General features: G+C 36.7%; 2 protein-coding genes across 3 annotated transcripts; both read left to right on the forward strand.

Annotated features, from left to right (window-relative positions):
• Window positions 1–2,386: 2,386 nt before the first annotated feature.
• Window positions 2,387–26,828, forward strand: LOC127811719 (peptide methionine sulfoxide reductase B1, chloroplastic). Of its 2 annotated transcripts, none has more exons than XM_052351862.1 (5): window positions 2,387–2,776; window positions 25,649–25,757; window positions 26,129–26,194; window positions 26,302–26,499; window positions 26,594–26,828. In XM_052351862.1, exons 1-5 carry the CDS (start codon window positions 2,425–2,427, stop codon window positions 26,619–26,621), a joined length of 753 nt encoding a protein of 250 aa, XP_052207822.1. In that variant the 5' UTR covers window positions 2,387–2,424; the 3' UTR covers window positions 26,622–26,828. The 2 variants fall into 2 exon arrangements, with proteins under 2 accessions (XP_052207822.1, XP_052207821.1); XM_052351861.1 differs by having other exon boundaries at window positions 2,391–2,776; window positions 25,646–25,757.
• Window positions 26,829–38,766: 11,938 nt separating this feature from the next.
• Window positions 38,767–40,974, forward strand: LOC127812082 (uncharacterized). Its single transcript, XM_052352399.1, has 5 exons — window positions 38,767–39,800; window positions 39,904–40,113; window positions 40,197–40,289; window positions 40,367–40,468; window positions 40,563–40,974. The coding sequence occupies exons 3-5, from the start codon at window positions 40,239–40,241 to the stop codon at window positions 40,914–40,916; spliced, it is 507 nt and encodes a 168-aa protein (XP_052208359.1). The 5' UTR covers window positions 38,767–39,800; window positions 39,904–40,113; window positions 40,197–40,238; the 3' UTR covers window positions 40,917–40,974.
• The last annotated feature ends 31,115 nt before the right edge of the window (window positions 40,975–72,089 follow it).

Genomic DNA, 72,089 nt, shown 5'->3' on the forward strand with positions numbered 1-72,089 from the left:
CCATGTTGCTAGAAAGTAACTTGCCAAAATACTTTTAGCTATAAATACAGCATGCTATGTTCTAAATAGAGTATCTATAAGACTAATCATTAAAAGAACTCCGTATGAGTTATATAAACACAAAAAAACAAATATCTCTCATTTCTATCACTTTGGGTGCAAATGCTTTGTTTTAAACAATGGTAAAGATAACTTAGAAAAATTCGATACTAAGAGTGATAAAGGCATATTTATATGTTACTCATCTCAAAGCAAAGCTTATCGAATATTTAATAAAAGAATGATGGTTGTAGAAGAATCAATTCATGTAGTGTTTGATGACAAACCTAGAATAATCAATAATGATGATGATCTAGAAGACATTCCAAATAAGATGAATGAGATTCAAATCAATGAATAAATAGATCAAAGCAATATCCAAGATCAAAATAATCAAAAAGAAGTTTCATTTTCAAGAGAAAGAAATTATGTTAAAGAAAATGAAATCTTAGGAGACCCTAGTAAAGGAGTTTCAACTAGATCTTCCCTTAGATTAAATACCAATCTAGTACTCATCTCTCAAATAGAACCCAAAAATGTTCAAGAAGCTTTAAATGATGATGAATGGGTTAAAGCTATACAAGATAAGCTAAACCAATTCGAAAAGAATGAAGTTTGGTGTCTTGTACCTGAACCTTCAGATCATCCTATCATTGGAACAAAATGGGTCTTTAGAAATAAGCTTGATGAGAGTGGTAATATCATTAAAAACAAGGCTAGAATCGTAAGAGAACAATCTAAGTGAATTTAGTTTCCAATGTAAGTTAGGGAGAAAACCTCGGTATTAATGATTTTCCTAGAACCCGTTGTAATCTAAGAATGTATCTAGTTTTCAAGGTGAAGTAGTGTGAAAACCTTGATGAGATTAGTGGAACCCCAAGGGTGGTTGAGACCTTGGGAGAGTGGAGTAGGTGTATGTGGAGATACCAAACCACTATTAATTGTCTTGTGTCTCATTTATTTATTCTTGCTATATCTTATGATTTGCAATTTATTAATCTCAAACTCACATATACATAGTTATAAAATCTTAATTTTTTTAAAATTAAATAACAAGAATTTAATTAAAAGAAAATAATTTATATATTCTTAAAAAAATAATTAATCAATAATATTTATTAAAAGGGAGAAAAAAATTTAAACACTCAATTCACCCCCCTCTTGAGTGGCCATACCTTAAGGGAATAACACTTCTATCGAGCAACTCTTCAAGGCAACCTTGCTCTCCTAGACAACGAATCGAGACTTGCCTAAGCCAACTCTGCTACAAATATCTCTAGGCATAACGTTACTCTTCCGTCTTGCCTAGGCTTGTCAACTTCTTATTGAGCTTCATAGATAAACAAATTTTAATTGACGTATTTCAACAATAACACGAATTTTTAGAAAAATTGTGAAACAACCCAAAAATATTTTTAAAATTATGAAAAATGACTCAATTTTTTTTTGTGGTATTTTTATTATTATTTTGGGATACAAAACATCTTGAAAATACCAAAACAACACTCATATGATGCTTTCGCAACAATGTTCTAGGGTGGTGCCAAGCTATTCCTTCAAAAGAGTTAATTGAATTTGACCTATTTAATGATTGGGTTAAATATATCCTAAGGCTATCTCTTGCCATTTTCCTTGCCAAGCCAAATTTTTAGGGAGGCATTCCAATTTCTTAGCTCCAACACTGCTCGCCATTATCGTAGTTGTTTCTATCCTCGATTGTGGCTGATTTACCATCAACTTTGCAGATAAAGGGTCCAGATGGTCGGACATGACAATCAAAAGAGGTCTACAATAAGAAAAGGCAAAGAGTCGACGACAAATGAGCGAAAAAAGGTGAACAGATGCGGCGATGGAAGGTGAACAATCATGGAAGGTGAACAGTCACGGTAGCATCTTAGAGAGTGATTAATAAGATTTGTGTATTTGATTATTGATTTTATATATTTAATTAGTAAATTAATTTTTAAAATATATTAAATAATATTAAAATTTAATATTGTAATATTTATCATTAAATTATAAAATAAATATTAAAATTTTATAATAATGAAAATTATAGATAAGTTAAAAAAATAGAATTAAAGTTTATTAATAAATAAATAAAATAAAATAAAAAATCAAATAAAGAGTAAAATAAGAAATAAGAAATAAATTATTTATAATATAATAAAAAAATAAAATAAGAAGTGTGATTAGGGGTATCATTGAAGTCATCCTCACCCCTCTCACAATTGCATTTCAAGTTTGCCCTTTCAATTCTCACAAATTCTTTAGCGGCCAACGGAAAGCCACGTGTCACGATTTCCATCTCAACTAATTTACGGGTAGACAGCGCGAGAAGGTTTCAGTTGCTCGTCCGAAAAGGACAACACCGCCGTACACAGCATGGGGCCAGAAGAAAATCAATTCAGCCTCCGTGCCACCAAGCAGGCGATGTCGATGAAGATCCAGCCGTTCGTGATGCGAGCAGCATCGCCTATGATGCACCGTCGGAACACTATAAGGTTCCCCGCTTATACAACCGAGAAGGGGTCGGCGTTTGCAATGGCTTCTCACGCCATAACCAGCAGTCTGAGCTTCCCAGTTAAGCTCTCTGCGAAGGGCCTGTCAGATTCAGATTCCAAATCGAAGCTTTTTTTAGCTTTCCGGTCACTAAGAAAATCCAGAAAGGAGGTTTCTCTCTCGGTTCGCGCGATGGGCTCCTCGGCGTCATCCGGCAAACCAGACGGCATCGGAGGTCCCTTTCTCCCCAAATTCTCTTTATTTCGATTTCTTTCTGATTTAATTTTGTTTCTCAGTAGTGACTCAGTCAATTTCTCTTCAGATTTGTGTTTTTATTTGAAATTAAAACCCTTCACCTGTCTTAAGGAGTTCACCAGTTCATGTAGTCCAATTCATTAAATTTAAAAACGTAATTTCATTCTATTTTATGTTCTTCAAACTTAATTAATTAGTGAGTAAATGAAAATTTTTACTGTCTAAATTGGAGGGCTAAAACTGAGCTTAAAATTCATCCTTGTTTTGGGTGAAGAATTAACTTCGATAAAGTATATATTAAGTTTTGCTAGAACTTTGTTATAACCATTTATGGTTTTCTTTCTTCTTCTTAAGTTGATAATTATTTCTAATATTAGCTTAATTGGGAAGGTGTTGAATCACTAGATCACATAACATTTTGAATGTTTAGTAATAATGGGCAACATGTACTTAAGTAGAAAAATTGAAAGTTCCAAGGTTAGGCATTGAAAATTGGAGGAAGGTTCAAGGGACAATTTGATAGTTTGCCCATTTCTATATCTATAGTTCAGAAAATAGAATGGAAGTTTCTTTTGTATTTTTATTTATTGGGAAGACTAATGAATCATTTTGTTATCATTTTCATAACCACAAAAAATAATTGAAATTAGTTGATCTTCTTGACTTATATTTATCTTATTTACGTCCTTTTATTTCTCTGCACAAAGTCTAAAGGTAGAACATGCCTGCATTTTGCTTCTTGATTTAGTGCTGCATATGTTGCTTAGGTGATTGGCAATGAAAACAATCATTGACTAATTTCAATTAGCATTTTCCCTAGTTATCCGTAATAAGGTTTGATTGAGTCAGGGATGCGCAAATGATCCACAAAAACTGAGAAACTGAACCGATCATTTTGATTTGGTCCATTCAGGTTTTGGCAACATTCATTTCAGTTTTGGTGCTAATTTTTTAATAAACCAGAAGACATCGGTTCAATTTTGGTTTGTATTGCTAACAAACTGAATAGAACCAAACCAAAAACTAAACTGATGTGTAATAATACCTGACCGAACCAAAAACTGATCCGAATGGACGTCTATGTATACACACACACACTAGAGGATGACTCGTATTATACACGTGCAAATAAAAAAATCAAATGGAGTTTCATTAGGTGGTGCTCGATAGTTAAGGATTACCTTTTACATTTTGTAGGGAGTATTTTAAACAAAAATATTTCTTTGTATAGTGGTAAAATTTTTCACAAATTAATTATTATTTAAAGGTCATAAGTTCAAATCTTGTTATTATTATTATTTTTTGTGCTTTTAAAGCAAAATACATAAACAACATTTTAGGAAAACACTTTATTGACAGAGGTGTATAACACCAAAACAAGGTGTTTGCTTATGTATAAATATTATTTTCTGAAAGAAAGTGAAAATTTATATTAACAAAACCAAAACTAACCCTAAGCCTAAAATCACTTAACCCACAAGACAAAGATGATAGAATTGAAAGAGTGCACTAACACTTAGCGGCAGATGTAATAACACAAGCCGATTTTCGAAACTTTTTCAAAAATCAAAACAAAATGCAGTGGAAATGGATTGGTTCTTGCAAGACACAATGACAACTGCCATATGCATACAACAAAACCATACAAGTATGGAAATGCTACGAATGGTAACAATTTCCTCAAAGGATGAAGAGGATGTCGGTTGCTTTTGTTGCGCCTTTGACCCAAACCCTTCAGTCTCCCAATTGTGCTCCCATGAACCCTTCACGTACTAGCCACAAACTAGTTTCGTCTACTACCAAATCTATCCTTAGCTGACCAAGCCACCCCCACGCGCGTAGGGGACTAAGTCAGTTTGCGCCTAAGCAGTCACTGAAACCCTTTGTCGGACTTTTGTACTAGTCAAGTTTCAACAAAGGTGATGTAAGGTTGAGTTTCAGATCTTAACAAGGATGTTGATTGTCTCATAGTCGTGGGATCAAAATAAGAAGAATGGGAGCACGAGAAGAAGGAGATTAGCAAGGAGCAAAGGAGGAAGAAGATGAACAATGTAACAAGAAGGAGTTGAGAGAAGCTTCTTGCACACAATCGGTCTAAGGCACGAGGCTTGCATGAATGAAGAAACCCTTTCTCCTTTTCTTCCCTCTTAACATCTCTCTTTTCATCATAAATGCTTTGAGAAACATTAAATGAAGAGGCGACAGAGCATTAAATGCTCTATGGTCGAAAGCTACAGAAGGCTTGGGGATTCGCAATCCCACCCAAAGAAACTATTGACCGTTTCAAGGAACCTGAAATAAATGATAGACACCCAAAAGGGGGGTGAATTGGGTTTTTAAATACCTTTTAGGTTTAAAAGCTTTTATGTAATGAGAACTGAATGACCTTATTAGAACTTTTGAAATCTGGTGATGAAAATATCTATTGAAAGATTTAACTTTAGATGATTTAGGAAATAATGATGCGAGTATGATTTAAGTGAAAATGGATTTCTCAAAATCAGTTTTAGAACAAGTATAGCAAACTATAAATGCTAGAAATAAAATCTGGGCAAGCTAAAATAAAAAATAGAAATGAATAATGTAGTGCACACAGATTTTATAGTGGTTCAGCTCAACTAGTCTACTCCACTCCTTTGGCTCATCACCAAGGATTTAAACAATCCACTATAGCTTTTGCTGGCTCAGCTATAACCTCAACTTTTCATAGGTGCAGGTGTAACATTTTCTTTTCATAGACTCAGTAGTAACTAATTACAAAACTTTACAACGGTTTTTAAAGGCTTAACTGAAATCACTGCCTTTTAAAGGATGAGGCGCAACCACTATCTTTTCAAAAGATGAGCTGTAACCTCCTGCCTTTTAGGGATCAAGCGGAACCACAAAAAGATAGGTAAAGATTACAATTTGAAATACCTTGAGAAGCTTTTACAAGATAGAGAACAAATAACAAAATTAGCTTCTCACAAAGAAAAGAGAAATAGAAAGAATGTTAAGAATATAAGCACTCATTTTCTCTTTTTCTAATTGAAGATGAAAGCTTGAAGAATCTCTTTTGCTCAAAAGTAGTAGAAAGAATTCCAGAACAACATCCTTGTTCTTCATCTCCTTTTATACTTGTTAAAAGATTGAAATCTGTAAGGATAACCTTCTTTTTCCATAAAATAATCATTAGAATATTTTAATATCACGCTAAATGATTGAGGTAAAATTTAGAGCCATTTTGTAGCCTTAACGGTTGAAACAATGCATTAAATGCACATGCAATGGCTAGTTTAACGACTTTATTTTTCAACTTCAGCACAAAAATAATCGACTAATATAGGTTCTTACGCGAGTAAATAGCTTATTAGTTGACTATTAGATTTCATTAGTCAACTAACTTTTGATTGCACTCTATTATACTCAACAACTACTCAATTGAATAGAGACATGAATTAAATACTCGACTATCAGTCACAAATAGTCGATTGAATTAAATACTCGACTATCACTTACAAATAGTCAATTATACATCAACTTTTACTTGATTACTCATGAAAAATACTCGATTAAAAGAAAATAGAACTTCATAATCAATCCTTAAACACAAATACTCGACTATGGGATCAACATACTCGACTAATACAAGAATATTCTTGATTATTCTTAATTCTTAGTCGATTAAAAAGATTTAACACTCGACTATAACTTTGATCACTCAATTGCTTTTGATATAGCTGGAACTTGCAATAAATACTTGATTTATTTTATGTATTACTCGACTATTATTCAAATAATATATATTATTTTGAATATCATCAAAACAACATCTAAGATATTATAAACATTGAGCTTAAATATAAAACTCAATTTTCTCATCAACATCTAAATAATATAAACATAAGTGTTGTCTTTGAATTAACCAACTTTCAAATACATTCACTTGGTTACATAAAAAGCCTTAGATAATAAAGGAGACATTATTAACCTTCATGGCTTTTAAACAAGTTGAGAACAATATATGATTTTCAACTAAAAATATTTCCTTCTTGATCAAAGAAAGATTTTTCTACTTAGCACTCAATATGACATGCTCCATAGAAATATCATTACCCAAATAACTATTTATTCACATAACAAATATATACACATGAAGCACACATAAGTCAAGTAATTCACTTGTTACTTGACTGGTATAGATCAAATAGAAGATTTGCAAAAATATTGAGCACAAAATGTGTTACTCAATTAAAAACTTCCTTTTTCTAGATTCAAATTAGAATTAATTCACAGGATGTCACATAAAGATTCATTATGATAACTTTATGAAACATACTCACATGAAATATTCATAAGTCAAGTAACTTATATTAACTTGACTAAAACATATAGAACATTTCAAATATATTGATCACACTATATGTTACTCAAAACACAACATATAACACAAAGATATTCTAGTTTGAGCATCATGAAGACTCATTTATATTTATCAAAAACTATAGCACATATAAGCTTAACAAAGCGTATAGGACTTCTATTCTATAAGCTCCAAGCCATCATACACATATACTACTAATGCATATTTTGAGTAACTCTTGAAAGATAGAAACTTTAGATTTCTATTACTCAAATGCATTGAACCTAAACTGATTCTTAAACTAAACAATCAACACTTTGAATAAATTTCTTGGAAAACATATAGCATTTGAATTCTTTCAAATGCATTCAATATTATAAGTTATTCAAGTGTTCTTCCATTAAATTTCATAACATTGAGAACCTTAGAAATTTGATACTAAATATCAAATGGATAACTTAGGCTCTATGATTTGGAACTTAGAATTATTTGCCTAAGCATATATATATGCTTTTACTTAAGAACAAAGATAATAGATACTTAACACACATTGCTCCTAGATTTAAGAGATGCTTTCACATATTTGAGCACTTACGATATTTCCCAATCTTAAGCTTACTCTAAGTGTCATGAGGATATATGATATTTATCCATGACTCTAATGCATTAGGATACTTAAGATATCCGTTGAGATCGTAGAGCAAGCTATTGACATAACAAGCTTATAAATAAGAGCAAGATTAATCACAAAAAAAACATAATAAGGTTATTAGCACAACCTTAACACGAAGGATAAGACAATAGAAATCCTTCAAATCAAAACTCAAGTACCATCACTTGAGTATACGATCATTTACTTAATCATTTAGATATAAAACATAGAACATGTTAGTCTTAAACTTTGAGTAATGTTGCCACATAAAACACTTAGCATATCATAAGCTTCCACAAATATTCATGCATTATCTTTATGATGACCCTAAAGAGAGGCATAACAATAAAGCCTATGGCTAAAACAAATTTAACACATATGAGATTATTAATAGATAAATTATACTAAAATAAACCTATCAAGGTTCCTTGAGCTTATATTTTCAAGACAACCTCAACATATATAACCTATCAAGATAGGCTTAACATATTCTTAAGTAATATTCTAAAGAAGGATAACATAATTTCCACATATACAAAATATATTGACAAGCCTATGAGAACATAACATAAGAAAAGGTTAAAGTTTTGGCATAAAGCATACATCATCAAAACATTCATAACATAAAACTCAATAGAACTGATCGACCGTTTTGGATATTTTAAGGGAATCGGTCAATCGTTTTCCTTCTTCCATTTTCAACTTTCATTTAATTGCATCAAGATTTTCCATTAACTGTTAGTAACCCTTCTGCTAACTCTTAATGGAACCAAGATCTCCTATTAACTCTTAACAGTTTGATTCCTTTAGTTAACTCTTAACAACATCCATTATCATTAACTCTTAATGATGATTAAGAACACATTGCAGCTATGCATCACTAATCTAATGCTATGCCTAGATTGTGTGTGACCTTCTAGGTTCCCAGCCATGTAGCAATCAAGGCATGCCAAACTTTTTGGCACCAATCGAGCACTTCAATCTACTATGAGAAACCCTCAATTTCCTCAAAGTACCTCGAAAGGTCCTGAGTGACATTTAGCATAGTTTCAAGACGGTCCTAATGGCAATGAAGTCAATACTTCAAGTAAGTTTATTAGGGCTTTTGATTACCGTGCACTATAATCCTTCCACTGACTAACTGTTAGCTTTTAGAAGCAAAGAAATGGAGAGTAATATGTGCTGGAAAAGACCAGAACATCTTCTACTTCTCTTTCATAAGATTATACACTAGTACAAAATACACTTTTTCAACCGTCAACAACTGCTCTTGACTGATAAAGAGACTTTGACTCCTAAATTTCAGCTGACTTTAGGCTGGACAACATATTCACAGCTTAAAAACTTTACACGCTGAAAATCTAAGAAACATCTTCCTTAATTTCTGCTGCAGCCAGTTGATCAAAACAAAGCAAAAATAAAATATTCATCAAAACAGCAAAGTTACAGCAGATTAGAGAACCAGTAACAATGTCACTGTTCTCAACACTCTTCCTTGACATTATTATTGGAAACACCAAGCAGTTCTCTTAGCTTTTCAAACCTTGCTTTGGGTAAGGCTTTAGTCATTACATCTGCAACTTCCTCTTCAGAATTGCAGTGAATCAAGTCAACTTCTTTTTCTTTCTCTGCCTCCCTAACAAAGTGATATTTTATTTTTATATGCTTGGTCTTCCCATGAAATACTGGGTTCTTGGACATGGATGTAGTAGACGTGTTATGACAGTATATCTCAGTAGCTCCTCTGTGCTTCTGTTTTAAATCAGTCAAAATCTTCTTTACCCATATTACTTGATTAACGGCAGTGGCAGTAGCAATATACTCTGCCTCAACTGTTGATTGAGCTACTGTGTTTTGCTTCTTGGAGTTCCAGCTGAAAAAACTTGATCCAAGAGCAAAAACATGTCCAGATGTACTCTTTAAGTCATCATAGGAGCCTCCCCAATCACTGTCAATGTACCCAACTAGCTTTGCATTTTCTGACTCATTATACAAAATACCCAAGTTTATAGTCCCTCTGATGTATCTCAACACATGTTTGGCAGCCTTGAAGTGTAACTCACTAGGACTTTGCATAAATCTTGACAATAAACTGGTGGCATATAGAATATCAGGTCTGGTAGCTATTAGATACAACAAACAGCCAATTAAACTCCTTTAAACACTTGTATCTATTTTTATAGCACCATCATTCTTGTTCAAGTTCTCATTTTGAGCTAGAGGAGTACTAATTGATTTACAATTCTCCATAGAGAATTTATTTAGAATTCCCTTTGCACATTTCCTTTGTCATATAAAAATTCCACCTTCAAACTGTGTAATCTCCATGCCAAGAAAATAAGACATCTAGCCAAGATCTGTCATTTCAAAAACTTTTTGCATCTCAACTTTGAATTCTTCCACCAGTTTGTAATTGCTGCCTGTGACTAAGAGGTCATCAACATAAAGACAAATGATCATGAGATCAGAATGAACCTTTTTAACATAAAGAGTGGGTTCGCTGCAGCTTCTTTCAAACCCCAAACTAATTAAATAGCTATCAATCCTGTTATACTAGGCCCTGGGAGTTGGTTTAAGACCATACAAAGCCTTATTCAACAAATACACCTTATCTTCTTCACCTTTAATTTCAAACCCCTTTGGTTGCTCAACAAAAATCTGTTCTTCAGGGTACCCATTCAAGAAAGCTGACTTTACATCCAACTAATATATTTTCCACCCCTTTTGAGCTGCTAGGGCTATCAACAATCTGATTGTGTCATATCCTGCCACAGGAGCAAAGGTATCAGAGAAATCTATCCCATATTGTTGTGCATTTCCCTTGACAACAAGTCTCTCTTTGTATCTATTGATTGAGCCATCAGGATTTAATTTCGTTTTAAATACCCACTTCACTCCTATTACTCTTTGATCTTATGGCCTTGCTACCAATCTCCATGTATCATTTTTCTGAATCATGGCCTTTTCTTCTTGTATTTCTTTTCTCCATTCAGATATTCTAACTGCTTCTTGAAAACAGCTTGGCTCTAGCACTGCTACATAACTCCTTGCATAGATTTCTGACAGTAACTTGGTGCCTCTTACCGCTTCTTCTTCATCAGTATTTCAATTAATGTCTATTGAAGTCCCAATAGAAGTTACATCTTGTTCTTGGAAAGTCTCTTCCTCAATTTGCTTCTTGAGAGGGGACCAAATCTGAGATTTCTCGCAATCCCAGCTTTCATCTTCATAAAATTTCACACCTCTTCCTATCTCTCAACCTGTTTTGATAGCAAATTGAATATTCTATACCCTTTTACATTGTTGCTATAACCCAAAAAAATGCCTACATCTGCTCTTTTGTCTAACTTATCTCTTTTAGCTTCTGGTATATGCACATAACAAATGCATCCACTTAGAAATCAGACCCATAAATCTCTTCATTGATTCAAAATAATTGTGTACAACATCCTCTTTTAAGGAGAGGATTACTAGCAAAGAAGGAAAGAAATAATTGTAAGCATCCTACCATTATTATCTTTTTATATTTATATGATATTTACATAGAACACTGATCCTAGAATATTCTAGGATCAAGGCTAGATCAGCACAATTCCAGCACTCCCCCTCAAGCTGGTTTGTAGATGTCTTCCATCGCTAGCTTGCCAATAAGTTTATCAAATTGCTTTTTGTGTAGACCCTTAGTTAGAACATCAGCAATTTGTTCTGTTGTTGGAAGGTATGGCATGCATATTATTCCAGCATCGATCTTCTCCTTAATGAAATGTTTGTCCTCCTCTATATATTTTGTACGGTCATGTAATACTGGATTATGAGCTATAGAAATAGCAGCCTTGTTGTCACAATAGACTTTTATAGGTACAGAGTGAGAAAACTTCAACTCTTCAAGTATTTGTTTGATCCACATTCCCTCACAAATTCCATGGGCAACAGCTCTAAACTCTGCTTTTGCACTACTTCTAGCCACTAGATTTTATTTTTTACTTCGCCAGTGACTAAGTTTCCCCCAACAAAAGAACAATAGCCTAAAGTAGATCTTCATCATCAATACTTCCTGCCCAATCTGCATCAGTGTAGACCTCAACTTGCAGGTGACCATGTTTCTCGAACATTAGCCCTTTGCCAGGTGTCCCTTTTAGATATCTTAGAATTCTGTATACCACCTCGAAATGCTCTGGCCTTGGTGAGTGCATAAATTGACTTGCCATACTAACTGCAAAAGCAATATCAGGCCGCGTATGAGACAAGTAAATTAACCTACCCACAAGTTTTTGATATTGTTCCTTGTTCTTTACTTCTTCAGTTTTAGCAGCCTGTAGTTTCACATTAGGTTCAATGGGAGTCTCCGACACCCTACAACCTAGTAAACCTGTCTCTCCAAGAAGATCAAATACAAATTTTCTCTGATTGACAAAAATACCTTCTTTGGATCTTGCAAACTCCATTCCAAGAAAGTATTTTAGAATTCCCAAGTCTTTAATTTGGAACTCCTTCGCAAGTTTCTTCTTGAGGGCTGCTAACTCTGTCTCATCATCACCAGTTAAAATAATGTCGTCAACATAAACAATCAAAATTGCAACTTTACCATCTTTTGAGTTTTTATAAAATATAGTGTGATCTACCTGACTCTGAAGGAAGCCATAACTGGTAATTGCCTTTCCAAAGCATTCAAACCATGCTCTCGGTGACTGTTTGAGATTGTACAGAGATTTCTTTAGTCTACATACTTTGTCGCTCCCATATTTCTTTTCAAATCCTGGAGGCAAACTCATGAAGACCTCTTCTTCAAGATCACTATTAAGAAACGCATTTTTTACATCAAGCTGGTGTAGAGGCCAATCTAAATTTACTACAAGAGACAACAGGACTCTGATAGAGTTTATTTTAGCAACAGGAGCAAAGGTCTCTTGATAGTCAATCCCATAAGTTTGGGTGAAGCCTTTAGCCACTAGTCTGGCTTTGTACCTATCAACACTCCCATCAGTCTTACACTTTATTGTAAATACCCACTTACATCCTACTATTTTCTTGCCTTTGGGCAGGTAGATTATCTCCCCAAGTGCCACTTCGCCTTAGAGCATTCATCTCTTCTGTGACTGCTAATTTCCAATTCAGATCATTCAACGCTTCCTATATATTCCTTCGAACAAACAAGTGTGAAATCCTAGATGTGAAAGCTTTATGATTTTTTGATAGTCTGGTAAGAGAGATATTTAGCAATAGGATGTTGTGTGCAACTTCTGACACCTTTCCTAATTGCTATAGGAATATCAAGATCAGGAATAGTAGGAGAACAATTGTTAATATTTGAATAATCAACTGGGGAACTATTAGGTACAATTGAAGGAAGCAAACTTACAGTGCCATTGCTTGGGATTTCCAGACTGGTTTTGCGCAGAGTTGACATTCAGGTTTTTGTTCATTTGATGAAATCTTTGCCTAGTGTAAACCTGAAGCTCAGAATTTAGATCATGATGATCGATTTGTAGTATTTCTCTCCCTGCATGAGAAGCCCCTTCACTTGGCACCAAAGAACCAGAATCTCCTAAGTGACCATTATTAGAAACATGTGGTTCTTGAGTAGGGCAAATTGCATTTGGGAGTGGGATAGAAACATTCCAAAAATTATCCTCAACTTTATGTGTCTCCCCCTGAAGAGAATTTTGGGTAAAATATGGTTGTGTTTCGAAAAACAAAACATCCATACTGATATGATTTTTTTTGGTGTGAGGATCATAACACTTATAGTCTTTTTTATGTGAAGCATAACCCAAAAAAACACATTTGATAGCCTTAGGGTCAAGTTTGGAACGAAATTGATTAGAGATATGAACATACACAGTACACCCAAAAACTTTGATAGGAAGATCCGAATGTAACCGAGTGTTGGGAAAAACTTCTTTTAGGCACTCTAGAGGGGTTTTGTATTTTAACACTTTAGTGGGCATCCTGTTTATCAAATAGGAGGCCGTCAAAACAGTTTCACCCCACAAATATTTTGAAATATGCATAGAAAACATTATGGCACGTGTGACTTCGAGTAAATGCCTATTTTTACGTTCTGCAATGCCATTCTGTTGAGGAGCATTTCGACAAGTAGATGTATGGTGAATACCTTTAGCTTTCAAAAAATCCCCCAAGTGCTCATTAAAATACTCGGTGCCATTATCAGAGTGTAAAATACTAATTTTGGTTTGAAATTGATTTTCAACCATAGTGTAAAAATTTTTGAATAAGTATTCCACTTCAGATTTTTTGTGCATCAAATAAACCCAACACAGACGTGTATGATCATCAATAAATGTAACATACCACCATTTTCTAGAGAGAGTAGAAATTTTAGATAGACCTCAAACATCACTATGAATTATATAAAAAGGTTTGGATGCTTGGTAGGGTTTTGGTAAATATGTAGAACGATGATTTTTTGCCAAGATGCAACTGTCACATTGAAAAAGTGAATAATCCATTCCTTTAAACAATTCAGGAAATAAACGTTTCAAATAGGCAAAACTAGGATGGCCTAGTCTAAGATGCCATAGCATAATTGTATCTGGAATAAGAATTGAATTAATACTACTAAAGCCCTGAGCTTTTTTATTACCAACAGAGATATCATCAAAGTAGTAAAGATCGTCAATCATCCTAGCACGCCCAATCATCGTCCCCAAACTCTGGTCCTGAAATTCACAATGAGAGTCAAAGAAAGTAGCACGACAATTAGAATCTTTGCATAGTTTACTAACCAACAAAAGATTGCAGGCTAGGTTAAGAACATGAAGGACATAAGTGAAATGAATATTCGCATTCAGTTTAATAAGTCCTTTGTCGGCAATAGATGAAAAAATACCATTGGCAATTCTGATTTTTTCATTTCCAAAGCAAGGAGTATAGGTATTAAAAAAATGAGAAGAACTAGTCATATGATCAGAGGCTCTGGAATCTATAACCCATGGAGAGAAATGAAGACAAGAAAGGGCGTTAGGTTTTCTACTTGTGTGTGCCAAGGAAACACTAGGAATACCAGATGAGGAATTGGATTTTAACAGCTGCAAAAGTTGATCAATTTGCTCTTTGTTGAAGGGATTGGTATCGACCACATTAGCAGTAGGGACCCCACGGTGGCTCTTGTCTCCTTGCTTACTGCTTTTCCAATTAGCAGGTTTGCCATGAATTTTCCAACAAGTTTCATGAGTATGGCGTGGCTTGTTACAATGGTCACACCAGACCCGAGGTCCCTCGTTGCTTTGACGCTGGTAATTTGCAGCCTTGTAGGCAGTAGAATCAGCAATTAGGGCAGAATTTTCAAGTGACTCACCAGTGGCCTTTTTTCCTAGCATGACACTCCTTCGGCTTTCCTCTCTTCTAACTCCGGCAAATACGTCACCAATAGGCGGAAGAGGAGACCAGCCAATGATCCTTCCTCGCACTTCATCAAACTCGATATTAAGGCCAGCCAGAAACTTGTAAATACGGCTATCTTCAACTAGTTTCTTGTGGTGGTTGCAATCATTTGTAGATTTCCACTCATATGTGTTAAAGAGATCAAGATCTTGCCACAATCGCTTCAAAGAATGGAAGTACTTAGTGACAGAATTATTTCCTTGTCGGATCTCTCCCAGTTTCAGAGTTAATTCAAAAACCTGAGATTGATTCCCCAGGTCAGAGTACATCTGATTGACATTGTCCCACAATTCCTTTGCAGTAGGATAGCACATATAATTGGAACTGATATCTTCATTCATGGAATTGACTAGCCATGTCATTACCATGGAGTTTTCAGCATCCCAAATAGAATGGGATGGGTCATCCGCTGCAGGTTCCTTCTTGTCCCCAGTAAGATAGCCAATTTTCCCTTGCCCACGGATATACATCCGGACTGATTGAGACCAACGAAGAAAGTTATCACCATTTAAGCGGATAGTAGTGATTTGGACAGAATGGATTGGCTGGGTTGCTGGCATTTTTGTTGGGACAGCAACGACAGAGATTTTAGAGGTAACTTCGGACATGGCTGAGAAAGATTAAACTGCTTGAGACGATCAGGGAAGAAGCCGCTGGTGTAAGGGCAGCAGCTACTTCTGGGAGGTAGCGATAGCAGTGCTGGGAGGTGGAGATAGTAGCGCTGTGTCACGACCCTAGGGGAGGAATATGTAATATTGTAAAAGATAGGGTTAATAGGAATTAAAAGAAATAATGAGCAAGCTATAAACGGATAATCCGTTGGGTAGTTGGAGTAGTTGAGCTAGCTAGAGGCCTTATAAAGCAAAGGCCTACGACATTAGAGGGTATCTTGGAAGTTAATAACAAATTCCCTCTCTTTCTTGATTCTATTTTCTCTCTTCTATCTGTTATTCTTTTCTTTCTATCATTCTTCATATGGATCCTTCCAATTTCGCAAGCCCTATTCTCAGGGCTTGACAAAGTGGTATCAGAGTCGTCGGCCTGGCAGTGGGAAAGTAGCGACAGCAACGGAAGAAATTAGTGCAACCCAGCGCAAGCAGAGATCGCAAAGCAATGGCGGAAGGAACGCAATTGAGACAATTGGAGGTCAGATTAGAAACTATGGAATTTGGCGTAAATGACACCCAGGATGTACTACGTCAAACGAGGGAAGAATTGGTGGAATGGAAGGAGCTCATGCAAGCGACCGCGGAAAAACAACAAGAAACGGTAGAAAGATGCCAAGAATCGGTTCAAAAGTGTCAAGAAACAGTGGAACAGCAAGGACAAAGGATCAACAGCATGTTAAATATGCTGGCCTCTCTGCCCTAATTCCGGCTATCGCCAAAATTTCCACTGAGACAAACATCAGAACCAATATTGCAGCATTGCAGCGATCGTTTGGGCATGGAAGCTGCCATGGAAGAGACGGAGCAGCAAATACTTCGAGAGAATGCGGGAAGAAACGGCCAACTGATGTCGCACGGCCATGTACCTACTCCCAGGTTGGAAATACCACTATTTGAGGGAAAAAGTCCAAGATGGTGGTTAAGGCGGTGCGAATGATTCTTCCAGCTCTACCAGATAATGGAAAACCAGAAAGTAACCTTAGCGGCAGCATACTTGAACAAAGTAGCAGATTCTTGGTACCAAGGGTGGGTCCAAGAAGGGGGGTGGAGAGCTTTCGCGAATGGCCTGTGCGAACGTTTCGGAGAAAAGAAGATGACGGACGTGATTGAAGAATTTAGTAAATTGAAGCAAGAAGGTACTGTAATGGAGTACCTTGCCCGCTTTGAAGAACTAAGATCCCTGGTATGTACTATACAACCCGGGCTAACTGATCAGTATGTAGTATCAATTTTCGTGAGTGGCCTAAAGGAAGAATTACGGGCCACAGTAAAAATGATGACTCCAACAATAGTGAGTCAGGCGGCGGAAAAGGCCAAGCTTCAAGAAATGGCTTTGGAGGCCATTTTCAAGAAACATAAAGTTCCTTATAAGCCAAGTATATTGGCCGGATAGTATGGGGGAGGAAGTGCTAGATCTTTGATAACATGGCCTAATCAGACAACGGCCAAACCAGCAGTAATCAATAATGGAGGGAAGGGCAGTTTGATGGAACAAAGGAGACAGCTTGGGTTGTGCTTCAAATGTGGCGACAAATATGGGCCGGGTCATCAGTGCAAAAGACAATTGATGAAGATAGAAGGCATGAGCGAGGAGGAAGAAAAGGAAGAAGAAACAGAACAAGACAGAGCAGAGGAAGAAGCAGTGTTAGAGGACGAGGAAGAAGTGCAAAGAGAAGGAGGAGGAGAGATTTTCTTTCATGCATTAAAAGGCAGCCCAATGGGAAGGATAATCAAAGTTAAGGGCCAGGTGGGAAAAAAGAAGCTGATGGTGCTGATTGACAGTGGAAGCACCCATAGCTTCCTTAGTAAATCAACTGCTGCGGACCTAAAGTGGCCTTTGACAGCCACAACTCCTTTGTCGGTTATAGTAGCTAATGGCAGTCGAATGTTCAGTCACTACAAATGTGTGGGATTCACATGGATGATGCAGGGACAAGAATTCATGGTAGATCTCAGGATTCTAGAATTAGACGAGTGTGACATTGTTCTTGGCGTGGAATGGATGAGGACAGTGAGTCCCCTTACATTTGACTTCAATAAATTGGAAGTCACGGTGGAAATTGAAGGGAAGAAGTTAACCCTAATGGGCAGCTTAGAGCAAGGAGAATGCAAGCTTATTGATGGAAGAAAAATGCAGAAGATGATGGGAAAGAAATGGGGGAAAATCGCACAACTCTATTCCATAAGAGCTATAAAAGTGGAAGAGGAAAACCAATACCAGGAAGGATCACCACCAGCAGATCGCAAAAAAGGTACAAAATTCAGATAGTTTGCATTCAATTTTGGTAGAATTTAAGGATCTGTTTGCGGAACCCAATTCCTTACCTCCCCAAAGACCCTTAGACCATGCAATCCACCTCAAACCTAATTCTGCCCCTATTAACATCAGACCATATAGGAATTGGGTTCCGCAAACAGATCCTATGTTTCTTTAGTTCTCCTTGTCAAAAAAACAGATGGAACTTGGAGGTTTTGCATAGACTATAGACAACTCAATTCTAATACCATCAAAAACAAGTTTCCCATACCTTTGATTGATGATCTACTGGACGAATTGTATGGTGCAAAAATATTCTCTAAGTTGGACCTTAGGTCCGATTACCACCAAATTAGAATGGCACCACCCGATATACCTAAAACAGCTTTTAGAACTCACCAAGGCCTCTACGAATTCACTGTTATGCCATTTGGTTTAACCAATGCCCCAGCCACCTTCCAAGCATTGATGAATCAGATTTTCCTACCGCATTTGAGGAAATTCATCCTAGTTTTCTTTGGCGACATTTTAATCTATAGCTCAAACATTAACCAGCACCTATCGCACCTTCAAACCGCATTTGAGATCCTTAAATCACATCAATTGTTTGTCAAGCTTTCCAAATGTACTTTTGTTGCTAAAGAAGTCGAATATTTGGGCCATATTATTTGTGGTGAAGGGGTGAGAATAGATCCTAAGAAGGTGGAAGCTATGTGCGAATGGCCTAGGCCTAAAACAGTGAAGGAGTTGAGAGGATTTTTGGGTTTGACGGGGTATTATAGAAAATTTGTGCAGCATTACGGAATGATCAGCAAACCCCTCACGAAGATGCTCAAGAAGGATGGCTTTCAGTGGAATCCGAAGGCTAAAGCAGCCTTCATTGCCCTTAAGAAGGCCATGTCTGTGGCCTCGGTCTTTGCCTTGCCAGATTTTTCCAAGCCTTTTATAGTGGAGATTGATGCGTGTGACTCAGGAATTGGGGCTGTCTTGGTACAGCAAGGGCGACCATTGGCTTTTATAAGCCAAGCCCTTTCCCAAAAGCACTTAGGCTTAAGTGTGTATGACAAGGAACTTTTGGTGGTGTTGAAAGCCATTGATAAGTGGCGCCACTATTTAGAAGGCAATCCATTTGTGATCAAAACGAACTATGAAAGCTTGCAGTTTTTAGCGCAACAGAAGCTGCACACACATCTTCAGCGGAAGGGAGTTTCAAAACTCATGGGCTTGAACTTTACTATTCAATACAGAAGGGGTAAGGAGAATATAGTAGCCGATGCCCTTTCTAGAAGAGATGAGAATACAGTTTACAATTCTATCGTAGCCATAGTACCGGAATGGATGACAGAGTTGGCAGAAAGTTATGAAAAAACGGAATGGCTTAAAGAAATAATGGCACAGTTGGTGATTAATCCAACTGCAGTTCCTAATTATACCTTGGCGAATGGCATAACAAGGTATAAGGGACGATTGGTGGTAGGAGACGACATTACCCTTAAAGAGAAGATTCTGATAGCCCTACACTGCTCTCCAATTGGTGATCATTCAGGAATTCGTGCCACTTACCAAAAAGTAAAGCAACTTTTCTTTTGGCCGAAACAGAAAGCTGAAGTAGTGAAATGCCAGCAATGTAAACATGAACAAGTACCCTATCCCGGTCTACTATAACCTCTAGCTATACCACAACAAACATGGGAGAACATTTCAATGGATTTTATCGAAGGACTCCCTAAATCAGAAGGAAAGGATGTTATTATGGTGATAGTAGATCGATTTACTAAGTTTGGACACTTCCTAAGCTTATCGCATCCCTTTACAGCTAAGGACGTGGCCAGGACATTCTTAGACAGGGTGGCCAACTTCCATGGGATCCCTAAAACCATTATATCGGATAGAGATAAGGTTTTCACAAGTACATTTTGGCAGGAGTTATTCAAGAAGCTGGGAGTGGGATTATGTATGTCAACAGCCTACCATCCTCAAACGGATGGCCAAACGGAACGAGTTAACCAATGTTTGGAGGCGTATCTGAGGTGTATGTGTTTCAGCCACCCCAAGAGCTGGAATAAGTGGTTACCATTAGCACAATGGTGGTATAATTCCACTTATCACAGTGCCATCAAAAGAAGTCCCTTCGAAGCTATGTTCGGTTATCAACCGCCATTATTGCCTGCCCTGTCAGGAGCGCAACCTACTATGGCTGATGTAGAGCAGTACTTTCAACAGAAACAACAATTGTTGGGGATCCTTAAAAGAGAATTAGCTACTGCCCGCAATAGAATGAAACAAGCAGCAGACAAGCGACACAGTGAGAGGAATTTTGAGGTTGGAGATTGGGTATACCTCAAGGTAAGGAGGTTTTTTGCAACAACCCTATACTTCCCTACCCGTCTCTAAACTGAGTCCAAAATATTTTGGACCATATCTGATTGAAGCCAAGGTTGGTCCAGTGGCATATAAATTACAGCTGCCAGAAGGAGTAAATCAGCATCCTGTATTTCATGTATCCTTGCTAAAAAAGGCAAGAGGAGAAATTGTGGCTGCAGGACAGGACATACCATCTGCTGCAGAAGATGAAGAAGAGATAATCGAACCTCAAGTAGTGCTGGAAAAAAGGGTACAATACCAAGGACAGCTACCCTTAGTTCAAGTAAGGGTGCAGTGGTCTCATCTACCAGCAAGCAACACCACATGGGAATATCTTCCTGATCTACTGAAGCAGTTCCCTAGAGCTATCGGCCTTCTTTAGCATTCTTGGGACAAGAATGGTTTGAAGGGGTAGGGATTGTCACGACCCTAGGGGAGGAATATGTAATATTATAAAAGATAGGGTTAATGGGAATTAAAAGAAATAATGAGCAAGCTGTAAACGGATAATCCGTTGGGTAGTTGGAGTAGTTGAGCTAGCTAGAGGCCTTATAAAGCAAAGGCCTACGGCATTAGAGGGTATTTTGGAAGTTAATAACAAATTCCCTCTCTTTCTTGATTCTATTTTCTCTCTCCTATCTGTTATTCTTTTCTTTCTATCATTCTTCGTATGGATCCTTCCAATTTCGCAAGCCCTATTCTCAGGGCTTGACACGCTGGAAGGAGACGACATTGGGACAAGGCAACAGTGACTCTGGGAGGCAGCGATAGCAGCACTGGGAGGTGGAGATAGCAGCACTAGAAGGAGACGAAGCTGGAAGAAGGCAGCACAGGGATCGCGAGCGGCCGGCAGCGTCTGGGAACGCGGTCGACGGCGTCGGTGTTGTTTGGGGATGGCGATTGAGAGTTGCCGATGGAGAGAGGCCGACAGATCTAAGATTGGTGGCAACTAAGGGTTACTGTCGGAGAGGCGTTGGTGGCTTGGTGATTCCAGATGACTGACAGAGCAGCCTAGGATTTTTTCACAGTATATGGCTGTGATTTGATTTTGACTCTGATACCAACTTAGAAATCAGACCCAGAAATCTCTTCATTGATTCAAAATAATTGTGTACAACATCCTCTTTTAAGGAGAGGATTACTAGCAAAGAAGGAAAGAAATAATTGTAAGCATCCTACCATTATTATCTTTCTATATTTACATGATATTTACATAGAACACTGATCCTAAAATATTCTAGGATCAAGGCTAGATCAACACAATTCCAGCACATCGAAATGACTTCAGATGATTCACTGAAGGTATTGTGCCAAACCAGCACTCAAATGGTATTTTTTTCTTCAGCGATCTAGTTGGAAGTCTGTTCTGGAGATAAACTGCAATATTCACAGCTTCTGCCCCAAAACTTTTAGGCGGCTTCTTTTCTAATAGCATGCATCTGGCCATCCCAAGAACTGTTCTATTCTTTCTTTCACATACCCCATTTTGCTGAGGTGTGTACCTCACTGTAAGTTGATGGTGAATTCCATTAGCCTCACACAACTTCTTGAACTTTTCTAAATTATACTCAGAGCCATTGCCAGTCCTAAGTGCTTTAATTTTACTACAGCTTTGATTTTCCACACTTGCTTTGAAGTTTTGAAATAGTTTGAAGACTTCAGATTTTTGCTTCATAAAAAACACCGAGCACATTCTAGAAAAGTCATCAATAAATAATATGAAATACCTACTTCCATTTAGTGATGGAGTCCCCATAGGGCCACACATCAGAGTGGATAAGTTGAAGTTTCTCACTAGCTCTCCAAGCATTACCTGTGGGAAAAGGCGGCCTGTTTTGCTTTCCAAGCTGGCAAATCTCACACACGCTTCCATAATCATGTATAGCTTGCATATCAAAGACTAGTTGCTTGTCATGCATAAATTTTAATGATGAAAAATTTGAATGACCAAACCTCCTGTTCCAAAGGGTGGATGCATCTACTGAACATACATAAGCATTTGAATTTTTCCATTTTAAGGAGAAGCTTCTATGTATCATTTTAACATGCATTAATTCACAATGGTCCAATATCGTACACATTTTTTCCTTGAAAATCAGTGAATAGTTGTTCTCAAGCATCTGACCATCACTGAGCAAATTTTTATCTATATCAGGTACATATAAAACATCAGAGATAAGTTTGGTACCTGAGGGAGTGATTACAGCAACAAGCCCTTTGCCTTTGACCTCCAACAGCTCTCCATTTCCAATTCTAACACTTGACTTGTAGGTCTTGTCAATTTCTGTAAAGTTGTTTATTTCAAAGGTCATGTGATGAGAACGCCCACTATCTATCAGCCATGATTCTGAGCTGCAGTTGGCTGAATAACAACTAGCAACAAACAAGCTTTCCTCTGATTGCTGTGCTGACTCCTCTACTTAAGCTGGTTGAGATTTTTGTTCTCCTTTATTCTTGTAAACTTTTTCAACATGACCCATTTGTTTGCAAGCTCTGCACTGTACTCCAGGTCTCTACCAATAGAACCTTTCAGAATGATTATTCTTCTTACAGATTGAGCATGGTGGATACTTACCTTTCTTATCACCAACCCTACTGCTCTGGACTTCCTTCTTTGCCTTGTCCCTTTTACCACCATAGCTCTTTCTGCCTCCATTAGTTGTAGGTGCTTTTCCTTTCTAAGTGGCTACAAAAGCATTTTCTGAGGACTCATCTTGTCTAATAGCCCTCCGCTGCTCAGTGGCTTGCAAAGCATTTACCAACTCAGCTAAGGAAATTTGAGAAAGATCTCGACTCTTTAGGGATGAGATCTTTGCTTCAAATTTTTCTAGTAGACTTATTAGAACCTTTTCCACCACACGTTTATCATTCAATTCTTCACCCATAATTCTAATCTGATTTACAACCTTGAGAAGTCAGTCAAAGATTTCCTTTAGTCTCTGATTCCTTCATCTTGAGAGACTGAAATTCTCTCCTTAAATTGAGAACTTGTATTTGCCTAGTTCTCATGCTTCCCTGGAACTCTTCCTTAATCTTCTTCCAAGCTTCCTTTGCTGAAGTGCACACTATAATCCTAATAAAGATAGACTCAGAAACAGCTGCATGAATAGCTGATAGGGCTTTTTGAACTTTTTTGCAACCTCCTTGCTGTGATGCTTTATTTGAGAAATGGTAGGATTTTCCCTCAAAGGTGGTGGATCTTCTCCGGTCTCTGTTACCTCTCATAGATCATAAGCCTGCAGGTAAGCCTTCATTTTTATTGCCCAAGAGGCATAGTTTTCACCTGTGAATTGTGGTTGTGGTTGTGTTGTATAGTGACTGGAAGCCATCTGCAAAGTGTTTTTATCCTGCAGATTTCCTCTCAGCTTCTATGCTTCGAACAATCACAACCCTTTCTAAGATCAGATTGCAGCTCTGATACCACTTGTTAGCTTTTTGAAGCAAAGAAATGGAGAGTAATATGTGCTGGAAAAGACCAGAAAATCTTCTACTTCTCATTCGTAAGATTATATACTAGTACAAAATACACTTTTTCAACAGTTAACAACTACTCTTGACTAATAAAGAGACTTTGACTCCTAAATTTCAGCTAACTTTAGGCTGGACCACATATTCACAGCTCAAAAACTTTACATGCTGAAAATCTAAGAAACATCTTCCTTAATTTCTGTTGCAGCCAGTTGATCAAAACAAAGCAAAAATAAAATATTCATCAAAACAAAAAGTTACAACAGATTAGAGAACCAGTAACAATGTCACTATTCTCAACACTAACACACCAATCGAGTGAGAGTCATGGTCTGATCAAACTCACAGAACTCAATAACTATTCTAAGATTTAGTTTGGGGTGATCGAGATGACATTAAATCTCCTTCCAAGATTGAAAACTCCTTTCTGGTTATGCATACCTTGGCCAAGGCTTTTCCAATCACCAACCAACTAAAATTGCATAGAATGTTCACCTCACGTCGGAAGTCAATGGATCCCATCACATATCACCTACCTCTACGTACTAGCAGAATAGAGACCACATAGAGAATATTCCCACCTCTTGATTGGATGGTTCCGCTCAACGACAAATCTCCGACACCAACATACAAAACAATTGTGTTGCCTTCAGTCCAAAGACCAGTTACACAATCAAAAATCAATAACAGATCATTAATCTTCTCAACCATGTGACCTGTTACATATGTCACATTCAATAGATATTCAACTAACACCTACCAACATGTCTACTATCTGCATCTCATTCTATATGGCATGTGACTCTCCATCCTTTATCATTAGCATCTCACACTAATCAAAGGTAGTAGCTCATGTGTTTGTCCATAGTCAATTAATTATAGTGCCATTTTGAGAAATCTTAGAACTAGGAATCACTTTAAGAAATTATATACTGTAGATCTTTGTCATATATTCTTAACAACTTAAGAATAAGATCATCAGGATATCTAGAGACTCAATTCGTATTATATTTGGAGAGCTATGAATGAAGATATAATAATCTTATTAAATACACTAGTATGTAATGGGACTAACACTAACAAGAACCTAGAAGAATAGGGGCATCCTTTCATTACCAATCCTCAATATGTGCTGCAAAGAACATCTCGTTCAATTTTTCAGAGAACTTCTTTTATTATATGTGTGATATGTTTGTTCAAGTTTTCTTCTTTTAGTATTTTCTAAATTTTGGTAAAAAAATAAAAAAGTAGAAAGTTTGCTTAACTGGAAAACTGAAATGAAAAACCTGAACTGAGGTGCTTGGTTCTGGTTTGAGCAAGTTCAAAAACTAAGCACCTTAGTTTGGTTTGGTTCGTTTCAAAACTTGAAATTTGCACACACCTAGTTCGAGTGGCACTTACCAAGAACAAGAGGGGTGAGTAACGATTAAAATGGTTTAGACATGGGAGAAGAAGACTAATATATAGAAGCATAGAGGGAGGGAGGGAGCTGATGTAGGGTATAAATGCCTTATAGAGGATATGACCATAGATAGAGATTGTTGGAGGTTTTGAATTCATATAAGCCTACTCCACCTAGTGGGATGAAGGCTTGGGATTATTGTTATATTTTCCTAATTTTCTTGCCCTTTGATATGGTTGAATTGTTCAAGAAAAACTTAAATTACTTAAATTTATTAGTTGTGCTTATGCAGCAGTAAGCCAAGGAGATTATGCTTCTATGAGTGAAGAAGAATGGAAGAAGAGGCTCACAGAGGAACAGTTTTATGTGGCTCGGAAAAAGGGGACTGAGAGGGCCTTTACTGGGTAGGCCAGCTTTATGTGCTGCTTGTCCAGTTGTTTTACTTACAACTTTTCCAAGGGAAATGAAGAAAGAATATCATGCGTCAAGCTAATATTTCATTGGTTGGAAATCTCAGTAAGCATGCAAATGCCTTGCTGAAAATTCAAACACTGCAGAGGCAATAAATAAATGGAGAAAATACGGCTTTTGCAACTTCTGAAATTTTACTTAAGCCCACTGTTGGTTTGCATTTGGATTTCTCTTAGAATAGGAGAGGGCGGAAGAACTGCATATGTGCGTCTCACACCAAATTAATTTGCACCTTATAATGTTGGATTGAAATCAAGTCTTTGTACCTCTGATCTTACTCGTGTGTGTTTCATCTCATGTTCAGGGAATATTGGAACACCAAAACTCCTGGGACATATAATTGTATCTGTTGTGACACTCCTTTATTTGAGTAAGCAAGCTACTTCAGTTAGGCCTTCTAACACAACACCCATTCCCTAGATCGTTCAGCATTTCCTTCTCTTTGTAGAACTGATTGGCCACTTCTCTCTTCCCTAGATCATCAACCAAATTTGACAGCGGAACAGGCTGGCCATCATACTATCAACCGATAGGAAACAACGTGAAGTCGAAGCTTGACCTGTCTATTATTTTCATGCCCCGCCAAGAAGTTCTTTGTTCAGTATGCGATGCTCATCTTGGCCATGTCTTTGATGATGGCCCACCGCCCACGGGAAAGCGTTACTGTATCAACAGGTATGCACTTTATTTTCTGGGATCCGTTATAAGTTTGTATGATATTAGTTAGCTTCAATCTTGACGTGATTTGCATTTGCATTTGTATTTGCAGTGCTTCCCTCAAATTGAAACCCAAGTAGAAGGTAAGAGTAGTCTGTAGAGGAGAGGTATATGAGTTCATTTCAAATACAGTGAGAAACTTGTGTGTAACTGTTGCTCATTTCCGGACCACTTTTGTTCTTCAAGTGCCTCCCTTGTGATTACGCTTCTGGTGGGATTTACTATTTGGCTTTTGCTCTTATTTTCTTGATTGAAACGCTTGAAAAGTAAATTCGCCTGTTGGCCCATATAGTGTTCTCTGGAAGTAGATATCAGAATTCCAAAAGGATAATTCCAACTCAAAAGGGTGTGGCACAAAGTTATCGCGCAAAAATGGCAATGGATGGTAGGGATGGCAACAAAACCCGTCCTCGTGGGACCCGACCCGCCCTGCCTCAATTGGTTAACAGTCCTTGATTGGGATCAGGACGAGGCGGGGTAAATTTTGTATCAACTTTTTTTTGAGAACAGGACGGGGATGAGATGGTTAATCTCGCCCTGCACTAACAAAACTTGTCCCACCCCGTCTTTTAATACACACACACACACACACATATATAAATTTATTATTATATTTATATAAATTCGTATTTTTCATTTTTCTAGAATATTATGTACATATTTTTATTTATAAGTAAATATATGTACATATGTTTTAAACTTTTATTTTTGGGTGTCCAATTCTCTCTAAAACTCACAATTTGTATTGACCTAACCTAAATGCGCAGATAAGTTTACTGTGAACTGAAACTCGGAGCCTAAATTTTTAGATAAACATAGATAATTACATAGTTTCGCACTTAAGTAGAATCAAATTCATAACCTCACGGTATTTCAAACTTTCGAACATGTATGACAAATCGTTTGTGTTACCCCGAAGGATTAACTTGCATTATTATTGTAACGACTCGTCAGAGGGCTTAGAAATTATTAAGAATTATTTAATTATTTTTCTTAATTTTTGAGTTAAAAAGGATTTTTGTCAATAAATAATTAATGTGGTATTTTAGAAATATTAAATTGTGAGGATAGCATTAAATGGGATTTAAATATGGTAATTCAAGAATTTATCTAATATTTTGAGGATAATTAGAAAAATAAGGGAATTAAAGATAATATAAAATTTGGAAGTTTTAAAAAGATTTGGTTTTGGCATAAGGGGTTATCTCGTGTGTATATATATATATATATATGCTTATAACCCTATATTCTTCTTCACGTCGCAAGAAGAAGAAGAGAATTGAAGAAGTTGTAGTCAACTTTAAGGTTTTCTCGTAGGAGAGTTCTCAAGTTTTGCGTTCAAAGAATCAAAAGGCAAGTATCTCTCCCTGTAATTCTTTCTTATAGGTTTCATATTTAAACTCGTTATTAGTTTTTACAATTTGTATATATATATCATCGTACTAGTGAGTGTCTTAAGCAAGTTCTGTATTTTCTTTTAAACGATTTTTTCAAATACGATCTTTGAATCATTCGTGAGATTATTTCATATCGATAGGGATTTGTTTTCCCAAGAATTCTTTCAGAATGGTGTAGAGATAATCGGTTTGTTTTAGAATATGATTACTATGATCGTTCGTATTTTTCATATAAATATACAGACATCTGGATGAGAACCCCCACATTCGAATGGGTTTGGTCTAGGATTGTAACATCCAGATGGTCTAGAAGCCATTTGAATAGGTGAAAAATTTTCTATGAATGACATCCGAATGGCCCATGTGCATATCCGGATAGCCTTTGTGATATTTGAATGGCCCTCTTATTCGTTGAACCCTTATCCAAATAAGCCCATGTCATCTAAATATGTTTAAAGTATGTTGTGAGAGACATCCAGATGAGTCATCATCATATCTGGATGCCCTCATCACATCCGGATGCCCTTTTTTTTCTTCTATCCGGATGTCCTCTTCTTCCATCTGAATGTGAATATGTATATAAATTTGTGTCATCCAAATGCCTTAAATCATATCTGGATGGGTCTAAGTTATTATATGTGTGATATCTGGATGGTTTTCTCATGCATCCAAATAAGTCAATGTTGATATTCGAATATGTCAGGTGTTATCCGGATGCATCTCACATAGATTGAGCCTCACATCTGAATGATTTGATTTATATTTGGATGCATCTCACATGGTATTGAGCCTCATATCTGAATGAATCCCTATAGCATCCAAATATCTTGGAGAGACATCCAAATGACCTGAATCACATCTGGGTGCCCTGATTCATATTCAAATATCTCTCATCATATCTAAATAGCTTATGCTCTATAAGCCAGTGTATCCGAATGAGTCTCCATCACATCCGAATACTTTTGATTTAAAAGCCTTATATCTAGATATAATAGCCTGATATCCGAATAGCTTGTGAATTCCATCCGAATGAGTCTTGTGTTATTCGAATGCTATGTCTTATGCGTGTGTAACATTCGGATGAGCCTTCATCACATCCAGATGCCTTTCCCTTATATCCGAATGAACTTTATGATATCCGAATGAGTCTCCCAGTGAATCCTAACGTAAGCTAGTATTTAAATAAAAGATTAAATACTCGCAAATATTGGAATCTCATGCCAAAATGTGATTATGTCTAACATGCCCATATCATAAATCATAACTCGTAAAATCATTGTATTCCAATATGCTGATGATTATATGACACGCTTAGCATTATTATATGACATGTATGAGATTATGTGCATACATCCTGGTATGAGCATGTATATGAGCATTACATTGCAGTATGTGCGCGAGGCGGCTTAGTCTGCGGGGATCCCGTAAGTTTTAGTTACAATTTAGTTTTTGTGTCGCTCGCCTAGCGACGAGCAGGAGGCTAGGGGCGCAAGGCCCACTGTATGTGCTTACAGTTTTTATAGTTACAGGATTTAGTTCAGGCAGGTATGTAATTCATATTATGTGGGCCTAAGAGTCGAAGTTGCTTACTTGCATGTTACAATTTATGTGCATTGATATCATACATATGCAACTATATAGTGATTATTAATCTCTTAGTACAAGAAAATTTAGTACCTCATGTTCTTTTACTCTGCTACAGTATTATTTCATGATTATTAGTTCTTGAGTCTTGTGGTTCACTTTGTATTCTTCACTATTCCAAGTCCTAGTGGGGGAGTTCCAGACGTAGGGCCTAATAGTGTCAAACAGTAGAGTGTGTATGGGGATCTGCTTAAGAACAAAAGATGTCTGAGAGCTATTTTGTGTCTTATGATTTTAGGAGTAATTTTATATTTTCAATCGAGGGATTACCCTTAGTCAGTGGTTAATGTTTTCATTTTATATTGATCCTCTCATAGATCAGAGTTTTGTTACAACACAATTGAGATGTTTTCAGTTATGATTAGTCAAGTTATTTATGACTCCAGATTTTAGATTCACAGTGAGTATTTATTTTATCTCTTTTTCCAGTAGCACCTTTTCCCCAGTGGCTCTGGGAGAGAGGCTGTTACAATTATCATCCTTAATATCATATTTAGATTTGAGGCCTTTTTCCTTTCTCTTTTTTTCTTCCTTTCTATAACCCAAACTAATTATCATTTTAGGTAATGTTTTTGTATTTAATTTTCTACTAATTAAATTTTCTCTTTCCCTCATTAGATTCCTTTTCTCTTTAGATTCTCTCAAACTTACATTAAAACTTAGTACAACTTATCACCCGTAGACTGATAGGTAGTCTGAGAAGACCATATAGATGCTTGAAGATACATTAAGGTCTTGTGCCTTAGATTTTGAGGGTAACTGAGAAGAGTACCTATCATTGGTGGAATTTGTTTAAAACAACAGTTACCACAACAGCATTAGAATGACACCTTATGAGGCTCTATACGGGAGGTGACTGCTACGCTATCATGCACATTTATTTATCAAAACAATAATCAAATTTATCAAACATTAATCCTCTTGTTAAAGCAGGTATAGGGCGATTAAACTCACCAGTGTGCGTGTAGTACAATTTTAAATTTATATTTCGGTGAGTCCGAGTCGGTTCACAGAGAGATTGTTTTGGATGAAAACAGAAATCACTGAATATTTGATTTTAAGAGGTGATTAAGATGATCTAAAAACAAGAATTAAAGCTAAACTAAAATTGAATTTAAGTAGATTGGGTTAAGACAATTTCAGTGTCAAAACCAATTAATTTCCAATTTAATAGAAAAGATCAATAGTATTCATCTGAATTAAGTTTTGCAGATCTGTCAGTAATTTTGATTCAATATAATGATAATTCTTGTTTAAGCAATCTCCATACATGGCATGGAAATTCTAAGTTAAACAATTACCATAAATTGAATTATATCCCATAGACATAATTTATAGATACAGATTAATCATTTGGGCTTGGGTATGAAAATATTTCCAAGTCTAACAATCTCCATACGTGGCATGAAAATTCTAAGTTAGGTTTATGCTCTAATCCAAACTCAAAGATACATTATACTCACACTACTCAAATTAAATCAGATTAATATTACACATTTGAAGCACAGTTTTCTTTAAGAATCATTGGCGTTGGACACTGTCATTGCCTTAACCCAAAATTGGATTTAGCTACTCATCTTCATTTGAAAATAAATTGATAGGAATTTAATTGACGTGAATTAAAAGACAGTATTGAAAGACAATTTTTTAACCGACCATATAGGCGGTGTATAATTAAAAGACAATAATTGAAAGATAATATTTAACCGACCATATAGGCGGTGTATAATTAAAAGACAATAAGAAAAACATAACACAACTATATGGAAACTAAAGTTTGAAGAATTGAGAGAGAAATTCTAAGAACAAAACTATGTAGAAAAAAACTAAAGTTTAAAAATTTGAAAGAGAAATTCTAAGAACACAACTATGCTTTCATTAAATGAGAAATTGGATGGTTATAAATGAACCCCAAGTGATCTATTTATACCCCACAAGATGCAATGGAGACCACTCAATTATATAATTTAAAAATACAAAAAAAATAAAAAATCTAAGCGATGATGTAAGCGATGATCTAAGTGATGATGTAAGTGACAATGCAAGCGATGATGTAAGCGACTTGTGGGACTTGGGTTTTTCTTGTGTTGGGCTTGAGCCTTTCTTGTGTTAGGCTTGAGCCTTTCTTGTTTTGGGCTTGGGCCTTCCTTGTGTTGGGCTTGGTCCTTCCTTTTGTTAGGCTTTCAATCCATATATTATATATATTATATTTATTTTTTATTTTGTATATTTTATATTAATATTTTTAAACTTGTACGCAATCACAAAATGCATAATAATATTCAATTTAAACTATTTTAAGATCAAAATAAGGGTGAAATTATAACAAAATTTTTACAAAATTGATCACTAATCACACCCCCAACTTAAACATTGCTAGTCCCATAGCAATTAGACTTTAGACTGGCCAACATTTATATAAAAATTTTAAATTCAAAACCAAAATGTATAAAACAAAACAAGTTATTTGACATACAGTTGAATATTATAAATCAGATTTCGATCAAAGGACATACAATCTTAGGAACGACAATCAGGGTGGCTAACACACGAACTTACTCCCTCGAAATTTCGACTTCAAACCTTACTATGAATTTTCCCTCCAATAAAAAAAATGATTCCTCTGGTATACACACAAGGGGGTGCACCGTTATAAGAGTAAATGCAAAATAAGTTCAAACTCGGTGTCATCCCAAATACAAAGAACGTATTTTCATGAAAGAATAGGGAAATTAACATAGCTTCATGACTAATGCCCTAGATGAATAACTTCTGAATTTAAACAGAATTCCCTACTTTGAACTTGAATCTTGAGATCACATGATTTATAGCATCAAGAGGGACAAGACCAGGTTGTAATGGGGCTATGAAGTTAATACAAGTTGTTAAAGAAAATGGTAAAGTGTGCAAAGGGTGTGTCAGGATTTTTTTTTTCCTTTTTTTTTTGACACTAATATTAAACTAGACATATTGTTTTCTTCAGCATTTATTTTGAAACACTTGTGCTGAATATCTAAGAGAACTTCCCTTTTTTTTCTTTTTTCCTTTCTTTTTCACTTTTTTGTTTTTTTTTTATATGAAAATACCAATATAGACTGATTCCTAAAAACATACCAGGTTTGAACAGACTTCATGTGGTTACGGTTTAGATGAGGGTAAAAAAAAAAATTGTGCTAAGAACAACTCAAATGAGCAAGGGAGGTTAATGTAAAGAAAGAAAAAGGTTAATAGGCCCAAACTGAAAGAAATTGATCCCCCTATCATGCTTCTACAAAACGATGTTACTCAGTCAACTAATTCATAGTTTGAAACCAGCCAAATTCATCCGCTATCATACTAGACATTCAAAGCAAATTGATGTTTTGAAGCTATTGAAAAGATGAGATAAACAATAAAACGCATTTACAGTAAGTGTTATTTCACTCAGAATTAACAATTACTAGTCTCAAACACTTACTCAGGTAATAGTCTCCACTTCTGTTGAGGGATCATGCAGTGTGCTAATTAGCTAATTACCATTGTCTTTGACTTTATCACCGATAAACCAATTTCCAATTATTGAACACTCGATGCATGCAAATCACCTATTCTAATCCCATACATCTACGTTTTCAAATAAGAAATTAATGCATTTATGATTCATACTGCAAATTCAACTGGCTATCAGTGTATAACTCCAAAGCTTTAGGGATAACATTCACTACAAGAAAAGTAGTTTTTAGTGGCCACTTTTAGTGACGGCCAAAAGATATTTGTCACAATACAACTATTAGTGGCGGCCATAAACTGTTTGTCACTAAAAAGGCATGTTTAGTGGCGGCCAACAAAATTAGCCACTAACGAGCTCATTATTAGTGACGGACGCTAATGCTGGTCACTAAAGGTTCATTATTTGTGACGGGAATGTGTGACGGCCACTAAAGGTGGAGTATTTGTGATAGCCAAGCATGGCAGCCACTAAAAGATGGAGGATGTTACGCTTATTTGTGACGGCCGCTAATGGCAGCCACTAAAGGTTCATTATTTGACTTTTAGTGGCCACTTTTAGTGGCGGCCAGAAAAATTCGTCACAAATAAAACTATTAGTGGCGACCGGTGTTGTTTGTCACTAGAAAGACATCTTTAGTAGCGGCCAAAGAAATTGGCCACTAAAAGCCCTTTATTTGTGACGGCCACATGTTGTGGTCATTAAAAGATGGTTATTTGTGACGGCCATCACTGGCCGCCACTAAAAGTGGATCACTTAGTAATAGAACATGATTATTTGTGACGGCCAATAGTGGTCGCCACTAAAAGTGCTCCACACAACCATTATTTATGACCGTCAGTACTGGTGTATTACTAAAAGATAACTATTTGTGACAAGCACGAGTGGGGGCCACTAAAGATAAATTATTTGTGACAAACAGCCATGGCAGCCACTAATAAAACGTTAGGATGGTGTGTATAATAGAACATGATTAGTTGTGACGGCCAATAGTGGCTGCCACTAAAGGTGCTCCACACAACGTTTATTTATGACAGTTGGTTGTGGCGGCCACTAAAAGTGGGTAGGCTGTTATGCTTATTTGTGAGGGCTAGCGGGGGCGGCTACTAAAGGATAACTATTTGTGACGGGCAAGCCATTAGAGAACAAAGGAGAGAAATTAGAGAACAAATGAGAGTTCTCTTGTGAGCTTCCAAAGGAGAGAAAGGTAAGTCTTGATTTAAATCTCTCTAGAAAGTAAGTAAGTTTTCATTCTCCTTTCATTTCTCTAGTCTTCAAGATTTTAAATGCTTTAAGAATATTTTTCTTAAGGTGGTTGAAAGCCAAAGAGAGAGTCTTGGCAAGTGAGGGCTTGAAGCTTCAAGGATAAAGAGGTAAGGGATGACCCCAAGTGGTGGGGTTTTGCTTGCATTTGTACTTGTTTTGAATGAGTTGCATGTAATGGTCATATTGCATGTTTTGTGTTCTAGTGGACCTATGTCCATATGGAGGACTAGTGATGAGGGAGGGGTTGGTTGGTGCCTTAACCTATGTGGTTATGAGGGCATGGAGGACTACCCATTATATGCATTGCATTTGCATTACATGTTTATTTCTCATGTTACATTTACATTTGCATAGCACCCTTACTGAGCATTGGCTCATAAGGTCCTTTGACCTCTATGTAGGTGGGGAATCTTCTAAAGGAAAGGTAGTTTTGGAAGGTTGAAGGTAATGAAGCAAGAGGAATGTATGTGTTGGTGTATGGTTTTGTGTATGTTGTATTTATTTTAGTTAAATATGTATGAATGCTTAATGTGAATGAATAGTGGCAAACTTAGATGTTTTGGAAGCTATTTGAGGTGTAAAAGCATTCTAGAAATTTTGGTTTAAAAAAAATATATATATTTTTTATAAAAAAAAAGTTGGAGGCAGTGTGCTGGGCACCAAGGCGCGGTCGCGCGCAGCATGCGCACGCGCGGCTCGTGCTGGGGGCGCAGCTGGCTGCTTGCCCCCCTTCCCTGCTGCTGTTGAGATTTTTTTTTTATTTTTTATTTTCTGTTTATTTAATTATTTATGATATTTTGGGAATTTTTGAAATAAAATATGTATAAATAAATAAATAAATGAGTATTTAAGCCTCTAAATTAATTATTAAATTAATATAAATTTTGAGGCAATTGTGGAAAAATTCCTATATTTTGAAAAATAAATAATGGAGTATTTTCCTTAAATTTTGAAAAAATGGATGAGGATACTTGATATTTGTATTTCAAAAATTATTTCCTAAGGGTTGGAAATTTGAGGTATTTTGAAATAATTAAAAAGAAAAATCAATAGAGATTTGATAATGAAATTTTAGTAAATTTTTTGAAAGAGCTATTAATCCAAATATTTTCTAAAGGAATTGAAAGTGAGATAAATGGGTTAATAGTTGGGGTAAAGAAAAATTATTTTCTTATAATTAAGGCCTTATGCCATAATTTATATGAAGCAAGTGAGTTAGCTTATTTTGTCGAATCCTGGGAAGTCATCATTAGCTCTCCATTAAGAGCTTGAGAAGGGGTGACACTTGCGAGGTTTCGGGTTTTATTTTCGTGGGATCATTTCGATATTTCCCGGATCCTTGAGTGGAGCGAAGGAAGGGCAAAGCTTTGTTCCCACCTAGGTCGTTTCTCATTGAAACGTAGCCGTCTCTTCATCTTTGCCCTAGTGTGTGAATAGTAAGCTGACTATTCATGAGTAACACCCATAGGTGGGAGCGGGGCGTTGCAGTATGCTTCTTATGTTGGAAGAAGCGTTTGAGATGCCACGTGTTAATATTGAGATGGGTTATGATTCATCTAATGAGAATGAGCCGAACTCGAGTGCAAAAGTTTTTTATGAATTATTACATGATGCCGAACAACCTCTATTTCTAGGATGCACCCATGTGTCGAAGCTTTCATTTATTGTGAAACTGTTGCATTTGAAATGTTTAAGTGGGTGGAGTAACAATTCATTTAACATGCTACTTGAGATAATAAGATCTACATTTCCAGTGAGTGAAACTGTCCCTTCTTCTTATTATGAAGCTAGGAAATTCATCCGAGCTTTAGGACTCGATTATGAAAAGATAGATGCATGCCCAAATGGTTGCATACTTTTTCGAAAAGAATATGCAAATTGTCATGAATGTGTGAAATGTAGTGCTCTTAGGTGGAAGTCAGTGGCAGGAAAAAAAGATGTAACTGGGAAAAAGGTACCTACGAAAACCCTGAGGTATTTTCCATTGACCCCAAGGCTTCAAAGGCTATATATGTCATCCAAAATAGCTTCAGATATGTGATGGCACGAAGATAAATGTGTTAAGGATGGGTTATTACGTCATCCAACTGATTTTGAAGCTTGGAAAAAGTTAGATGAGCATTATCCTTTGTTTTCAATTGAACCTCGTAATGTTAGACTTGGATTGTAAGTGATGGATTTAATCCATTTGGCTCAATGAGCATTACTCATAGTACATGGCCTGTGATTGCAGTTCCATATAATTTGCCCCCTTGGATGTGCATGAAACAACCTTATCTCATATTAACCTTACTTATTCTTGGTCCAAAAGCCCCTGGAAACCACATTGATGTTTATTTGCAACCTTTTATTGAAGAATTGAAGGAGTTATGGGAGGTCAGTGTTCAAACGTATGATGCCTTAAAGAAACAAAATTTTCAGATGCATGCAGCTATTTTATGGACTATTAATGACTTTCCTGCCTATGCAAATTTGTCTGGATATAGTACAAAGGGAAAGTGGGCTTGTCCTTGTTGCAACAAACAAACCGAGTCTCATTGGCTAAGTTATGGGAAAAAATTTTACTATATGGGCCACCGTCGATTTTTATTTAGGAACCATAAATGGCGTAATAATAAAGTTCATTTCAATGGGAAGGTGGAACGAAGGGACCGACCTCCACAATTGTCCGGATATGATGTGTTTGAACAATTATGCACTGTTGAAAAAGGAAAATGGGATAATTCTAATGATACGTGGCTAAAACATTGGAAGAAAAAAAGTATCTTCTTTGAGTTGCCTTATTGGAAAGAACTTTTGTTGCGTCATAATCTAGATGTTATGCATATTGAAAAAAATGTATGTGATAATGTCATTGGAACGATCATGCATATTCAAGGAAAATCGATAGATGGTAAGAAAGCTCGCATGGACTTGAAAGAGATGGGCATTAGAGAGACACTCCACTTACTCGGTGAAGATGATAAAATACCTCTTGCATGTTACATGTTGTCTTCAAAAGAAAAATTGATGTTGTGTGAATTTTTGAAAGAAGTTAAAGTACCATATGGTTATTCGTCGAATATCTCAAGGTGTGTTAATATCAAAGAGCGCAAAATCTTGTCCTTAAAGAGTCATGATTGCCACATTCTTATGCAATGATTACTCCCTCTTGCTATACGAGGCCTTTTTCCTAAGCATGTTTTTGGTGCATTGATTGAATTGAGCAACTTTTTTCGAGAGATTTATTCCAAAGCATTGAGGGTTGAAAGGTTAAATGAACTTGAGCTCCAAATTGCTTAAACTCTTTGCAAACTAGAACGAATCTTCCTTCCAACTTTTTTCAACATTATGGAACACTTGCCTATTCACTTACCTAGTGAAGCTAAGATTGCCTGCCCTGTCCAGTATCGTTGGATGTATCCAATTGAAAGGTTTGTACATGTTTTTATTCATACTAGTTTTTTTGAAAAAAAAAAAGTTTACTCCCTTATTAAGGAGTTTAAGAAGAGTTATCAATTTTTTTGACAGGTATTTACGCACATTGAAATCTTATGTCCGTAATAAGAGTCGTCCAGAAGGTTCAATTGCAGAGGGATATCTTACAGAAGAATGCCTAAATTTTTGTTCTAGATACCTAAAAGGATGTGAAATGAAATTCAATCGCGTTGAAAGAAATGCTGACGGGGATGTTGTGAAAACAATTGGTGGATTATCTATGTTTACTCAAATAGGTCGTGCTTTAGGAAAAGCGACTCAATCTGAGCTTGGAAGAGAGGAATGGTCCCAAGCTCGATTATATGTCCTTAAAAACTGTGATGAAATCCAATCAATCTGAGCTTGCATAGAGTAAGTGATAATTTTGACATATTCTATATCAATTAATTTATAACAATTATTTTTTTATGGAATTTCTCTTACTGCTTTTTGTGTGTAATTTAAAATAGAGAACACAAACAATTGGTGGTCCAATCTCTAGCCCATTTCCATCCCAGAAACGTAGAAAACATTCACAATAGAGAATTTCCAAGTTGGTTTGAGCATCAAGTAAGTATATTAAGATCCAATATGTATCATTTAAATGTTTTGTGGTTAGATGTTCAATGCCATCCATTTGAACTATATTGTTATTTAACCCATTTCCCTTTAAATGGATAGGTGACACAAATGTATAATTCAGAAAATGACAAAGTCACCAATCATTTGTTAGCACTTGCTCGAGGGCCAAATCATAGTGCATTGTCATACAATGGCTACATTGTTAATGGTTTTCGGTTCCACACCCGAGATCGAGAGAAAGAATTGAAAACTCAAAATAGTGGAGTTTTCGTGAGAGGGGAAACTAATAGTTTTGCAACTGCGAGAGATATTAACCCAACCCTTGGTAATGTGGATTACTATGGCGTGTTAATAAATATTATCGAATTGCAATATCTTAGTGGTTTATGAGTAGTACTATTCAAGCGTGATTGGAGAGATATATGCAATAAAGGAAGAGGAATCAAGACAGATAATTACGGGTTCACTTCCTTAAATTTTGATAGATCATTGCAGACTAATGAACCATTTATACTTGCTTGCCAAGCTGAATAGGTGTTTTATGTAAGGGAAATGGGGGAACCTAATTGGTATGTTGTTCAACGATCACAACCTCGAAACTTTTATGATATGGATGCCTATGAAGCCACTAGTGATGAACCATTTCAACAAAACGATCTATCAAACATTGGCCAATGTTCAACCCAAAATGCGGATCTAAATGACTATGAGTTTTCATGCCATAGAAGTGACATTCCGCTAGAGATTGCATTTGAAGAAGGGACATCAAGACAACGAAGGAAAAGAATTTATCCTTTAGTTAAGGAAAAGAGAACGACTAGAGGAAGAAGGAAACAAAAACTAGTTTTAAGTGCTGATGATTGATTGTATATGTCTTGCTTGCTTAGTTTTGATATGTTTCTTTTTTTTTTTCCCTCTATTTTTCTGAAGCTTAGTGTATTTTAGTGTTTCTTTTTTCTTTAGTCACTTTCTATATATAAGTCTATGTTGTAGCCAATTGAGGGTATAGTTGAAACCAACAAACAAACTCTCATCACATAACCTAATTTTGATCCATCTACAAGACAAAGTTGTGCTGGTAAGAAATAATTATCTATGTTTTAATAGTTTGGTTTTCTTATCTGTAAAATGATAAAATAATTATTAGTTTTTATTTATCATATATTTATTGTATAGGATCATCATCATCTAATGTAAGAAAAAGAGGTCGAGGGAAAACAAAGAATAAAATACTAACATCTTTGGTTCCTGGTCAAAAATTGCCATTGGAATTCAATAATTATGGTCAAGCCATTGGATCAAATGCTAATGTGTTTGCAAGTCAAATTTCCAAGATTGTTAAAGTATGTGAAGATGCACCAATTTCTTGCAAGCGTTGGGAAGATGTTCCACAAGACAATAAGAATAAAATGTATTCTTATGTACTGGTAAGATTAATAATTATTCTATATTATACTTATATGATATTGTATTAAATCGTTCTTCATGACTTATAACGTTTCAAACAACTTTTTCTTTTAACTTGTGTAGGAGAAATTTGAATTTGAAGAAAACGAAGTAAGAAAAAATTAGATCTTTAGAAAGATAGGAAGGGCTTTTGCAAACCATAGATATAAGTTGAAGGCTGACTATTATGATACATATGACAATGATGATGATCGAATTAAGTTTGCTTCAACAATAGTCGACCAAGGACAATGGAGACAATTTGTCAGTTGGTTGAGCTCACATGAGTTTTAGGTATTCTATACCCTTTACTTTTTTTATGCACAAGTCACTTTAATTATTTAAAACATGATTATTGTATTTGGTCTTACATATAGGTTTCTTGTGCTCGTAATAAGTCTAATCGGTCAAAGCAAACAATGACTAAAACTACAGGCACTAGAAGTTTTGCTCGAGTTAGAGCTGAACAGGTATAATTTAAATTATTTATACATATTTCTCATTAACAATTTTTTTTTTTGTTGATTAACTTGTCTATTTAATATAGGCTGAAATATTAGGACACGAACCGTCTGCATGGGAAATGTTCAAGGTGACATACAAGAAAAAAGACGGGTCAATGGTTGATTCCACATCAAAAGAAATAGTGGTAAATTTTATTTTAAACAGTTTATGTTGTTATTGTGATATATCTTTTAGTATTATGTTATAACATATCTATTTTATTTATTATCAAATTTCAGGACAAAATTCAATCTTTAGTAACCCAAAGAGCTGAGGAAGAACCTTCTCAAGCTATTGATGAAAATGAAATTTTTTCTGAAGTAATGGGAAGAGAAAGACATGGACGTATTCGTGGGTATGGATTTGGACCAACTCCTTCTTCTATCCTTGGAAAGATTCCATCTCATCATGAGCTTGTTACAGAACTAGAACAAATGCGACAACATAATAATGGTTTGAAAAATGAAATGCAACTTTTGAAAGAGAAAAATGAAGCGTCGTCGATAGAATTGGACCAAGTCAAAGAAAGACAATCAATTTTTGAAGCTTTTATGGAAGATGTTAGGGCAGGAAGGATTAGAAATAACAATTGACTACACTTAATTGTTTGATGTCTTTTTTTTTATGTAAAGTGCTAGATGTCTTTTTTTGATGACAATGTGATTGTAAATTGCTAGATATCTTTTTTTTTTATGACAGTGTAAATGTAAAGTGCTAGTCAATTATTAATTGACTAGAGTTGTTTTCTGAAGTTTCTTGATGATTAGAATATTGTTTATTTTAGATATAATGTATTAAATTAATAGGGTTTAAAATATAGAAAAACAAGCAGTGGGTTGTGGGAAAATTTTATAAAAATCACTTTTTGTGGCGGCAACAAAAAGTGGTCACTAAAAATGTCTTCTTTTGTGGCAGCCATGACTCTCACTAAAAGTATCTGTCAAACACTTTTTGTGGCAACCAATATAATGTGATCACTAAAAAACGTTTATTTTGTGGTAGCCAGCACTATCACTAAAATCTTACCATTTATGACAACCAGCAAAACCGTCACAAAAAATTTATTACTTGTGACAACGGTAGCCGTCACTGAAGAGTCATTATTTGTGATGGCCATGACCGTCACAAAAAATGACATTAGTGGTGGAGGATTGTGGTTGTCACTAAAATTTTTTTGTGATCGTCACATCCGACCACCACTAAAGAGTATTTTTAGTGATGGCCAGCCAATAATCGCCACTAATACTATTTGTGACAGCTCGTGACCACCAATTTGGCGGCCACTAAAACTTTTAGTGACGAGTTTTTATGCTTTTAGTGACGGTCTTGGCCTCCACTAAAAATCTTGTTTCTTGTAGTCATTATTTAAAGCACACACATTTTTTTTTAATTTTTAATAGGAGGAGATAAAAATAAACAATTCACACAAAACTACAAGCATGCAATTAAAAATTCACAGTTAAACATGGACCAGATAATTCATAAATATACCTTATTTCCCCCCAACTTGAATTACAGTAATAAAATAGGGTTGTTAGGAATACCTGTAACTCCATAAGTCTGTAAGTTTACTGTGAACTGCTAAATCTTCAACAAACAAGTGAGAATACCCTATATATATATTTTTATATATATTCTTTTCCACACTAAAATAAAGAAAATTCATGCAAGTTATAAATAAACAGATGCATCTCAAAAGTACAAAAAGTACTCCTTACTCAGCCATCTTATCATAAACTTGCCTTACAGGGATAAATCTAAATTAATCGGACTCCTTTGGCCCTTGTTTCCAATTGCCTTAGACCAGTCTATCCGAGGCTTATAAGGATTGTGTTGTGGAACATAAGCGTGTAATTCCTTTAGCAGCTCCTCAATGGTGGATGCGGAAATGAGAATCTTTCTTGCTGAAAGAGAAATGAACTTTTGTTCCACAGCTTGATCAAGAAAAGAGAGCAACCCATCGAAAAAATGGTTAATATTTAAAAGTACAATGGGTTTTGTATGGAGATTGCTCTTGGCCTAGGAGATTATACAAAAGATTTCTTCAAGTGTACCAAAACCTCCTGGTAAAGCAATGAAGGCGTCTGACTGATAAATCTTACAAGCAATGCGCTCAAACATAGAAGTCGTTCTTATAAGTTAACCTCGTGTATACCCAAAAATCTGTGGATCAGTCAAAGAGATTGGCATAACACCTACCACATATGATTTCCCAAGATGTGGAGCCTGTGAAACACATCTATTCAATCCACGACTTCCCTCTCCATAGACCAAATTAATTTTTTTCTCTCCCAATTTTAGGCCAAGTTCGCTTGCTGCGAGTGTGTAACAAATATCGCTCCCAAGTTGAGAGCCACATAGTACACATATGGTATTGATTCGACGAACTAGCTGGCCTTCCATTTATGTTAGTTCTTTATGTATGCCCTGAAAGTAGAACTGGTTAAACAGGTTTGGCGATCAAAAGTAACTACACAGAAATTCAACAATAAATAAGCACAAACAAAAATCATGTATATATACAAGTAGTTGTGATTGTGGCTCACATCTTCCTCTGGTTTTACGTCCAGAAATGGCTTAAACACCTTCTATGAAGCGGGGATAGGTTTCCCATCCAATTTTCTTAGAAATTGGCGAACAGAGTCAATTATAGTCAGATTCCCAAGACTATAGCATTGGTGGTCACTTCTGAACTGGTCCATAAAGAAAGAAGTTCTCATTGCACTATTCCACACGGATGTGTCTCAAGAGTAAATCGGATATCATCCAAAGACTCATTACTTAGCCCATCCTTTATGAAACTAATTTTATCATCTCGATTTATGGAAGTAAACCCCACAGATTTGCATCGTGTGTTACAAGTCCATCGAGCACATTTGTGACAACCATTTAATCTTGTCGCTCTTCATCTTTTCGAAAAACTACTCTTTCTCAAGCCTGGGAAATGCTTAAAACTAAGTGAGGTTTCGCCATGAAATCGAACTTTTGCTTCAATTAATCAACGAATATCTTCAGGGATATTTTTACACATCAAAAGCCTAAGTCTTTCTCACCTAGTGGTAGAAATCTTTTTCAAATCATTTTGTGGGAGAGATGGATAGTACTTGGGAATTTTCAAGAGCTGAAGATCCATTTTTTTTTAAAACACAACTATAGTAAGAGAAAAGTAAAACAAAACTATGAATCTTACGAAAGGGATGAGAGTACCCGATCGGAGAATAACGCAAAGAAGAGAAGACTGAGCTCAAAGAAATGTGGCTTGCCTCATGCAGATACAGGGTCTCTTATAGGGTTGTGGAAGTCACCATTCCAACAACCACACTTGGCTCGAGGCGTGCCATAAGTGCAGGGTCACGTCTAGCGTCTCCTTTTTCAACGTTCAACGTCTTCTTTTTCTTTATAGGGTAGTGTGTCGTTTCCTTTATAGGGTAGTGTGATTGCTCTACCCAAAAAACAAAGTGGTTGTCCTCAACGTTAAATCTGTCTCCCTCTTATATCTTTATATATATATATTTTTTATTTTTTTTAAAAAAATAAAATTTTTATTTTATTATATATTTTTTTATTATTATTATTTTTAGTTTTTTTTTTTAAAGGGGCCCAATAAAATCACATATACCACACAAAACAATTCCTTAAGTACACCTTATGTGCATTGTCCTCAATCGGCAATAATAGAAAAGATAGAGGATAGGCATACCTGGCGATCATCAATGCATGAATATGTGGTGTTTTCTTCACCCTCAATAGCTACAGGGGTTGTTATTAATGTCCTGGACCTAAAGACGTCCTTTACTCATTTGATGGTGGATCCCCTAAATCCACACTTCCTTCGTCTTCCTCATAACTATACTGATAAGGTTTCAACTTATGACCATTGACCTTAAGGCATTGCCCTGACTCTTGATTTTCAATTTCGAAAGCCCTATATTCTGAGATGGACTTGATTATGAAGGGGCCAACCCATCTTGATTTTAATTTTCTTGGGAATAAATGCAATCGAGAATCATACAAGGGTAACTGTTGCTCGACATGAAAGCTTTTCCTAATAATGCATCGGTCATGGAACTCTTTCATGTGAAGCTTGGCCAGTCGTGCATTTTCAAATGCATCATTTCACATTTCATCAAGCTCATTTAATTGGAGCTTCCTAGAGAGTGTCCACTAATCTCAAAGACCAATCCTTGCGATTGGTGGCAACGGTCTTTTCTAAGATATGTTTAATCTCCCTATTAGCTAGCTCGGCTTGACCACTGGTTTGGGGATGGTACGGCGTGGCAATCTTGTGCAGCATATCATATTTTTTCATGAGTACTGCCACGACCTTGTTACAAAAATGGGAACCCCTATCACTAATGATTGCTCGTGGCATCCTAAACTAGTTGAAAATGTTCTCGCTTAAAAATTTCACCACAATCCTATGGTCATTGCTCCTTGTCGGGATTGCTTCGACCCATTTAGACACGTAGTCAATAGCAAGTAAGATATACTCATGCCCAAACGAGCTGACAAATGGACCCATAAAGTCTATACCCCAGCAGTCAAAGACTTCTAACACCTGGATTGGTTGTAACAGCATCATGTTTCTCTAAGATAGACTGCCTAGTTTTTGACATCAATCACAACTTGCACAAAATCTGTACACATCCTTAAATAGTGTTAGCCAATAAAATCCACTTTGTAGAATTTTTGCAATTGTTTTCTTGATGGAGAAAATGGCCTCCACAAGCAAGGGTGTGACATAAATTAATGACACTTTGTTGTTCATGATTGGGAATGCATTTGCGGATGATTTGGTCAGGACAATACTTGAATAGATATGGGTCATCCCAGAAAAATGTCAGCACCTTCCTGAAAATTTTTTGTTTTTCTAGTTTGGACCAATAATCGGGGATCCGTTTAGTGACTAGATAATTTGTTATGTTAGCGTACCATGGAAAGGTGGGTAGTTCAGTTTGAGTGTTTGTTTGAAACAATTGTTCATCAGGAAAGGAATCTTGAATTGGGTTTTCAAATTGATTAAGATTTTGGCATGGTAGACGAGACAAGTGATCGGCCACCGCATTTTTTACCCCTTTTTTGTCTCTGATCTCGATATGGAATTCTTGTAACAATAATATCCATTGAAGGAGATGGGGTTTTGCATCCTGCTTTGTGAATAAATATTTGAGAGCAGCATGGTCAGTAAAAACAATCACCAGTGACCCCACGAGGTAAGACCAGAATTTGTTTAGGGCGTAGACAACTGCTAGCAACTTTTTCTCTATCGTGGTGTAGTTCTTTTGAGCCTCATTAAGAGTTTTTCTAATGTAATTTATCACATGAGGTTTCTTGTCTTTCCTTTTCCCTAACACGACTCCTATCGCGTAATCACTGGCGTCACACATCAGCTCAAATGGTAAGGACCAATCAGGGGACTGAATGATGGGTGTAGAAACGAGTGAGTTTTTTAATTTCTCAAAAGCAGTTTGACACTTACTGATCCACTCAAAGGGCATGTCTAGGGCTAAAAGACGACATAAAGGTTTGGCTATGGCACTGAATGAAGCAATAAAGCACCTATAAAAACTAGCATGGCCAAGAAAAGACCTAACATCCCTCACATTCTTCGGGGCAGGTAATTTTTGAATTAATTCAACCTTAAACTGATCGACCTCAATACCCTTAGAAGAAACAATGTGTCCCAAGACACTTCCTTAAGTGACCATGAAGTGACACTTCTCCCAATTTAGCACTAAATGCGTTTCCTTGCACAGCTCCAGGACTCTCTCTAAATTTTTCAGACAACTGTTAAAGCTACCTCCATACACTAAGAAGTCATCCATGAAGACTTCCACCATATTCTTTACCAATTCAATGAAGATGCTCATCATGCATCTTTGAAATGTTGCAGGGGCATTGCACAGACCGAATGGCATTCGTCTGTAAGTAAATGTCCCGAATGGATAAGTGAATGTGGCTTTCTCCTGATCCTCTAACGCGATTTCAATTTGATATACCCAGAGTACCCATCTAATAAGCAGTAGAAGGCATGTCTCACTATTCTCTCTAAGACCTGATCCAGAAATGGAAGCGAAAAAGGATCCTTCCTTATCACGGAGTTGAGCTTCCTATAATCAATGCACATATGCCATCTGGTCTGGATGCGCATAGGGATGAGCTCATTGTTCTCATTTACTATAACAACGACTCTTAACTTCTTAGGTACAACTTGAGTCGGATTGACCCATTTGGAATCTGAGATGGGGTAGATGATACCAGCATCTAACAGTTTAAGAACCTCTCCCCGAACAACTTCTTTCATGTTCGGGTTCAGATGCCTTTGCATTTGCCTTACAGGTTTCACATTTTCCTCTAAGAAGATCCTATGGGTGCAGGTGAGGGGGCTAATGCCATGTAGGTCAGAGATGGACCATCCTATAGCTTTTTTGTGCATTCTAAGGACATTTAGAAATGCTTCCTATTGATGCAATTCTAGGCCTGTTGAAATCACTACTAGCAAAGACTCCTGATATGCCCTGCAAACTTGGAGTATTACAAGACCTACAAAATTCATGAGATATGGAAATGAAGCCCAAAGGCCCAACGGGTTGTAGGAGATCAAGGAAATAAGCTGAAGGAGCAAGAGGTCGAGCCGAGACCAAGTGGGGAGGGCCCATTCGATTATGCCGAGTGGGTACGACACTATTTGGGTTTTTCGGACATAACTTTCTCATATGTGCTCCGATTGAGATGATTAAAAGTCCTATGGAAAGATAAGAGAATTATCTACAACTTTTATGTTTTGAGTTTTGAGAGATTCTACTTGAATCAATGTGAAAATCATGATTGAAGTTGAGATATGGGAACCACTCAAAACCAAGACAAGGAAAAAGGTAAAAAAAGGCATGATCGGGTGGCCCCCCACCCGATCATGACCGAGTGGCCCCCCCACTCGGTCATGGTCGAGTGGGCTTGGGCCAATCTGTCCTCTTTTCCCTCTCGGATGGGCCGCAAAATCATAAAAATGGGCTGCGAGATTCTCGCCCTGATTCTCGCACGTCTTCTCTCTCTCATCCGGTATAAATATGAGACCATGCCTTCATCACAACGTACGCAATTTTGAGTAATTGAAGCACACTTTTCTCATTTTCTCTCGATATCTGACTCAAGCATCGGAGGGTTTTCGCGGGGACCCCCACCCGCGTCCTAACGGTGCTCTCGTTTTGTAGGCCACTCGTCACCGAGGCCACTCGTCATCTTCAGGCCATTCGGTCACCAAGGCCACTCGTCATCTTCAGGTCACTCGTCATCCCAAGGCCACTCGTCACCAAGGCCACTCGGTCACCAAGGCCATTCGGTCATTTTAGGCCACCAGATCATCAGCCCACCAGATCATCAGCTCTATCAGATTACCAGATCTGGACCTTTACCAGATCCAATTGCTTGTCAAGATCTTCATCAACAAAGACACGACTACCAAGACTCTTGCGTCTATCCGCAATTAAAAATAGATTGTTGTATTTTGGCAACAACAATTGGCGCCGTCTATGGGAAATGCAAGACAAAAAGTCAACTTAAGAATGGCAAACACCCGTGGACACCGACGAACTCTCTCTCAAGGCGTTGAAACACGCCCGCCACCACGGAACTCTCAGCAACAAGGAGCTCCTCCTCCCCCTCATAATGCTCAAACACAAAGAGGTGATCGCTCCATTTCTCCAAACCAGCATATGGGGAATCAACCAATCCCACCTCCACCTAACATCGACTCAGGATCACTCCCTACTGATCAAGCTGGGACCTCACAACAGCCACCACGTACGGTCCCGTGAGAAGAGTATGAAGCATTGAGACAACAACACGTTGAAGGCATGCAAGCACTTCAAGACATGGCTGGAGTACTCCAAAGTATGATGCTTGGAGGGACGTTGCTTGATACTCTGAAAAAGTTTATGCCTCAGCCCGAGGTGGGAGCTGATTCCTATCAAGAAGCTACTCCCGATTCTCATTCTCGATCTACGCCTTGACGGGAGGATAGGCCCAAATTGCCACCACCAAGAAGGAACCCTCATTTCGTGCCCCGAAGAAATGAAAACCCAAGAATAGAAAACAGAACCAGAAGCCCTCAAAGGCGGAGGTATCATGAAACAGTGGCCTGTACACCAACAAGACATGACAATCAGACAATAGCTACTATGCATGATGACATGAAAGGAGTAGTAGAAGAGGTGCTTGAGCGAAAAAACTTAATCCCTGCAACAGAAGAGCACCAACGTAGAAAATGTCCTTTTACTGCAGATATATTTGAGTGACCACTGCCTCAAAAATTCAAAATGCCACAAATCACCCTCTACTCAGGAAAAGACGACCCATATGATCATGTTCAGAATTATGAGTCACTGATGATATTGCATGGATGGGATGACGACATAATGTGCCGAGCATTTTCCTTAACACTATCAGGACATGCTCGAACATGGTTTAACAGCCTACCAGAGGCCTCCATTTCGTCATTTGGACAGCTCAGAACGGAATTTATCAAGGCCTTTGTAATTAACAGTCAAAGGAAAAAGGACGCCACCTACCTACTCAGCATACAACAAGGGAATGAAGAAACTCTCCATCAATATGTGGATAGATTTCAGAACGCCACCCCCGAAGTTCATGATTTACCAATTGCAATGGCAATATCTGCTATGTTACATGGAACGAGACTAACTACCCTAAAAGAATCATTATCTTTGGACCCACCAACATCCCTAGCAGATTTGTTTACTAGAGTAAATAAATACGTGCTCCATACGGAAGTTATGAGAGCTGTAGGTGGGAATGAGGGTAGAGAGCGAAAAAGGAAGGAAAACGATATTGAAGAGGACTCCAGGCGGGTTAAGGGATCAGATATACCTCAGCCTCAGTTCCACCATTACACCAAACTTCTCCAACCTCGGTCGACCATACTTGCAGCTATCGAAGGGTCAGGTTTCATTAGACTGTCGAAAAAGGTTGACCATTTCATAGGGAAGAATAGAGAAGAATATTGTAGATATCACAAAACTCGTGGTCATTGCACTGACCAGTGCCGGGAGTTAAGAGATCAGATTGAGATGCTAGTTCGTGAAGGACATCTTCAAAGGTATGTACAGGTCAAACATAGTGAGCCTCGAAGAGGAGAAGATAGACAGGAAGAGCGGGGGAGATCAAATCAAAGATGTCAAGAGAGAGGAAGGGATTACGGAGAGAATTCACCTCTAGACAATGAACCAGTTCATGAGCCCATACATGTTATCTCGGGTAGTGAAACTATGGCAGGGGACTCCTCTATTCCATCAAGACAAGCCACGAGAGGACATACCCTTAGAAAAGGGAAGTCGCCATCATTAATGCCCTTAAAGAGAAAATTGGGAGCAAAAGTCAGACATATTGAAGAGAGCCTATGTTAAAGAACAAGAAACTAAACATTTTGTGCTCAGAGGCAACAATAAGAGCCAAAATGAAATAGTGGATGTACTCACTTCTTTCAAAAAATGTAAGCGTTTTCATTACACATTGCTTTGTGAAAGTTTGTTTGCTATGCTCTGCTTACAGGAAAAATAAACTCAAGCCCGTTGCCCCGCTCACGGCCCGGCAAAGAGGGAAAAATAAACTCAAGCCCGTTGCCCCGCTCATGGCCCGGCAACGGGGGAAAAATAAACTCAAGCCCATTGCCTCGCTCACGGCCAGGCAACGAGGGAAAAACAAACTCAAGCCCGTTGCCCCGCTCACGGCCCGACAACGAGGGGAAAATAAACTCAAACCCGTTGCCTCACTCATGGCCCGGTAACGAGGGACAAATAAACTAAAGTCCGTTGCCCCGCTCACGGCTCGGCAACGAGGGAAAAACAAACTCAAGCCCGTTGCCCCGCTCATGGCCCGACAACGAGGGGAAAATAAACTCAAACCCGTTGCCTTGCTCACGACCCGGCAACGAGGGAAAAATAAACTCAAGCCCGTTGTCTCGCTTATAGCCCGGCAACGAGGTAAAACTACATTTAAGCCCATTGTCTCGTTCACAGCCCGGCAATGAGGTAAAAGTACATTCAAGCCCGTTATCCTGCTTATAGCCCGGCAACGAGGTAAAAGTACATTCAAGCCCGTTGTCCCGCTTATAGCCCGGCAATGAGGTAAAAGTACATTCAAGCCCGTTGTCCCGCTTATAGCCCGACAACGAGGTAAAAGTACATTCAAACCCATTGCCCCGCTCACAGCCTGGTAATGAGGTAAAAGTACGTTCAAGCCCGTTGTCCCGCTTATAGCCCGGCAACGAGGTAAAAGTACATTCAAACCCATTGCCCCGCTCACGGCCCGGCAATGAGGTAAAAGTATATTCAAGCCTGTTGCCCTGCTCACAGTCCGGCAACGAGGGAAAAATGAACTCAAACCCATTGTCCTACTCACCGCCCGATAACAAGGGAAAAGAAAGTGCAAATTTACTGTCCTATGCACAACACCATAACTGGGAGCAGAATCAAACTCATTATTTGGTGCACAGTTAGACATCTATGGAAAGCGAACTTACTAGTATATCCACCTCATACTTCTGCAAAGGAATTGGAAATCACTAGAGCCCAGAAATTTAAAGGCACGGTGTGCAAACAAGCTTGAGAGGATGTGTAGAAGATGAAACAGCTAAAAGAGAAGTAATGTTCAAAAGTTTATAGGATAAGATACTCTTTCACCTGAGCCTTCTAGTTAAAAGAGTAGGGAGCAATTGATATGCCCTGCAAACTTGGAGTATTACAAGACCTAAAAAATTCATGAGACATGGAAATGAAGCCCAAAGGCCCAATGGGTTGTAGGAGATCAAGGAAATAAGCCGAAGGAGCAAGAGGTCGAGCCGAGACCAAGTGGGGAGGGCCCACTCGATTATGCCGAGTGGGTACGACACTATTTGGGTTTTTCGGACATAACTTTCTCATATGTGCTCCGATTGAGATGATTAAAAGTCCTATGGAAAGATAAGAGAATTATCTACAACTTTCATGTTTTGAGTTTTGAGAGATTCTACTTGAATCAATGTGAAAATCGTGATTGAAGTTGAGATATGGGAACCACTCAAAACCGAGCCAAGGAAAAAGGCAAAAGAAGGCATGATCGGGTGGCCCCCCACCCGATCATGACCGAGTGGCCCCCCCACTCGGTCATGACCGAGTGACCCCTCACTCGGTCTTGGTCGAGTGGGCTTGGGCCAATCTCTCATCTTTTCCCTCTCTGATGGGCCGCGAAATCATAAAAATGGGCTGCAAGATTCTCGCCCTGATTCTCGCACATCTTCTCTCTCTCCTTCGGTATAAATATGAGACCATGCCTTCATCACAATGTATGCAATTTTGAGTAATTGAAGCACATTTTTCAAATTTTCTCTCGGGACCCCCGCCCGCGTCCTAACGGTGCTCTCGTTTTGTAGGCCACTAGTCACCGAGGCCACTCGTCATCTTCAGGCCACTCGTCATCAAGGCCACTCGTCACTGAGGCCACTCGTCATCTTCAGGCCACTCGGTCACTAAGGCCACTCGTCATCTTCAGGCCATTCGGTCACCAAGGCCACTCGTCATCCCAAGGCCACTCGTCACCAAGGCCACTCGGTCATTTTAGGCCACCATATCATTTTGGGCCACTAGATCATCAGCTCACCAGATCATCAGCTCTATCAAATCACCAGATCTGGACCTTTACCAGATCCAATTACTTGTCAAGATCTTCATCAACAAAGACACGACTATCAAGACTCTTGCGTCTATCCACAATTAAAAATAGATTGTTGTATTTTGGAAACAACAACTCCCTTTCACCTAAGAAAGCATACTTAAGGTGATTCGGCAATGGTTTTCTCTCAAGTTGGGGTGGGTGGACAAAAGATTGTGGGGTTTCATTCCCAGGTAATTTCAATGGCTCTGGGCCAAGCATCAATTGTGTGATCACCCTGGCTGACTCAACATCAGGCTCTATCTCTTCCGAAGTTTGCTTCTCTAAATTATAAATAACTTGCTCATAAAAATCCTTCTCAAAGTATTCTTCACTTAAGGTCTAGATTAAATCAATCTCCTCCAATTCCATTTCGTCATTTGGTTGCTTAGCTACCTTGAAAACATTCATCTTCACTGTCATATTCCCAAATGATAGTTTCATGATCCCATTCCTACAATTGATGATAGCATTCGAAGTAGCAAAGAATGGTCTCCCTAGGATAACAAGAATAGGCGACTGAGGACCTTGGTGGGGCTGGGTATCTAAGACAATGAAGTCCACTGGGAAATAGAATTTGTCTACTTGGATTAGGACATCCTCCACAATCCCTCGAGGAACTTTTACTAATCAATTAGCCAATTGAAGAGTGACCCTAGTGGGCTTGAGTTCTCCCAACCCTAGTTACTGATAAACACTGAAAGGCAACAGGTTGACACTAGCCCATAGGTTAAGAAGTGCTTGGTCAACTTTTTGGCTTCCAATTGTGCAAGTAATGGTAGGACATCCTGGGTCCTTGTACTTTGGAGGGGTCTTGAATTGAAGGATAGGACTCATTTGTTCCGTCAAGAATGCTTTTTCCTGCACATTGATTTTTCTTTTGACTATATAGAGATCCTTCAAAAACTTAGCATATGAAGGTGTTTGCTTAATTGCATCCAATAAAGGAATGTTTATCCTTACTTGTTTGAACACCTCGCATATGTCTGCATTTGTTTTATCTCTTTTTGATTAGGCTAATTTTCGAGGAAAGGGTGACTGCTACGCTACCCTGCACATTTATTTATCAAAACTATAACCAAATTCATCAGACGTCAATCCTTTTATTAAAGCAGGTGTAGGGCGATTATACTCGCCAGTGTGCGAGTGTGCGTGTAGTACAATTTTAAATTTATATTTTAGTGAGTCTGAGTCAGTTTACAGGGAGATTATTTATGGATGAAAACAAAAATCACAAAATATTTGATTTCAGGAGGTGATTAAGATGATCTAAAGGTAAGAATTAAAACTAAACTAATACTGAATTTAAGCAGCTTGGGTCAAGACAATTTCAGTGCCAAAACCAATTAATTCCCGATTTAATAGAAAAGATCAGTAATATTCATCTGATTGAGTTTTGCAGATCTGTCAGTAATTTTAGTTCAAGATAATGATAATTCTTGTTTAAGCAATCTCCATACATGACATGGAAATTCTAAGTTAGGCAATTATCATAAATTGAATTATATCCCACAAATAGAATTTATAGGTACAGATTAATCATTTGGGCTTGGGTATGAAAATATTTCCAAGTCTAGCAATCTCCATACGTGGCATGAAAATTCTAAGTTAGGCTTATGCTTCAATCCAAACTCAAAAATACACTATACGCACACTGCTCAAATTAAATCAGATTAATATTACACATTTGAAGCACAACTTTCTTTGGGAATCATTTACGTTGGACACTGTTCTTGCCTTAACCCAAGATTGGATTTAGCTACTTATCTTCATTTTTAAATAAATTGGCAGGAATTTAAATGAAAGAAATTAAAAGACAATATTTAAAAGACAATTTTTTAACCGACCATATAAGCGGTATATAATTAAAAGACAATATTTAAAGACAATATTAAACCAACCATATAAGCGGTATTAAAAGACAATAATTGAAAGACAATTTTTTAACTGACCATATAGGCGGTGTATAATTAAAAGACAATATTTAAATACAATATTCAACCGACCATATAGGTGGTATATAATAAAAAGACAATATAAATAACATAATACAACTATATGGAAACAAAAGTTGAAGATTTAAGAGAAAAAATTCTAAGAACAAAACTATACTTTCATTATAAGAAAATTGAATGGTTACAAATGCACCCCAAGTGCTCTATTTATAGGCTAAAAGATGCAATAGAAACCACTCAATTATATAATTTAATAATACAAAATATCTAAAAAAAAAAAATACCTAATTTAAAAATACAAAGATAAATAAAATATCTAATTACTTAAAAAGTTAGGGCCAAAATGTAGTTCTTGAAATTTCGTGACTTGATGTAAGCGATGACATCATTCCTGTAACACCCCCTCTCCTAGAACTGCCCGAGAAGAGGTGCTACTGGGGATAATAAAATAAACTGACTGATAACTGAATTCTGATACCAGTACTGTATATATCAATTAACTGTAATAAGACTCTGAGTCAACAAAAACTGAAATCATAATTGCATTTAAGGGAAATTCCCTAAACTGGAAAATAAAATGAATCTAAACTGATCAAGCACTAACTAATAAACTAACAACTCCCAGACATCTTTGGTCTTGAGCGGCTCCACGTACACACACTACTGGACACTGCTCCTAGGCCCCACATCTGGTACTCCCCCACTAGGACCTGGAATGGTGAAGAGTACAAGGTGAGCTACAAAGCTCAGCAAGTAATAAACTGGAAAGAATAACTGAAGCTGAATCGAAGAATATCGATACTGATAAAAATACTTACTGACTTGTACTGAGAGATATAATAATCACTGGATGACATTTATAGGATGTAATGCACATAAGCTGTAAACTAAATGCAGGTATGCAACTTTGGCCCATAGGCCCACATAACTGTAACACATACCTGGCTGATCTGAGTCCTACAAACATAAAAACTGTAAGCACATACTTTGGGCAATATGCCCCTAGCTCCCTGGTCGACATCAGGCGAGCAACTCATAACTGAGATATAATTGTACTGATACTAGTGGGATCCCCGCGGACAAGCCGCCTGGCGCGCATAATGCAATGCTCATATAAATGCTGGCACACGATATGTAGTGCTCCACATAAGTCATGCTCAATGCTCATACAATGTGTATGCACATAATCTCACAAAATAATGCTGACCATGTCATAATGAACTGCTAAACATGGTATATGATTTTTACTAGAAATATTGAGATTCAAATATTCTGAAATTTCTAAGTATAGGCATGGCATATTGGATTTTATCATATCTTGGCATAAAAATTCAATATTTGAATAATTGAATATTTATATTACATTTAAGACTTGAATCAAGAATTTATTGGAAGCTATTTGGATGCCATTTGATACTATTTGGATGATTGAGAAAGTCTAAGGAGGCAATTTGAATGAAAGAGCAGCCCCTTCGAATGAAAAGAAAAATGGATTTCAGCAAGCTCATTCGAATGGCAGAAAACTCATTCGAATGACAGAGACTCATTCGAATGACAGAAGGCTCATTCGAATGATAGATGATATTCAAAGGCTATTCGGATCTGATCTGGGACTCATTCGAATGACTCTCAAATTCATTCGAATGAATTTTGAAAATTTTCAACTTTTGAACTGGCAAAACTCGACTCATTCGAATGCAACAGTAACTTTATTCGAATCAATTTGAAGATCATTCGAATGACAAGAAGGCTCATTCGAATGCTAAGCTATACAAAGCAACAACTTACTCACATCTTCAAGGGCTCATTCGAATGACAACAAGGCTCATTCGAATGACAGTCTAAAAATCTTAAAAATTCATACGAATGATATGATATCCTAGGACTCTTTCGAATGACAGGGCACTCATTCGAATGACTGATACATTACAAGGGAAAAAACATTACGATAACACTGAAACTTATTCGGATGCTTTGAAATTCATTCGAATGACACAAGACTTATTCGAATGACTGGAATCTTATCAGATATAAAGCTTACGATAATAGAGATCATAACTTGAATCAAAACTTAGCTTCACTACACCATTCCAAAAGAAATCTTGGGAGAACAATCCCAATTGATATATAAACAACTTGGGGGATGATTTACTGATCATAACTAATGTAAACGTTGCAAGGAACATGCATGAACTGGCTGGTACTCACTGTACGCATGTAAATACAAATATAAACATGCACTGAACTGATATAACTCACTGTAACGCACATATATATATACATGCACTGGAACTGATTCAATTCTGGAAATCTAATATCAACTAAATCAAGACCTGTAAGAAAAGATTACAAGGAAAGGATACTTGCCTTATGATCTTCTTGATCGACTTAATGATCTCACGAGAGCCTCCTATGCAAAACTTGAACTCACTGATTGCTTCTTGGCTCTCTGTTCTTGCGGCATGAAGAACATATGACTTATGAAACTATATATACACTGATCTAAGAAGCCCTAACGCCATAACTCATTCTCCTATTATAACTAGGAGTCTTCTAACCCAATCGTCTCACGGATGGATTCTTCAATCCCTTAATCACAATAATTCTATTTAATAATTAAATGCTAATATCAAATCCTTAAATGACCAACTTGTCCTTGCATTTAATTTTCACAATAATTAAATATAATTAAATGCTATTTTCTCAATTAAATCTCTAAATTGCCACATTAACAATTAATTGGCAAAAATTCTCCAAACAAAACTAATTAAGAAATTCAATAATTTCCAAATAAAAATCTAAACCCTCTAATGGGTCGTTACAATTCCAACTCATGATGTAAGCAATGATGTCATTCCAACCCATGATGTAAGCGATGATGTCATCAATTTTTGGGACTTGGGCTTTCCATATTTTTGGGCTTGGGCCTTCCTTGTTTTGGGCTTGGGCCTTCCTTGTGTTTGGCTTGGGCTTGAGCCTTTCTTGTTTTGGGCTTGAGCCTTCCTTGTGTTGGGCTTGGAATCCATACTATTATAATATTATATATATTATATTTATTTTTTTATATTAATATTTTTAAACATGCACAAAATCACAAAATGCATAATAATATTCAATTTAAACCATTTTAAGATCAAAATAAGGGTGAAATTATAATAAAAGTTTTACAAAATTGATCACTAATCAAAGGGTGGTTGAGGTTCAAATTTGGATCTCTCTTCAACACTCTTCCATTTTTCCTTTTGCTTTTTCTCTTGCTCTCTTTCTTCCTCCTCGCTTTCTTCTTACCCTCTTTACTTCCTTCATTCACTTCCTCATCATTCATTTAATCATGCCCTTGGTCATTTTTACTAGTGGTAGGCCACACTGTCCTAGGGTCCTCGGGTTTCTCAATTACTTTCCCACTCCTAATGACAGTAACAGACTAGACTTGCTCATGATTCTCACTAGATGTCCCTTCGGCCCTGTGGGCTTGACCTACGGGGTTCGGACTTAGTTGTGAGGGAAACTTTCGTGGTTCTCTAACACTCAAGGTCTGTGTCAACTTAGTCAGCTGACTTCTCATATCTTCTAGAGCCCTATTTGTTTGTTCTTGAAACTTGGCTACTTGGGTATTGGTTCCTATTTGACCTTGCATGAATTGTTGTAAGGTGTCCTCTAGAGATCTCCTATGAGGAGGTTGATATGCACCAGATGACCCTTGGTTTGGTTGGTAAGATTGTGGCTGTGAGGGGAATGGTGCATGGGGTTAGGCAGCATAATCATTTCTCCATGAAAAATTAGGGTGATTACGGGAGTTGGGGTGGTATGTATTGGAATTAGGATTGTACCCTAAGTAGTTCCCACCCTGATTCTGATTCTGATAAGGCCTACCCTCAGTCTGACGTGGTTGTGATCCAGATGCTTGGCCATATAGGACCTCTTTAAAAGCAGGAATGGTAAGATAATCTTCTGTCATATGGCCATTCATCTCACAGACCACGTAAAGGACTTCCACCTCATGGACGACCTTGTTTTTTTTTTAACTCTAATTCTTCCATCTTCGTTGTTAATGCTGTTAACCGGGAATTAATGTTATCACTTTCACTTATTTGAAATTTTCCTCGAGGCTGCGGATTGACATGCTCTCTTGAGTCTTCCAAAGACAATGGACTTACCTCCCAATTCCTAGTATTCTCAGCTAAAGTGTCAAAAAAGTGAAAAGCTTTTTCGGGTGTCTTCTCATAAAATTCACCATTGCATATGGTTGACACTAACATCTTAAGGTTAGGGGTCAAGGCATCATGAAAAAAACTAACCACCCGCCATGGGTCAAAAGCATGATGTGGGCAAGTACGAAGTAGATCTTTGAAACGATCCCAAGCTTGAGCAAATGACTAGGTGGGTTTACAGGCAAAGTTCATCATTTGTCTTTGAAGGGATGCTGTCCTATTGGCCGAAAACTATTTCTTTAAAAATTTAGTTTGCATTTCTCTCCATGTTCCTATTGATCTCGACTCTAATGTGTTCAACCACATTTTAGCTTTGTCTTTTAACGAAAATGGGAACAATTTTAGCCTCACGGTATCCTCATTGACATTCTGATCGACACAAGTGCCGCAGACCTCTTCAGATTCTCTCATGTGAGTGTAGGATTTTCTGAATCCATACCATGAAAATTAGGTAACATCTGAATGATACCTGGTTTAAAGTTGAATGTATGATGGTTAATTAGAAGTACAATGCAAGAGGGAGTAGTTTGCCTCGGAGGGTGCAAATAGTCCCTGAGAGGTCGAAGCATTTCAGCTCCCAAGGGATCTTGATCAGCATGATCACCCCTTAGAGCAGACATGTTATCATTTTGTTGAGACATTAGAGATTGTGAATGGACTTCTTGTTCTAAAACTCTACCTGATCTAAGTCTCATACACTGTTTAGTAACTAAAAGTTACCTAACAGTTTTTTTTTAAAAAATATATAGATTTTTTTCTATCTTTAAAATATTTATTTTTTTATTTTGTTTTTTTTTAAAAGTAGAAAAACAACAAAAATAACACACTAAGTTACCAATTAATCTCCCCAGCAACGGCGCCAAAAACTGACTTCTACGCTATCCTGCACATTTATTTATCAAAATAACAACCAAATTTATCAAATATTAATCCTCTTGTTAAAGCAGGTATAGGGCAATTATACTCGCAAGTGTGCAAGTGTGCGTGTAGTATAATTTTAAATTTATTTTTCGATGAGTCCAAGTCAGTTCACAGGGAGATTGTTTTAGATGAAAACAGAAATCACTGAATATTTGATTTTAAGAGGTGATTAAGATGATCTAAAAGCAAGAATTAAAGCTAAACTAACACTGAATTTAAACAGCTTGGGTCAAGATAATTTCAGTGTCAAAACCAATTAATTCCCAATTTAATAGAAAATATCAGTAATATTCATCTGAATTAAGTTTTGCAGACCTGTCAGTAATTTTGGTTCAATATAATGATAATTCTTGTTTAAGAAATCTCCATACATGGCATAGAAATTCTAAGTTAAGCAATTACCATAAATTGAATTATATCCCACAAACATAATTTATAGATACAGATTATTCATTTGGGCTTGGGTATGAAAATATTTCCAGGTCTAGCAATCTCCATACGTGACATGAAAATTCTAAGTTAGGCTTATGCTCCAATCGAAACTCAAAGATAAACTATACGCACACTGCTCAAATTAAATCAGATTAATATTACACATTTGAAGTACAACTTTCTTTGGGAATCATTGGCGTTGGACACTGTCCTTGCCTTAACCAAGATTGAATTTAGTTACTCATCTTTATTTGAAAATAAATTGTCAGGAATTTAAATGACGGGAATTAAAAGACAATTTTTTAACCTACCATATAGGCGGTGTATAATTAAAAGACAATAATTGAAAGACAATATTTAACCAACCATATAGGCGGTGTATAATTAAAAGACAATAAGAAAAACATAACACAACTATATGGAAACTAAAGTTTGAAGAATTGAGAGAGAAATTCTAAGAACAAAACTATATAGAAAAAAACTAAAGTTTGAAAATTTGAGAGAGAAATTCTAAGAACACAACTATGCTTTCATTAAATGAGAAATTGGATGGTTACAAATGCACCCCAAGTGATCTATTTATAGCCCACAAGATGCAATGGAGACCACTCAATTATATAATTTAAAAATACAAAAAAAAAAAATCTAAGCGATGATGTAAGAGATGATGCAAGTGATGATGTAAGCGACTTGTGGGACTTGGGCTTTTCTTGTGTTGAGTTTGGGCCTTGCATGTTTTGGGCTTGGGCCTTCCTTGTGTTGGGCTTGGGCTTTCTTTGTGTTGGGCTTCCAATCCATATATTATATATATTATATTTATTTTTTATTTTATATATTTTATATATTTCTTTATATTAATATTTTTAAACCTGCACGTAATCACAAAATGCTTAATAATATTCAATTTAAACCATTTTAAGATCAAAATAAGGGTGAAATTATAACAAAATTATTACAAAATTGATCACTAATCAGGAGGAAATGTCGATCGCCTATATGTTGAACTGAGGTGGGAGAAAGACAAATATTAAGGCCTGAACTGGTGCAACAGACTACAGAGAAGATACAACAGATTTAAGAAAGAATCCGAACAGGACAAAGTCGACAAAAGTCTTATGCAGATAATAGAAGATGGGATTTGGAATTTGAGGTGGGAGATCATGTTTATCAAAAGGTGTCACCTCAACATTTGGTAACTCGAGAGAAGTAAGAAAGGTAAGTTAAAACCTCGGTATATAGGACCCTATTCAGTGATGGGGCAAATTGGACCTTTGGCTTACCGCCTAGAACTTCCTCTTAGCTTGTCCAACATCCACGATGTTTTTCATGTGTCTCAACTTCGAAGGCATATATTGGATTCGACCTAAGAAATGCGGGTAAAGATGATTGAACTAAGAAATAATTTGACTTATCTAGAGTCTGCCGAATAGATTTTGGATCATCGCGACCAAGCTTTAAGGAATAAAGTCATTCCTTTGGTGAAGATTTAGTGGAGAAATCACACTGAGGAAGAGGCAACGTGGGAGGTCGAGGATACAATTAGGGAGAAATACCTCCAATTGTTCGAGGAAATCTAAATAAGATAGAAATTTTTTGTGATTTTCTGAGAAATTTTACCAAAAAGTCTGTGGAATAATGGAAATGATTGTGGATAGTTTATTTACTCTTGAATCGATATGCGATTTAAGTGTTTAGATAATAAGCTGAGTTTTCTTTTGGTCACTAGATTGGCCGGATGCAAATTTCCAGGAAGAAATTTGTTTAAGGAGAGGTGAATGTAATACTTGAGAATTTCTAAAGGACTTAAGTGTAATTTGTCTTGGGGCGCAAGTGGAATTTTCATAAGCTTTGGGGGTTATAGAGTAATTTTTTAAAGTTAGGGGGAATGCCCTGAAGCTTAGATACCTACAAAAAAAGATATGGGATTGACGAGCGTCTCAAGGCAGGATTTATGGCACTTAAAGATATCAAAACAGATATAGTTTTTGATATAGTTATGATTCAGGCTGAAAAATTGAATGGTCATAAGGGACTTTCGAAAAACCTACGGAACCTCGGGAGGATCAAAGTTTTGCATAAAGAACAACTCTGAGGTGGTTTTAGGATGAAACAAGAGGAATTCGCTATCAAAGCATACTTTTGAGCCTAAGTGTAATTTATGAAACTTGGCTGAAAGTAGTAAAACAAAACTTATGGGATAAAATCTGAAAGAGGAAATTTAGGGGTTCATTGTGAAATTTTAAAAAACTCTAAGGGTTACTTGGAAAGGCCCAAAAACTAGTTTTGAAGTTTGTAGGGGTGAAAGTTTAATTTTGGAAAAATTGGCTGTGAGGAAGGGGGTTCCGAGGAGGGTTCAAGGCTAGGGGTAGCATCATCAAGACCTGGCCATGGTGAGAAATCGGCCACATCGACGTGTGATTTGATCAAAATTTTGGCTATGAGGTAGCCAAAAAATTAAGGCTCTATAAATCGGGTTTTGGGACTAATGATGAAGGTTTTGGGTTGATCTGAGATAAGTTGAGGCATTAAAGACCTCGGATTAGATAGCAAAGGGCGTTTGAGGACTCGAAATTGGGTATAAATAGGGGTTGAGGGTTTTCTCAAAAGTTTGAGCTCAAAATTGAGGCTTTAGAGGGTGAATTGAGGGCTAAGGATAAGTGGCTTTTGTTCCTTGTATTTTGTAGAGTGTTTCTGGAGAGTTTGGTGAGCATTCGTGTAGGTTTGAGTGGGTTTTGAGTGATCATTGAAAAAATACGTCGATTGAGCTTTCAAACAGTCGGTTGAGCCACTTCCTATGGTTGTTTCGAGCCTAAAGTTGTACCATTGTGATCTATTTGATTTATGGAGCAAGGTGGAAGCAAAAACCAAAAGTTGTCGGTGGCTGAAGCCAGAGAAGACGACCAGCACGTGAGGTGCACACGTCAATCTTCACTCGCAGTACACATGCAGGGCGCGTGGACTATAAGTATTTTCTGGAATTTTTTTTAATTTTTTTGAAAATTTATTTTATGATTTATGGTATTGAAAATTTTGAAAAAATGTTTGAGGAGGTATTTATTTTGGCATTATTGAGAAAAAAATAGGAAGAAAACAAAGCAAAATTATGAGGATATTATGAAAAAATAGGTGTTGATACTTCTTTGAATAAATGTGATGGCTAGGGTAGGTTGAGGCTCAAAGTTAAGTTGTTGTGCAATTACTAAGGCCGGGCACAAAATTCGAGGCTTAGCATAAGGTTCGAGATTCTCTGAGTCTTGTTAAAGGTGAGTGGTTTTTCCCGAAAACTTATACATAATATGTTTCCTATGTTATGCATGATATTCACGAAGGTTGCTAAATCATATGTAATTTATGAATATTTTGTCATACCTGTACATGTACTATTGCATCAATAGTATTGATATTTCACATAACATGATATTGTTGGCATATAGATATATGTGAACGGGATGAGATGTCGCCCTAATAGTGTGCTTGTAATTCCCCAAGGGTGTTGCTGGAATAACGTATAGGAGTATCCTGTGCCATGTGTGCATGCTGGGATGACTGTCTAGGGTTTCGGGCCTGGCTAGTTTTCCAGGGAAGTTACACTAGGGCATCTGTTTATTCTTGTCCATGAATCATTCATTCATAATAGTTGTTTTAACCCTCTCTTAGGAGATTCATCTTCTAATGTTGGACATTTGTCCCTGGAATATTCCACGTTCCAGGCGATACAAGCGGTCAAAAAGGCAAAAGGGTGGCTGAAGCTTGAGTGTGCTGGAGGTTTTGTGGCAGGTCCTATGCCAAGGCTAGGACTAGTTATCCAGTTAGTTTATGTTTAATTTCATTTACTATTATTGTAATGTTATGATGGATGAACGATATGTATGAACTTACTTATGTATTAATTTACGAGATTTCATGAGGTTCTGATTCTTCTTCTGCTTTTGATTAAGTTTACCATTCCTTATTTTTGTATTGGAAGTGTAAATTTAATGTATGTATATTGAGGATTAATTTGAGTACGATACGGAAAGATGGAAATGTGAATCTATGTGAGGTAAAAAAACAAAAAACAAAAATCCTAGCATAATAACACACCCTGAAGAAGCGAGGTGTTACACTTGCGACTTGGTCCTTGGGCCATTCTAAAATTTCTTTTACGCCCCTGGAGAAAGGGTTAATTACGCTAATACCTAAGTTTTTAGGTAAATTACACTTTTACCCCAACTTCAATAATTACAATTTTTCCCCTGGCTCATAAACCAAACTTTTGCCTCAAGGCTTCCAGAATCCCTTGAAATGTGCTATTCCCTCAAGCCGATCTCTAGTTTCTTGAATTTACTTAACACTACGAAATACATGGTGTTATATTCTCCCCCCTAAAAGAAATTTTGTTCTTGAAATTTTTGCATTTGACAAATCAAATAATTAAGGCTACACTCAGCTTATTACCTCACTTCAAATGATCCTACTCGAACCAAAGTATAGCTATTGGGTATTTCCCTTAAGTCGATAGATACTATCCTCATCTGTCAATAATATGATCACCTGAACACATCACCCACATATCAATTATCCTAATTTGCATTTGCCACACGTCCATTACTTACAAGGTATGGCATGTTTTTCATAGAATTTCCCATTGTATCTCTTTACAGGTGGTCACACATATCCCAAAACGATCTATAACACTCGACTTCAACACAGATTTATGCTAATTGTCTACAATCATTTCCAAATCATGTCATCAAGAGATCCTTAAAAATTCTTTGATAAATTCCATCTATCTCTCAATCTTCATTTTGAATTCAACTTTCAATATCAACTGAAATCTAATTAATATCCTTATGTCGTTCTCGCATAACATCTGCACTTATGGTAATATTAAAGTTTCAGTTCTCCTAGTGGGGCTCATTTTCTGACAAGATTCATATGCTCTTAACGTCATAGCTTCTGGTGTTCCATCCTTTGGTCCCCAATTCCCAAGTTTACTCTTAAGCTAATGCATATGCTATGATCACGAATGCATCCAAATTTATTTGAATTAAAATCAACATACCTTTCGTTACTGTCGGGTAGGTTTCTTCGTCCTCTCTTGTTAAGAAATAAACTCGTCCAGTGCAAGGTCCTCGTGTCTCATCTACCTTCCCAGGTTGCTCTATCTTTTGTCTTTTTGGACATTCATTCGTGTAATGACTGAGTTGATTGCACATGAAACATGTAATCCCCATTCGATTTCTGGTCAGAGGTGCCTCTTTAGTCTTGGGGCAATCCTTCTACTTATGTTCGTCTTTACCACATGCATAACAACAGACATGTCTTAGGAAACATTGTTTCCTTAGGTATACCTTGTTACATCGAGGACATGACTCACCGTCCTTGGAATTCTTTATGATATTTTACTCTTAAGAATTAAAAGAGTTTTGATAATGACACAAAGTTATGAAAATCAATCTTGAAATCTAAATAAATAAATTTAAATATTTAAATTCAAAATCAATATCATTTTGATAATCTCAACTTGTTTTCAAAAGAAATAAAGTTAAGAGAGTCCAATGATTAAGAATTTTATGTTTTGAATCCCACTTATATCAATCAAGTATTCTTCTACATGTTATCATCTAAGTGTTAAGTTTTTCTAAGTGAATAGTCAACTACGTGTGTTTGATCTGTCGACTATATGCCTAGCATCTATCGACCATGCCTAGCATCTGTCGACTATCTTCATGGTTCTGTCGACAAAATAATTTGATTTGTCGACTATCAGCGTGTATTTTTAGAAGAAGTTTCCTCACATTTTTGATCTCTCGACTATGTAAGCCTGCTTGTTGACTATCAGTGAAGTTGCTTGGTGTTCTGTTGACTATGCTTCTAGCTCTATCAATTGTCTTAATTTTATTCAAAAAGATAGTCAACTAATCTCTTGAGTCTGTTGACAGTTTGTTTCATAGAAAGTTATAACGGCTAGTTTTTTGCGCATTTAATGCTCGCCCAACTACCCCAATGGTTCAATTTTTGGAAGCATTTTCCAATAACTATATATATATGTTATTGAAGAGCATTGAAGGCGGTTCTTTAGATCATTTATTATTCAACGATCGAGCATTCAAGTCATCATTAAGTTTGAAGCTTTGCATCTTAAACTGTTCTATTCATTTTAAGCTTCTTATTTTTTTCTGTAAGAGAGAAAATTGTAACTAAGAGTTTTACACTTAGATTATTTTATTCATTTCCTTGTATTTACCTAGCGTAAGCTAGAGGGCCCATTTGAAGTAGGAGGCTTGAAATCTTCCTAGTCGTGGATTAGAGGACCTACTAGGTTTGAGTAAGGGGTTTGTAGTGGATTGATTTCAAAATCCTTGGTGGGAAGCTGAGGTGGTGGACTAGGATTGCAAAACCAAACCACTATAAATCATTGTCTCTTGTGGTTGCTTTTGATTTTCGTATTTTCCTTAAGCATTACCCATTGATTATCATTTTCATTTCTTTAAGCATCATTATCGATTAATATTTTATCAAGTAAAATCAATTAATTTTAATTAACCCAATTCACCCATTTCTTGGGTTTTGGTGTTAGTGTAGGTGCTCTAGACCCAATCAGATTGGGCATGTTGTACACTGACAATTGTAATCATGTTATTATTTAAATAAGAAGTTATTCAAATTCACAAGAAGTCATTCTATTAGTTTCTTGTTATTATTGTAATAACCGAATGAAACTAGATAGAAGTCCATATGATGTATACTGTGAATAATCTATAAAGATGTGAGATGATGCATCACAGTTTATAGACATCATTAAACGTCCCAAGTCGTAGCAATGTCAAGAATGGACATTGACAATTGCGGTAAGACTTGTATGTGCTATATTTTTTCTATGTGATAGCAATGGGGGTCTCACACCCATAGGCATGGGGATGCCTAGACAAGTACATAGGTGACCAATGTTGGAGAACGTGTCACTGGACATGACTCGCCATGAGAATCCATTTTGGTTATATGTTGATGGAATTCTCATATGAGATGGGTGTAACTAATCCTTGGACCTGAGGTTGTCACGGTCATCTCATAAGAAGACCGGTATGCTTTGACATCGTTTCGATAGGCCTAGATAAAGGCTGCACGTGGGCGATCGTTGGGTATATCATGAGGCTTATGGAGATGGGTGCATAGCCAAGATGGGACTCGTCTATCCCTTGATAGAGGATGATGTATCTAAGGCGCCTTCAGTGGATATTCACTTTTAAATCCATAGCCATGGTGAAAGAGATCAATAAGGAGTTATTGATTCACTTTCTATTAAGTGAAGATATCCGAAAGACCGAAGAAAACTCATGTGATCGTTATCAAGCAACACATCGCCATACTTGAGATCACATAAGATACATTGACGAGAGGATCGTATTACACGGTAACCATGCTCGTGAAAGGTTATTTGCGGATTATGAATCCTTCTGAATAATTGGGTAGGCATGATGCCTTGCTAGAGGCCAATCTTGTCTTATGTGTTCGTACCAACACATTGCCAACATATTCGGAAGCCTAATGAGTCATACGCAATAGGCACGGTCCCTGGCTTAAACCAGGAGAGTGGACATATGGTTAAGTGGGACACTTCGGTAAGAAGTTGTGCCGTCGTAGGTTCTCACGGAAAAAGAACAAATAGACGTAATGACGTCGATATGACGAGGAGTCGTCATAATGGAAAGAGTTTCCTAAAAATGACATTTGATTAAATTAGGAAGGAGTTTCTAATTTAATGATTTTCTATTTGTTGGAGTGGCAAATAGGAAATAAAATATTTTTGGGCTTAAGTTAATATTTGGACTAAATTAGATTTGGGACAAATATTAAATTAAATATTATATTTGGACTAAATTGGATTTGGGCCAAATATTAAAATAAATATTATATTTGGACTAAATTAGATTTGGGCCAAATATTAAAATAAATATTATATTTGAACTAAATTAGATTTGGGCCAAATATTAAATATTATATTTGGACCAAATTAGATTTGGGCCAAATATTAAATAAAATATATTTGGGCTTGAATTAGATTTGGGCCATAATATTTTATTTAACCTATAAAAGGATTGGGCCATTTAATTATATTTCTAGTTAGACTAGAATAAGCCCACTTAAGATTCTAATTAAATTAGAATTAATGGGCTAGCCCAATCCATTAGGGTTTTAGAAACCCTAGGATATTTCATTATAAATATCCTTTTATAGGTTGCCCATTATGTTCAGGTGATTTTTAGTGTCGTTTTTCAAGAGTTGAAAAACGCATTGCCGTTCACTCTTCCCCATTTTTTGGCATCGATTTGAAACGTGGGTGTTCTTTTACCGTCCATACACAAGCCGCGCAAAGGAGAAGAAGCTAGCACTCCTATTCCGCTCTCCTTGCCAATGGACGCGTGCCGCGTATCACGAGTTAGAGGCCGGACGCTTGGACGGCTCGAATCCGCGAACGACTCGATAATCTAAAGGTTAGATTTATTTATTTGTTTGTGAATGATTTGATTTCGACGTTGATCCAATCGCCGGGATCGGGGTAAGGTTCAAAATTTTTGAACTACGCTGCTTACCTTGTAGCGATCTTGCTTTACTTTCATTTGGTGCCATTACTATTCATTTATATCAATTGGTATTAGAGGAAGGTTCCGTTTGTTTTCATTGGTCTAATAACCTAGGGAAAAAGATCTTTTCTAAATGGTACATTTTGCATCTACATCCCAAACCGAGGGTCAAAGCACCACTCGTCCTCCATTCTTTGATGGAACAAATTATAACTACTGGAAAACAATGATGCAAATTTATTTAAGCAAGACTCTAGTTTGATGCAAGCTATTCATAAACAAATAAAGCTATCTGACATGGAAAAGATTGAATCTTGAGTAGTGGAAGAAAGGAGAGACATGGAGATCATGCCAAAGCTATGAACACATTAATTTGTGCTCTTAGCTCAGAAGAGTTCAATTGAGTCTCAACTTGTAAAACAACGAAGGAAATGTGGGATAAGCTCAAGGTAACACATGAAGTTACAAACTAGGTAAAAGAAACTAAAATCAATCTTCTTGTTCATGAATATGAGTTGTTTGCAATGAAAGAGAAAGATATGTATACTAGATTCAATGATATTGTATCCACTTTAGAAGCTCTAGGAAAGATATATACAAATGGAGAAAATGTTAGAAAAATCTTGAGAAGTTTTCCTATGTCATGGGATCCAAAAGTTACTGTTATTACTAAGGCCAAAGACTTAAATAAACTTGAATTTGATAATCTGTTAGGCTCACTAATGACTCATGAAATCATGATGAAATGAAATGATAATGTAGAACCAAAGAAAGACAAGAATGTAGCTTTTAAAATTGAAAATGAGGAAAAAGATTCTCAAGATAGTGATGATGATGAGTTTGCACTACTAGCTAGGAAATTTAGGAGATTTATGAAAAATGGAAGATTTAATCAAAGAAAGAGTTTTAAAAAGGATAAAGATCAAAATGAAGCTAACCTCTCTAATGAGATTTGATGTTTTTAGTGCAAAAAGTTAGCTCATATGAGAAATGACTGTCCTCAGTTGAAAAAGAAGGATCGCAAGGAAAGAAAGGTAAAGAAGAAGGCTCTAGCTGTATGGGGTGAGAAGGAGCTATCATCAAGTGACGAATCACAAGATGAAGTTGCTAATGTCTGCTTCAGGACTAATCTTGAAGATGAGGTAACCTTTCAGCCTCCTAATTCAATCTCTGATTTTACATTTGAAGAACTTCATGATGCGTTTAATGATTTTCTAAATGAATGTGAGCATATGAATGTGAAAAACATTGATTTAAAAAGGAAATTAAGTTCACTAGAAAGTGAAGTGAAAGACTTGAAAACTGAAAAAGGAACCTTGGAAGATGAAAGAAACATGTTGTTTGTTGAAAAGCAAAGTATTCTAAAAGAAAATAAAGACATGAAGGAGTCCTTAGAAAAATTAGTTGAAGGGAAGAAGAAACTAAAAATGATTCTTGGAGCTCAAAGAAATTTTAGAGATAAACAAGGAATTGGATTTGATCCATCCCTTGCAAGTTCTAGTAAAACAATTTTTGTAAAAGCTTCAAACCAAAAGTTTATTCAAAGAAAACCATTCTTCAAACCAAATTTCTCAAAGAGTGGCATTACATGTCACTATTATGGAAGAAATGGTCATTCAATCAATAAATGTTTTATAAGAAATTATCTTCAAAAATTCAAACAAGTTTGGGTTCCTAAAGATGTAGTATCTTCTAACAAGAATGGACCCAAGATGATGTGGGTACCAAAGTGAAAAACTTGAATGATTCTTTTTGTAGGCTGCTTTGGTTTCAAATGACTCAAGGAGCAAGTGGTTCCTTGATAGTGGGTGCTCAAGGCACATGACGGGAGACCAAGATTTTCTTAACAACATCATCTTCAAGGATGGAGGTAATGTATTCTATGGTGATAACTCCCAAGGTAAGATCATAGGTATGGGTTCTATCTCTTTTGAACACCTTGTGTTGGATAATGTGTTTCTTAATGATGGTCTAAAGCATAATTTGATTAGTATAATCAATTATGTGATATGAATTATGAAGTTTGTTTTGATGCTAGTTCTTGTAAAGTCATATGTCCAAAGACAAAGGAAATAAAATTAAAAGGAAAAAGGGTAGGAAATGTTTATCTTACTTTTCTAGGGTCATCTAGGATGGAAAATTGTTTAATGTCTAATACTTCTCAAAATACTTGGTTATGGCATAATAGATTAGGACATACTAGTATGAACTTGATTAACAAACTAGTAAAACATGACCTTGTTAATGGGTTGCCGAAACTAAAGTTTGAAAGAGATCACATTTGTGGCACATGCATGAAAGGTAAACAAATTAGTGAATCATTCAAACCTGCAAATGAAGTGTCAGCATCAAGACCTTTGACATTACTTCACTTAGACTTATTTGGTCCTATGAGAACATTAAGTTTAGTAGGAAAACAATATGTCTTGGTCATAGTAGATGATTATTCTAGATACACATAGGTAATTTTTCTTTCTTCTAAGAATGAAACCTTAAATCATTTGAAGTATTTAGTAAAAGAGTTCAAAGGGAAAAAGGTTTTTGCATTTCAAAAATTAGAAGTGATCATGGAGGAGAATTTGAAAATGAATCTTTCAAAATATATTGTGAAGAAAATGGAATAGATCATAGCTTTTCTTTTGCTAGGACCCCTCAACAAAATGGTGTAATAGAAAGAAAGAATAGGTCTCTTCAAGAAATGGCTAGGACAATGCTATGTGATAAAAATTTACCTAAATACTTTTGGGCGGAGGTTATAAACACTGCTTGTCATATACTAAATAGAGTCTCTATAAGATCCATCTCGAAGAAAACCCCTTATGAGTTATTCAAAGAAAGAAAACCTAATATAAGTTACTTTCATGTTTTTGGTTGTACTTGTTACATTCTCAACAATGGAAAGGAGTCTCTAGGAAAATTCAATGCTAAAAGTGATGAAGGTATATTTCTAGGTTATTCATCTCAAAGTAAAGGCTATAGAGTATTCAACAAAAGGTCCTTAATAGTAGAAGAAACAATTCAAGTAATAGTTGATGACATAAATATTGAAATCTCAAAACCTAAGGAAGATTGTGAAAATGAAGTAGTCCAAAATTTTGAAAAACTTTCATTAGATCAAAATGAATCAAACTCTCTGGATAATGATCCATTCGACAGAGAACAGGAGCATCAAGAAGAAAAAGAACTAACATTTCCAAGAGATAGGAAATATGTCAAAGAAAATGAAATTATAGGAGATCCATCTAAAGGCATGAGAATTAAATCATCCATTATAAATGAATGCCAATATGTTGCTTTCTTATCTCAAGTTGAACCTAAAAATGTCAAAGAAGCTTTAGATGATGAAAATTGGATTATTGCCATGGAAGATGAATTAAATCAATTTGAAAGAAGTGGAGTTTGGAAATTAGTGCCAAGACCAAAAGATTACCCAACTATAGGCACAAAATGGGTATTTAGAAATAAAATGGATGGAAATGGTATAGTCATTAGAAACAAATCTAGGCTAGTGGCTCAAGCATATAGCCAAGAAGAGGGTATTTACTATGATGAAACTTATGCCCCTATTGCTAGGCTAGAAGGCATAAGGATGTTATTAGCATTTGCTTGTTACAAAAACTTTAAGCTATATCAAATGGATGTTAAGAGTGCTTTCTTAAATGGATATATCAATGAAGAAGTTTATGTAGAACAACCCCCTAATTTGAAAATCATAAGTATGAAGATCATGTATTCAAATTGTCCAAAGCTTTATATGGTGTAAAACAAACCCCTAGGGCATGGTTTGAGAGGCTTAGTAAATTTCTCTTAGAGAAAGGATTCAAAAGAGGTTAAATAGATACAACCTTATTCATAAGAAGTCATGAAAAGGACATTCTATTAGTTCAAATCTATGTGGATGATATCATATTTGGATCCACAAACAAATCTCTATGTGATCAATTTGTAAATCTTATGCAAGGAGAATTTGAAATGAG

This window comes from Diospyros lotus, chromosome 10 (assembly GCF_014633365.1).
Source record: "Diospyros lotus cultivar Yz01 chromosome 10, ASM1463336v1, whole genome shotgun sequence".
Classification (NCBI taxonomy): Eukaryota; Viridiplantae; Streptophyta; class Magnoliopsida; order Ericales; family Ebenaceae; genus Diospyros; species Diospyros lotus.

Bases quoted from the DNA above. Each gene is read 5' to 3' on its own strand.
- LOC127812082 (XM_052352399.1), top strand. From the start codon at position 40,239: ATGACTAAAACTACAGGCACTAGAAGTTTTGCTCGAGTTAGAGCTGAA. The intron at 40,290-40,366 runs GTATAATTTAAA...TATTTAATATAG, and splicing joins CTCGAGTTAGAGCTGAACAG to GCTGAAATATTAGGACACGA. The intron at 40,469-40,562 runs GTAAATTTTATT...ATCAAATTTCAG, and splicing joins CCACATCAAAAGAAATAGTG to GACAAAATTCAATCTTTAGT.
- LOC127811719 (XM_052351861.1), top strand. From the start codon at position 2,425: ATGGGGCCAGAAGAAAATCAATTCAGCCTCCGTGCCACCAAGCAGGCG. The intron at 26,195-26,301 runs GTAAGCAAGCTA...TCTCTTCCCTAG, and splicing joins TGTGACACTCCTTTATTTGA to ATCATCAACCAAATTTGACA. The intron at 26,500-26,593 runs GTATGCACTTTA...TTGTATTTGCAG, and splicing joins AAGCGTTACTGTATCAACAG to TGCTTCCCTCAAATTGAAAC.